We start from the raw sequence: 72089 nt of genomic DNA, 5'->3' as shown, positions 1-72089 counted from the left end.
ATTCCTTTCTTTTAACTGCGTCCGATTGCCTTTAAGAGATTTGACAAACTCAAAATTCTAAATATTTGATTTTATGATTTTGAGTAAACGTCACTCAAAATTCATACCTCCCTCCGTTACTCAAAATTGAGTTAAGGGGCCTTAACTCAATTTTGTCTTGAGCCAGTTTTTACGATTTTGAGTTAATCTGACCCAAAATTGAGTTCGTCCATAGCCCACACTCCAGAAGCACTGATGATGATAAGGACGCATTCTACGCGCAGCTGGAACGTGAGTACGACAGCTGCCCAAGCCACGACGTCAAAATCATCATAGGAGACTTGAACGCTCAGGTTGGCCAAGAGGAGGAGTTTAGACCGACTATTGGAAAGTTCAGCGCTGACCGGCTGACGAACGAAAACGGCCTACGACTAATTGATTTCGCCGCCTCCAAGAATATGGCCATTCGCAGCATCACTTCCAACACAGCCTCCCGTATCGGTACACCTGGAGATCACCACTGCAGACAGAATCACAAATCGACCACGTTCTGATTGATGGACGGCACTTCTCCGACATTAGCGCAGCATCTCGAGGCAGCGTTGCCGGAAGAGGGTGAGCTCGATGGGGCCCCTCTTGAGGACTGCTGGAATACAGTCAAAGCAGCCATTAACGACGCAGCGGAGAACAACGTCGGGTATATGGGTCGAAGTCGACGGAACGATTGGTTCGACGAAGAGTGCAGACAGATTCTGGAGGAGAAGGACGCAGCGCGGGCGGTCGCGCTGCAGCAAGGTACCCAGCAGAACGTGGAACGTTATAGACGGAAGCGGAGACAGCAGACCCGCCTTTTTCAGGAGAAGAAACGCCGCCTGGAAGAAGCGGAGTGCGAGGAGATGGAACAGCTGTCCCTTTCTCAAGAAACACGCAAGTTCTATCAGAAGCTCAACGCGTCCCGCAATAGCTTCGTGCTGCGAGCCAAAATGTGCAGGGATAAGGATGACGGACGAGCGTATGGTGATCGAAAGGTGAAGCAGCACTACGAGGAACATTTAAATGGCGCTGAGAGTACAGGCAGTGGAAGTCAAGGCAGCGGAAGAGATGGCAACGTCAGTTCAGCGGACGATGGAAATCAACCAGCCCCCACCTTGAGGGAAGTTAAGCATGCAATGCAACAGGTAAAGACCAATAAAGCAGCTGGTAAGGATGGTATCAAACTTGAGCTCATCAAGATGGGCCCGGAAAAGCTGGCCACTTGCCCATACCACAAACTGATAGTCAGAATCTGGGAAACCGAACAGCTACCGGAGGAGTGGAAGGAAGGGGTTATATGCCCCATCTACAAGAAAGGCGACAAACTGGAGTGTGAGAGCTTTCGAGCGATCACCATCCTTAATGCCGCCTACAAAGTGATATCCCAGATCATCTTCCGTCGTCTGTCACCATTAGTGAACGAGCTCGTGGGAAGTTATCAAGCCGGCTTCGTTGACGGCCGCTCGACAACGGACCAGATCTTTACTGTACGGCAAATCCTTCAAAAATGCCGTGAATACCAGGTCCCAACGCACCATCTGTTCGTTGATTTCAAGGCGGCATACGACAGTATAGACCGCGTAGAGCTATGGAAAATTATGGACCAGAACCAGTATCATACTGATCAAAGCAACGGTGGATGGTGTGCAAAACTGTGTGGAGATTTCGGGCGAACACCCAGTTCGTTTGAATCGCGCTGGGGACTAAGACAAGGTGATGGACTTTTCGTGCCTGTTGTTCAACATTGCGCTAGAAGGTGTCATGCGGAGAGCTGGGTGTAACAGCCGGGGTACGATTTTCAATAGATCCAGTCAATTTATTTGTTTCGCGGATGACATGGACATTGTCGGCCGAACATTTGCAAAGGTGGCAGAACTGTACACCTGCCTGAAACGTGAAGCAACAAAAGTTGGACTGGTGTTGAATGAGTGAAAGACAAAGTACATGCTTGTTGGCGGAACCGAGCGCGACAGGGCCCGCATGGGAAGCAGTGTTACAATAGACGGGGATACCTTCGAGGTGGTCGAGGAATTCGTCTACCTAGGATCCTTGCTAACGGCTGACAACAACGTTAGCCGTGAAATACGAAGGCGCAATCATCAGTGGAAGTCGGGCCTACTACGGGCTCCAGAAGAAACTGCGGTTGAAAAAGATTCGCCACCGCACCAAATGTGTCATGTACAAGACGCTTAAAAGACCGGTTGTCCTCTATGGACATGAAACATGGACAATGCTCGAGGAGGACTTGCAAGCACTCGGAGTATTAGAGAGACGGGTGCTTAGGACCATCTTTGGCGGTGTGCAAGAAGACGTATGTGGCGGCGAAGAATGAACCATGAGCTCGCCCAACTCTACGGCGAACCCAGTATCCAGAAGGTAGCTAAAGCCGGAAGGGTACGATGGGCATGATATGTTGCAAGAATGCCGGACAGCAACCCTGCAAAGATGGTGTTCGAATCCGATCCGGCAGGTACGAGACGGCGTGGAGCGCAGCGAGCGAGATGGGCAGACCAGGTGCACAGAACGACTTGGCGAGCGTGGGGCGTATCCGAGGATGGAGAGATGCGGCCTCGAACCGTGCATTGTGGCGTCAAATTGTTGATTCAGTGTTATCTGTTTAGATGTTAACTAAATAAATGAAATGAATTTTATTAGTAGTTCGCGTGGAGAATGGTTATTTGTGCGCTGATATACATCATAAGTTAAATCTATGGATTTTTGCCAATAAATATGTGTGAATTTTTAGTAGTGTCCGATTTCGGAGTATTAAGTTAATGCACAGATAACAGATATTGAGGCTGGCATCCGATACGTGTGTATCAAATGTATTTTAAATTGGCACCGCGTTTGGCAATCGATTGGAGATGGCCAAGTATCATATTGTTATTGAAAACGCAGCCCGAATGCGACTGTCAAATTCATTGGCTGCGTTCGACGGTTGTTAATCAGCTGCGTCCGTATGTACTGCCGCAATCAGTTGCATAGATGGCAGCTGGGTGGTGCGAATAGAATCGATTTGGTTGTCAAACTGAAGCCAAAATTTTCTATTGTGCCGGAGCCAAACATTGAAGATTGTGGTTATGTTCGTTTCTGATCTAATATTGAGAAGTATTGTTATTATTTTAGGAAAAAATAAAAATAAACTTTGTTTGAGTTTTGTATTCTTTGTAACAAATATTCTCACTTTATATTTCGAGTGGAAAATTAGTGGGAATGCTACTAAAAAGCACTCGTTACGAAATTTCACGAGATTTAGCAGCAGATTGGAGCATGAATGTATGTAAACAATCGTAAAGTCATGTAGAGTCTAGCGCATTTGTGCGCTCTCATGCAGCGTGGAAAGAGAAATTCGAAGAGCGGGAAATGTTTGACAGCCAAGTAACTGCAAAATAATTTTGTTTATGGGAGTGATTTCAAAATATTCCTCTGCTCGCTTGAGCGCAGAAAAGCGACTCTATCCGCAGTACCCAGGATGGCAGAAGTGGGCCACCGTATATCAATTCAAAAGTTTACACAGGATTTTCAATAAAATTGTTCTAGCCTAAATATCTGTTATCTGTGCCATAACCATAGACAGATAGGGGGAGGCTGCGGCTACCTGTTGTTGGTGTTGGTTTGCGTGGGAGTGCCATCAGATCGGACTTATCGACATTTGAATCTTTGTTTACGAAATCACATACGTCCTTTTGAATAAGTACCCGAGAATTATTGTAACGATCGGTTACACCACAGATAACAGATATAGACGAATCCAAGTAAAAATAAGAAGAAGACACACGACGGTGTTAACTTTGACAGATCCTACAGCACAGCATAGGAAGATCATTTTAAAATGCTTATATTGTCTATCCGGAATAAATTTTTACCGCTTTTTATACCGAAGTTGGATTTTTCTCCAGATACAGGCAACTTTCCCAACTTCGGAAGTAGTGCGCTGGTTTCGCCTAAAGATGCGCTAAACAACGCATCAATTAGTTTGACAAATAAAACTTCGGAAGAAAGTTCGGTTCGGAAGTCCCGACTTCCGAATTCTAACTTGGTGCTACGCCGACAATAATAAATTCTAGACAAAATGTAATTAAAATATGATTGAAGTATGATACGGAAAAAGTTCCGAACTGTATGATAGATATATTTTTGGAAAATATTCGAAAAATTGAGATAAGCTTCCGAATATGTAATTCAGAACTTTTTCCGTATCGTACATCAATCAGATTTTAATTACATTTTGTCTAGAATTTATTATAAGCATTCCGGACCCTCCGTAGACCTTTTTCAATATCTGTTCAACAATTATCTGTAAATATTATAATTTTTTACAGAATACACGAAAATTTCACATAAAATGCACTTCGATGCTTATTTGACCCCAACATCCTTTAAAAAAATAACAAAATACAGTGCCCTTCTGAGGTTCCACATTGAAGAGATAAACACAATTTTAGAACAATGTCTTAAAGATAACATGACAAAAAATATAAAAACTCGTGATATGTGGGACATTGGGGCAAACGAGCTCAATAACGTCATACAGAATTTTTCCACGTCCATGAAATAGCACTCACTGAACTCGTTGGAAAATTCTCTTCCGAATAAGCCCTTGATCTCTTATAGGTTGTTCGTAATGGAAGTTATCAATTTTTTCCACCTTTGACATCGGATTTAGAGGTGTGCGCCGGTCCAAAAATCGACGGCGGCGGCGTTTGTCAGAATTTTGGTCGGCGGAGGCGGCATTTTCGGCGTCACGCCGAAAGCCATTTTAACCGGCGGCGGCGTGAATTGGCGTGGTGATTTTTGCCTTTCTCGTGCAATAAGTTGTACTGAAGGCTATCATTTCACTCCGAAAACGAACTTTTTATAGAAGCCTCTGAGACCCATAGTATTATATACTCAATCCTGACTCAGCTTGACGAGCTGAGTACAGTATCCTATCTGTCCGTGTGTATGTATGTGTTAATGTGTGTGTATGTGTGTGCACAAAAGCTATAAAAAACATTAGACAACTTTTCGTATAGTAATCCTTAAACGATTTTCTCGCAACAAGTTTCATTCGACAGGGGACAAAGCCTTGTTGATCACTATTGAATTTTATAACGATCGGGCTTTTAAAAGTTATGAAGAAAATGGTACATCGGACCATATAAACCCCATATTAGGTTGGTGTCCTGACTAAATGCGAGAAAGGCACCACCAACGCTAGGTGGATTAATCTGGGTTTTTTATAACGTTCTCGAAGATTTTTTTTTTTCATTTTTTCGGGATATTTTCAAGACATCAACGGGAGCATCTTTTCTAGATTTTTTTTCCAAAAAAAATCATTATTGTAAATTATATTCGAATTTTCCACAGGAACTACTTTGCAGCTCTTTGTAATTCCCAAGAAAAATTGTTTGGAATTTCGGGGGAAAATAATTCAAAATCAACATGAGAAACTTTTCAGAATTTTCATGAGAAATTTGTTCTAAATTTTGTACTCCAGAATACTTAACAAAATATTTTGTCAAATTTTCAGTGAACATTTTTCGGAACATCTGCGGGAGACTCTAAGGAGTTTTTACGGGAATTGGCACGAGATTTTCTAAAATTTCCAATCAAAGTTCTTCAGAATTTTCACGAAGAATTTCCCAGATTTTCCACAAGGTGACTACTACCTGGAAAACCTGGAAAAATGCTGGAATTATCAGAGAATTAATGACACAATCAGGGAACTTTCAAACATGAAAAAATAAACAATTTTGAGAATTGTACACGTATGGATCGTTGTTCCGATCTATGGACAAAAACGTTTATCCAGCTTCGAAGGAATTCCTAAATAATTCCCGAAGCAATGCCTAAAGAGAGTTAAGCATTTATTCGAGAAATCAATTAGGTTTTGCTTGTAAAATCTTCTGAAATTCGGAAATTCTTCATGAATGTATTACAGGGTGTCCATTCAAAATCAATTATCAGATTCTCGGTTTTCTCCCGGTTGAAGAACTGATATTAAAATATCATATTAGCGGATCTAAACAAGAAATCAACTAACTTTTATGTTTGTTTTATTAGAGGAAGGACGAGGAAGCTCTTAGGCCCGTTCAGTATAAATCAATCCCATTTTTGTCACATGCGGAATCGAAGCAATTAGAATCCACAATAATTTCTTGTGGATTCTAATTCTAAAACAGAGAATTTTAAAAGATGAGCCAGTCGAGGGCTGCAAGTAAAGAAACTTAAAAAAGACTTAAAAACCCAGATTAATCCACCTAGCGGTGATGATGCCTTTCTCGTGCGGTAAAAAAAAATAGTATTTTGGGCATTACTTCTAAGCCCATCGTCCGTTTGGGCCAATTTTCAATAGGAAATAATGAGACAAGATTCTGCGTCTAATGCAACCTGTTGCGAGGAAATCGGTTCAGGGTAAGTGCATTAAAAGTGAGCTAGATTTTTCTACGCGATTTTTCTGAGAAAAAGTATTTTGGCCATAACTACCAAGCCCATTGTCCGATCCGTCCAATTTTCAATAGGAAACAATGGAGCAAGATACTGCGTCGAACGCAGCCTGCTGTGAGGGAATCCGTTTAGGGTAAGTGCATTAAAAAGTGAGCTAGACTTTTTACGCGCTTTTTTATGAGGAAAAGTATTTTGGCCATAACTTCTAAGCCCATAGTCCGAATCGGCCAATTTTCAATAGGAAACAATGGGGCAGTATACTGCGTCGAATGCAACCTGTTGCGAGTAAATTGGTTGAGGGTAAGTGCAAAAAAAGTGAGCTAAACTTTTTGCTCTTTTGGTGCGCACATACACACACACATACACACACACACACACGCACACACACACAGACATCACCTCAATTCGTCGAGCTGAGTCGATTGGTATATAACACTATGGGTCTCCGAGCCTTCTATAAAAAGTTTGTTTTTGGAGTGAACATATAGCCTTTACGTATACTTAGTATACGAGAAAGGCAAAAAGACAATTAATTCAATAAGTTTCTGATAGAACAGAAAAATCAGAAGCACAATTTCTTCTTGGAGGAACTCAGGCTTATATTTTCCTCTCAATTCCTCAAGACAGGATTCGGATTAATTTCAAGTAATCTTCTAAAAATAACTCTAGGAGCCATTGGAATGGCTTCAGAATTTTATTGATGATGTTCTTCAACCCTCGAAGACCAAAATTTTTGTTTTCACCGCTCAAAAACACTTTCGTTAATCGATCTTACCTAGTGCGTTAAAATTTCAAATTCTTAGAATTTTGATTATTCATGTCGATTTTCCAAAACATTTAAAGTTTGAAAAATTTCATCCAATATTGCAAGTTATGGAATTTATACTTTATTTTCTATGCTATAAAATTAGACAAATATGTATGATTAAAAAAATTTCAAATATATTAAAATTACCAAAAATTCTTCCAGAATTCCAGTTTTTTTTGAACAAAATTATTCAAAAATAGTTCGAAAGCTGTTCAAGTTCACCCACAGTCTTCTCATGAGTCCTTTTCATTCCTCTTAGAAATCGTTTAAAAAAATCGTTTGAAATTATTTATCATAGTTTGAATCTTTTGAAGATATTTAGGAAAAAGTTCCATTAGAAACTCTTGAGAATGCCTTGCTCTTAGAGTTCTTCGAGAAATTTTCTTTTCTGGTTCAGGCCCAGGATGAAGATCTTCCTAATTATGGTGTGATTCACTTGTGGTATAAGTAGTGGATTGGGCGTTCAAAAATTGGCAACAAACAACTAAAAAAAATAGATGTTAGAGCAATGTAATCCATCTAATCAAATCATAAAACATCGACATGATTTACAAATAATTCATTTCATTTATTTAGTTAACATCTAGACAGATAACACTGAATCAACAATTTGACGCCACAATGCACGGTTCGAGGCCGCATCTCTCCATCCTCGGATACGCCCCACGCTCGCCAAGTCGTTTTGCACCTGGTCTGCCCATCTCGCTCGCTGCGCTCCACGCCGTCTCGTACCTGCCGGATTGGAAGCGAACACCATCTTTGCAGGGTTACTGTCCGTCATTCTTGCAACATGTCCTACCCATCGTACACTTCCGGCTTTAGCTACCTTCTGGATACTGGGTTCGCCGTAGAGTTGGGCGAGCTCATGGTTCATTCTTCGCCGCCACACACCGTCTTCTTGCACTCCGCCAAAGATGGTCCTAAGCACCCGTCTCTCGAATACTCCGAGTGCTTGCAAGTCCTCATTGAGCATTGTCCATGTTTCATGTCCGTAGAGAACAACCGGTCTTATAAGCGTTTTGTACATGACACATTTGGTGGAGCCCGTAGTAGGCCCGACTTCCACAGATGATGCGCCTTCGTATTTCACGACTAACGTTGTTGTCAGCCGTTAGCAAGGATCCGAGGTAGACGAATTCCTCGACCACCTCGAAGGTATCCCCGTCTATCGTAACACTGCTTCCCAGGCGGGCCCTGTCGCGCTCGGTTCCGCCCACAAGCATGTACTTTGTCTTTGACGCATTCACCACCAGTCCAACTTTTGTTGCTTCACGTTTCAGGCGGGTGTACAGTTCTGCCACCTTTGCAAATGTTCGGCCGACAATATCCATGTCATCCGCGAAGCAAATAAATTGACTGGATCTGTTGAAAATCGTACCCCGGCTGTTACACCCGGATCTCCGCATGACACCTTCTAGCGCAATGTTGAACAACAGACACAAAAGTCCATCACCTTGTCTTAGTCCCCGGCGCGATTTGAACGAACTGGAGTGTTCTCCCGAAAACTTCACACAGTTCTGCACACCATCCACCGTTGCTTTGATCAGTCTGGTAAGCTTCCCAAGTTGTTCTCGTCCATAATTTTCCATAGCTTCACGCGGTCTATACTCTCGTATGCCGCCTTGAAATCAACGAACAGATGGAGCGTTGGGACCTGGTATTCACGGCATTTTTGAAGGATTTGCCGTACAGTAAAGATCTGGTCCGTTGTCGAGTGGCCGTCAACGAAGCCGGCTTGATAACTTCCCACGAACTCGTTCACTAATGGTGACAGACGACGGAAGATGATCTGGGATATCACTTTGTAGGCGGCATTAAGGATGGTGATCGCTCGAAAGTTCTCACACTCCAGTTTGTCGCCTTTCTTGTAGATGGGGCTCCTCCGGTAGCTGTTCGGTTTCCCAGATTCTGACCAGTTTCTGATCAGTTTGTGCAGGCAAGTGGCCAGCTTTTCCGGACCCATCTTGATGAGCTCAGCTCCGATACCATCCTTACCAGCTGCTTTATTGGTCCTTAGCTGTTGAATGGCATCCTTAACTTCCCTCAAGGTGGGGGCTGGTTGGCTCCCATCGTCCGCTGAACTGACGTAGTCATTTCCTCCGCTCCCTTGACTTTCACTGCCTGTACTCTCAGCGCCATTCAGATGTTCCTCGTAGTGCTGCTTCCACCTTTCGATCACCACACGTTCGTCCGTCAAGATGCTCCCATCCTTATCCCGGCACATTTCGGCTCGCGGCACGAAGCCTTTGCGGGATGCGCTGAGCTTCTGATAGAACTTGCGTGTATCTTGAGAACGGTACAGCTGTTCCATCTCCTCGCACTCCGCTTCTTCCAGGCGGCGTTTCTTCTCCTGAAAAAGGCGTGTCTGCTGTCTCCGCTTCCGTCTATAACGTTTCACGTTCTGCCGGGTATTTTGCTGCAGCGCGACCGCCCGCGCTGCGTCCTTCTCCTCCAGAATCTGTCTGCACTCTTCGTCGAACCAATCGTTCCGTCGACTTCGACCCATATACCCGACGTTGTTCTCCGCTGCGTCGTTAATGGCTACTTTGACTGTATTCCAGCAGTCCTCAAGAGGGGCCCCATCGAGCTCACCCTCTTCCGGCAACGCTGCCTCGAGATGCTGCGCGTATGCAGTGGCGACATCAGGTTGCTTCAGTCGCTCTAGGTCGTACCGCGCCGGTCGTCGGTACCGAACATTGTTGATGACGGATAGTTTTGGGCGCAGTTTAACCATCACCAGATAGTGGTCAGAGTCGATGTTAGCGCCACGATATGTCCTGACGTCGATAATGTCGGAGAAGTGCCGTCCATCAATCAGAAAGTGGTCGATTTGTGATTCTGTCTGCAGTGGTGATCTCCAGGTGTACCGATACGAGAGGCTGTGTTGGAAGTAGGTGCTGCGAATGGCCGTATTCTTGGAGGCGGCGAAATCAATTAGTCGTAGGCCGTTTTCGTTCGTCAGCCGGTGAGCGCTGAACTTTCCAATAGTCGGTCTAAACTCCTCCTCTTGGCCAACCTGAGCGTTCAAATCTCCTATGATGATTTTGACGTCGTGGCTTGGGCAGCTGTCGTACTCACGTTCCAGCTGCGCGTAGAATGCGTCCTTATCATCATCAGTGCTTCCGAGGTGTGGGCTATGGACGTTGATTATACTGAAGTTGAAGAACCGGCCTTTGATCCACAACCTGCACATTCTTTCATTGATCGGCCACCACCCGATCACGCGCCTTTGCATATCGCCCATCACTATGAAAGCTGTTCCCAGCTCATGTGTGTTGCCGCAGCTCTGGTAGATGGTATGATTACCCCTAAACGTTCGCACCATTGATCCCTTCCAACAAACCTCCTGCAGCGCTACGATACCGAATCCACGGTCCTTGAGCACATCGGCGAGTATGCGTGTGCTCCCGATGAAGTTGAGAGATTTGCAGTTCCACGAACCGAGTTTCCAATCGCTAGTCCCTTTTCGTCGCAGTGGTCTTCGCCGATGGTTCCGTTCCGTACTCTCTTGTTGATTATTCGTTGCTTATGTTTTTTTAAGGCTGGCTTGCAGGGCCTGACACCAAACCCCCTAAATTTTCGGAGGACCATTCCTCCTTATTTCCGGTGGACCATGGTGCACAGTTTCACTTAGAGTCCCTCGCTGGCACTCGGACGATGATCAGCCGCCCCTAACATGGAGAACAGACGCTGTTGCGAGCCGATCCTGACATGGAGAACAGACGCTCAATAAGATTTGCACCTCCGGAAGAGGAGCAAACCCCTTCCCTGTCAGCATACGACAATAGTTCCCACCGGGGTTGGTTACCCGATCTTCCCTAAGGTTGCTCGTATCCCGGCCAGCACCGCGGGGAGGTAGGGATAGGAGTTGCTGGGTAAGAGGCTAAGGACCGTGAGATGGGGTCTATTTTATTCCTTCAGGTACGCGAAGTACCAATGGTACGCTTTACCCAGCATTTGCCGTGCCGTACAAATAATACTTAGCTTAGAAAAAGACCAAGATTTAAATTTCGAATATTTGAAAAAAAAGTTCTTGTTTTTAATGAATCGCCGTCGGATCCAATTCCCCGCTTTTCCCGGTTTTCCCGACTGGATGGACACCCTGGTATTAAAAAAATATATAATAATAAAGGAATTCAAGGCAATTCCTGGAAGAACTTTCAGAGAAATTTCTGGATCAATTTTCGGATGGTTTTACAAAGGAATGACGTGTGCTAGGAATTATAAGCGTAGTTTTCTAAATTATTCCTGGGGGAATTTCCAAGATGAGTCCCGAATGAATTCCTGGAGGAATTTCTAAAGGTAATTTAGGAGGAATTTTCAAATGATTTTTTAAGAATTCCCGCGGTAGAACATGAAGAGATTTTCAAGTGAAAAAATCTATAGGAAATTGTGAAGGATTTCTGCTAAAGGAAATTTTGGATGGAATATCGAATGGATTTCCAAGGAATTCTCAGAAGAATTTTCAAAAGAATTTCTAAAGGTATTCTCGAACTAATTCTCAAAAAAAAAAATCAAAGAATTCCTCAGAAGGATTCCAAAATGAATTTATGAATAGATTCCCGAAGGAATTTCAAAATCAATTTCTATGGAAATTTTAAGAGAATTTCCGAATGCTCAAAGAAAAAAAACCCCAAGGATTAAAAAAAAAATCCGAAGCATTTCCCGAATGTATTCCCAGTAGAGCATAAGTACTAAAACCCAGATTAATCCACCTAGCGGTGATGGTGCCTTTCTCGTTCGTTCAAAAGGTTTGGAAAAAATTCAAATAACACCAATATGTGGATTGGTCTTATTTTTCATATTTGTTTATATGCATAAAAAAATTCTCGCCAAACGCAATTTGTTGCAAACAAATCGGATGAGTATAAGAGCAAAAATGGCATTTTATTTAGTAGTTTTAAAATTAGTATTTTCGCCATAACTTTTGACCCCATTGTACGATCCGGCCAAGTTTCTATAGGAAACAATGGGACAAGATTCTGCGTCGAATGCAATCTGTTGCAAAAGACCTGAGAAGCACACATATTGCACATCAATCACAGTAACTTATATATGACCGGATTCAGTCACAATATGGTTACTGCAACCAGATTTGTTGAAATTGTGTTGCTTGGGGAATAGATGAAGTCTAAATGCTAAGAAAGTGTGCTAGACTTTTTTGAACCCTTTTTCACAATAAATAGTTATTTGACCATAACATCTAAGCCCATAGTACGATCTGGCTAATTTTCAATAAGAAAATATGAGACATTCTGCGTCGAATGCAATTTAATGCGAGCAAATCGGTTGAGGAAAAGTGCCTGAAAAATGAGGGAAAATTTTTTGTATCGATTTTTTCATAAAAAACCCAGATTAATCCACCTAGCGGTGATGGTGCCTTTCTCGTTCGTTCAAAAGGTTTGGAAAAATCTCAAATAACACCAATATGTGGATTGGTCTTATTTTTCATATTTGTTTATATGCATAAAAAATTCTCATAAACGCAATTTGTTGCAAACAAATCGGATGAGCATAAGAGCAAAAAATGGCATTTTATTTTGTAGTTTTAAAATTAGTATTTTCGCCATAACTTTTGACCCAATAGGGCACTGCACGGGCTGCTTTGTCTCTTTCTCGCTGAAGAGAAATTTGAAAACAACAAGGCCAGTAAATGTCAAAATTTGTGAGGAACGAAAGAGTAAGAGATGTTTCCGTGCAGTGCCCTATTGTACGATCCGGCCAAGTTTCTATAGGAAACAATGGGACAAGATTCTGCGTCGAATGCAATCTGTTGCGAGCGACCTGAGAAGCACACATATTGCACATCAATCACAGTAACTTATATATGACCGGATTCAGTCACTATATGGTTACTGCAACCAGATTTGTTGAACTTGTGTTGCTTGGGGGGGAATAGATGAAGTCTAAGTGCTAAAAAAATGAGCTAGACTTTTTTGAACTCTTTTGCGTTGCGTTGCGTTGTGACGGAGTATTTCGTAGATTGCATACTAATAGCTGTCATGTATATTCTTTAAATTTCTTACTCCAACTGCTTATAGATTACTACTTGGGATTTAATAGCAACCCAATTGGAGGTCCAAAATGATAAAGCATGAAAGCTACCATTGCCGGCCACGCCCATCTTCTCCGTTACTAGGGAAAGGAAGGAAATGATGATATGACATCTACTTAACGAGAGGCCAGCGACTCACCGACGCCCTCATAGATGTCAAGGAGTTGGATGGTTGGTAGGGTATATAGTTAAGGAGTATCATCATAAGCAAATGATATAATAAGTTTGAATGGACGTTGGGAGTGATCATGCTAAGAAATTTATGTCACTCCATTGTTGATTTCCTTGGGATGGGGCAAAGCTATTAAACTTGCCCTGGCTAATTAGCCTAGGTTTAAGTGCCATTTTCGGCCTCTGAAACGAGAATAAAATATGTTAAATGTCCCTTCCCCAATTTGTTTCCAATTGAGATTTTTTTAATATAGAGAGAAGTTTTAATATATACCCTTAACAATAACGGGAATGAAACATGTAACCTGAAGGAATTATTTTTTTCTTAAAGTAGGAAAAAACAAACTATTGATTCGCATTTATTCAACGAGAAATATTGTTTAAAGATCTGTCAGGCGATTAAGTCTGTATGAGCAACACAACTAAAATTCAAGCTGATTCAACCTAGAGATGAATTGATTCACACATATTTTATTGAACAATTCTAGATTGCTTTGAGAATAGGTCGTATGTGCAAAAGAGAGATTCTCTTTGTTCACGCTCTCTTTCGCTAATAGATCGGAAAGTTTAGCATTTTCTGCTACATTTTCACTTTAGCACGCTAGACAAAGTTATTGTCTTTAGATATCTGCCAAAAAATCCAACATAAATTTGTGTATAGCTTTGTAATAATCGAAAGAGAATGTAACCGAAGAGAGGCTCTCTTTTGCACATACGACCTATTCTCAAAGCACTCTAGAATTATCCAATGTGAAAATATGCAATAAATTACTTGTCCGAGCTGGAATTTAGCTTATAAATGAAAGGTAATAAAACCGGGAGAGTAATCAAATAAAGAAATGTTTGTGTTACACTGAAATGATACAAAAATAATAATGTAAATATGACGGAGACGAGCCATCCTAGGGCTGAAAGTCTCCTTAATAAGATACAAAAAAATAAAAAGCTCATTAATTCTTTTTCAGGGAAGAGTTTGAGTCTTATGGTTTGTTTGTTGTATCTTTGGTTTTAGGCATACAATGGGCAAAATGCTAATACAAGGCAAAACACCCACCATTTCCAAATCTTAAATCGTAACTCGTAGATCTTAATGTGGTTGAAATCGAATATCAAAGACAAAAATAACGGAGAACTAAATGGCAAATGGATGATAAGGATAATCGGAAAGATCTCACCGAATTTTGAAGCCGTTTCATCGTGGAAAATCAGGAAGCATTTGTTTGAGATATCCGAGGTCCATCTTCTTGTTTGAACTGATAAATACATAAAAATGTCATTTTGAGGAGGAAATGGTTGAGTTCTTGAGCACATATTATATATTCTTGTGTAAAGCGCCCTATAATCTCAAGATCGGCAAGCCAGTAGCAACTTTTCACTATCATTGAAAATTAGTTCACTTTAAAAAAATCACTACTGATTTTTCGACATATTATAGAACTTGCAGAGAAATCTTTCATCTTTTTCTCGAATTTCCAAATATTCAAAAATAATGGCAGCGAAATGCTGCTGTCCAGAAACACCGCTAGACTTTTTTGAACTCTTTTTCACAATAAATAGTAATTTGACCATAACATCTAAGCCCATAGTCCGATCTGGCCAATTTTCAATAAGAAAATATGAGACATTCTGCTTCGAATGCAATTTAATGCGAGCAAATCGGTTGAGGATAAGTGCCCGAAAAATTAATGACATTTTTTTTAGCGATTTTTCCATAAAAAAATGGTAATATTTTCGATCCCATAGTCCGATATGGCCAATTTTCAATAGGAAACAACAGGACAGGATTCTACGTCGAATGCATCTTGTTGTGAGCAAATCGGTTGAGGATAAGTGCCCGAAAAATGAGTGACATTTTTTACACGATGTTTTTGTATGATTTTGTGTTTTGGCCATAACTTTTGATCCCATAGTCCGATCTGGCCAATTTCGAATAGGAAACAATGGGACAGGATTCTGCGTCGAATGCAACTTGTTGCGAGCAAATCGGTTGAGGATAAGTGCCCGAAAAATGAGTGACATTTTTTACGCGATTTTTTCGTACGATTTTGTATTTTGGCCATAATTTTCGATCCCATAGTTCGATCTGGCCAATTTAAAAAAGGAGACAGTGGGACAGGATTCAGCGTCGAATGCAACTTGAGGCGCGCAAATCGGTTGAGGATAAGTACCCGAAAAATGAGTGACATTTTTTACACGATGTTTTCGTATGATTTTGTTTTTTGGCCATAACTTTTGATCCCATAGTCCGATCTGGCCAATTTCAAATAGGAAACAATGGGACAGGATTCTGCGTCGAATGCAATTTGTTGCGAGCAAATCGGTCGAGGATAAGTGCCCGAAAAATGAGTGACATTTTTTACGCGATTTTTTCGTATGATTTTGTATTTTGGCCATAACTTTCGATCCCATAGTTCGATCTGGCCAATTTAAAATAGGAATCAATGAGACAGAATTCTGCGTCGAATGCAACTTGTTGCGAGCAAATCGGTTGAGGATAAGTGTCCGAAAAATGAGTGACATTTTTTACGCGATTTTTTCGTATGAATTTGTATTTTGGCCATAACTCTCGATACCATAGTCCGATCTGGCCAATTTCAAATAGGAAACAATGGGACAGGATTCTGCGTCGAATGCAACTTGTTGCGGGCAAATCGGTTGAGGATAAGTGCCCGAAAAATGAGTGACATTTTTTGAGTAGTGTTACACACACACACACACACACATACACAAACACATACACACACACACACAGACATCACCTCAATTCGTCGAACTGAGTCGATTGGTATAGAACACTAAGGGTCTCTGGGCCTTCTATAAAAAGTTTGTTTTTGAGCGATCATATAGCCTTTACCGTATACTTAGTATACGATGAGAAAGGCAAAAATGGTAATATTTTCGATCCCATAGTCCGATATGGCCAATTTTCAATAGGAAACAACAGGACAGGATTCTACGTCGAATGCATCTTGTTGTGAGCAAATCGGTTGAGGATAAGTGCTCGAAAAATGAGTGACATTTTTACGCGATTTTTCGTAGGATTTTTGTATTTGGCCATAACTTTCGATCCCATAGTCCGATCTGGCCAATTTCAAATAGGAAACAATGGGACAGAATTCTGCGTCGAATGCAACTTGTTGCGAGCAAATCGGTTGAGGATAAGTGCCCGAAAAATGAGTGACATTTTTTACACGATGTTTTTGTATGATTTTGTGTTTTGGCCATAACTTTTGATCCCATAGTCCGATCTGGCCAATTTCGAATAGGAAACAATGGGACAGGATTCTGCGTCGAATGCAACTTGTTGCGAGCAAATCGGTTGAGGATAAGTGCCCGAAAAATGAGTGACATTTTTTACGCGATTTTTTCGTAGGATTTTGTATTTTGGCCATAATTTTCGATCCCATAGTTCGATCTGGCCAATTTAAAAAAGGAGACAGTGGGACAGGATTCAGCGTCGAATGCAACTTGAGGCGCGCAAATCGGTTGAGGATAAGTACCCGAAAAATGAGTGACATTTTTTACACGATGTTTTCGTATGATTTTGTTTTTTGGCCATAACTTTTGATCCCATAGTCCGATCTGGCCAATTTCAAATAGGAAACAATGGGACAGGATTCTGCGTCGAATGCAATTTGTTGCGAGCAAATCGGTCGAGGATAAGTGCCCGAAAAATGAGTGACATTGTTTACGCTATTTTTTTTTATTATTTTTTATTTTGTCCATAACTTTCGACCCCTTATTTCGTTCTGGCCAATTTAAATAGGAATCAATGAGACAGAATTCTGCGTCGAATGCAACTTGTTGCGAGCAAATCAGTTGAGATAAGTGTCCGAAAATGAGTGACATTTTTACGCGATTTTTTCGTATGAATTTGTATTTTGGCCATAACCTCTGATCCCATAGTCCGATCTGACCAATTTCAAATAGGAAACAATGAGACAGGATTTTGCGTCGAATGCAACTTGTTGCAAGCAAATCGGTTAAGGATAAATGCCCGAAAAATGAGTGACATTTTTTACGCGATTTTTTTGTATGAATTTGTATTTTGGCCATAACTTCTGATCTCATAGTTCGATCTGACCAATTTCAAATAGGAAACAATGGGACACGATTCTGCGTCTAATGCGAATGTTACAAGCAAATCGGTTAAGGATAAGTGCTTGAAAATGAGTGACATTTTTGAGTAGTTTTGCACACACACACACACACACACACACACACACACACACACACACACACACACACACACACACACACACACACACACACACACACACACACACACACACACACACACACACACACACACACACACACACACACACACACACACACACACACACACACACACACACACACACACAGACATCACCTCGATTCGTCGAACTGAGTCGATTGGTATATAACACTATGGGTCTCCGGGCCTTTACCGTATACTTAGTATACGAGAAAGGCAAAACGCTAGTGGCGCTGTAACCATTAAAATTATTTTGGCAATTAAAATTATTTGGCTACAATAAGCTTAACTAGGCATATGCTGTCTATCATGTTGTAGTGTACAATTAGTTGCATCAACAACATCGGTTTGACACTCATATACTACCGGTTTTTGGCTGCTATGTTTGAGTACAATACTGCCCACACTCGCATAACAGTCCTATTTGACTTTTTGTTACTTTTACCCAATGAATAGGGTTCATTTCTTATGTACTTCCATAAATCATAATAAAAACTGCGATTTTGTATGCCTATGAGTGAAAAAAAAACAAGTCATAGTTCCATTTTGAAAGTACCCGCATAAGAGATCCACTAAGAATTTACATGAACTAATTGCTCAAAACTAAACAATGTTTCGATCAAACTAAATCGCTTTACGGTAATCCAGCGAATGATGAACAACTTAGCAAAATTAGCAAGGTTCGAAGATGTTTCAATTTATTAGATTTTTTAAAAAAATTATAGGGAAGATGCGATTTGGAACTTCAATAGTTATTATCTCAATATGCGAAAAAACGGTATGGGACTAACATGTGAGTGGGGGCAGAATAGATGTTGGTCACATGAACTGGAGCGACATTAGCAGTTTTATACTTTTTCATCATCTGTATTTCCGAACGAATTTCTAAAGGAATTCCTTAAAACATTTCCGAGGAATCTGAGATGAGCCAGCCGTGGGCTGAAAATCTCATTAATAAAGACATTAAAATTTCCGAGGAATGTGCTAAAGGAACTCGTAAAAGAATTTACAAAGGAATCGTCATACGTCGTACGAAGTTCTGAAGGAATTCCCGAAGAAAGTCCCAAACAAATTTATGGAACAATTCTTGAAGAAGTTTACTAAAGTTCCTCTAAAGAAATTACTAATTAAAATTGATCAAATTTTCGAAGAAATTTTAAAAGAATATCTGTAAAAATCTCCAAAGTATTTAACGAAGGATACCCTAAAGAATTTTTTTATGGAATTCTGGAGGAAGTTCCGAAGGAATTCGTGAGGGAAATTTTTTCGAAGTAATTCTTAGAATGTCTCTTTGAAGGAATTTCCAATTTCATTTCCTGGAGGAATTTTCGAATTAATACCTGACGGAATTTTTGATTGAATGATTGAAGCAATTTCTGGATGATTTAATGCACGAGTCAGGGCCATAAAGCAAAACCATGCAGAAGGTGGCTGGTGACCTCCCTGGGCATATAAATGTATCATCGTTTTGGCCTCACGATATATGAATGAAAAATGGTAACCCGGCTTTGATAAACCGCGCATTTAACAACAACAACAGTGGAAGTGCTTAATTAACACTAAATTGCGAGGCGGCAATGTGCTAGTGGGATATGCAACCTCTGCTAATAAGAAGGAAAAGATGACGAGAAAAAATGTTGTGAGGCCACCAATAATTTCTTTTGAAAAACGTGTTTCGTTTGACTTGTTTGAATTGATTATTTTGCTGCAAAAATTTGTATCCAAATGACATCGACATCGACGTCGACCAAATGACATTTTCAACCAAATAACTTTTGGGCTAGATGGACTTCGGTCGAATGACGTACGGTCAAACTACATATTCGGCCTAACAACTTTCGGTCTTGTGGCTTTCGACCAAATTACTTTCTGCTATACGACAAAAAATCTATTTCAGCGAGAAATTCTTCGGAATTTTCACTCACAGTTTTGTAAGTTTTTACAGAGAGGTTTTCGGAATTTCAACGGTAATTCTCAAGGAAATCATTGGTATTTTCACGAAAAATTACCAGGGGTTCCAACGTGATGATGTGTGGATCATTCGGGGAATTCTACGGAAATTCGACTGAATCTTCGAAATTTCCACGGAAAATTCTTCAAATTTGAATCGGCGTGGAAAAATATAGATCAGCGGCGTGACAAAATTTGAAACGGCGGCGCGCCGATGAAAAAATGCCGGCGGCGGCGGCGTGCCAAAAACTGTCGGCGGCGGCGGCGTGGCGCGGCGGCGCACACCTCTAATCGAATTTCCCCAGCGGTGGATTCATTTTTTTGTAGGTGGTCGTTCGGCCACCAATGTCGCTTGCAACGGGTTTGCTTGTGTTTACGTGTGTGCACTACCGCCACCTGGTTGCCGCATGTCCACCTTTACAGTGCATTTAGCATTGGGGGAGAATGTATGATTCTCTGCACCTATATGAATCAAGCATAATGGAGAAAATTTGTTTGTACTGCTCAGGTCATTCCGGTCTTAGTTTGAAAATACGTTTAAAAGCCTTCCAAGCGACATAAATTATTGTCAATCAAAAGGTGATTCAGGGATTTAGCTTTTTTCTAAATCAAGCATGCTTTCTCTAAATAACTGACAACGATCTACTATGTCACAATTATGTTTATTCGTTTATCTACAGTAATCATTACAATCTTCTTTCTCCATGACACATGTTTAAGTAATACTTGGTTCTTCTCCACTAGTTTCTTTTAATAAAAATTCAACCTACATACTCGTAAAACTCCGTACACGAACGAATTAATAAATAAGTTAAAAGGGCATGAAACTTGTTCCTGATAGTCTTGTAAAGGTTCACTGATAACTGTTACGAATATGATACGCGCTTTACGCAAATTGGCCAGTCTTAATTCTAAGCAATCGTTGATTAATACCTAGAATACTACTATCGCTAAATTTTAATGCTAGACACGGTCAGTTAAAATTTGCTCCGTACGAAGCCATTTTCAATTCAGTCCTAATCTATAAAATTGTTTCGTCCTATACTTATGGTAAGTTGCACTCGGACAAGTCTTTCCATGATAACTTGGAATTTGTTTATCTCGATTAGTTATTTCGTTTTTGTCAGCTCGCTGTTTTACGATTTAATATCACAAGAGATTCATCACGTAAAAGTTGCACACGTGTGGTTTCTAGCTTTAAGTGAGGCTTCCGGTTTTGAACCGATTGTTGGTACATGGATGTCGATGGTTGCCTATCGTCTACCAGTTGGAGATTTCGCGAGTCCGCTCCAGAGGTGGTTTCCTAAAATTAAGGAGAGATAAATGGCTGCGTTTTGTCCTAACTATCCACGGGGTGAACGTCTTTTACGGAAGCATTCTGGAAAGTGCTACTTTATGTAACGATTGAGACATGGCAGCTGCGGATGCGATGCTGGAGTTAGAGTCTTGCGAAATTGTACGCTGGATTCCTTGCGGTGGGTTTTGCTGGGCCCGGCGGAACGGATAGCGCCAGGGCGACTTTGGGACGTCGTGCTGGAAACCGCGGTTTTCGATGCCCGCCTTGTCATTTGTTTGGTCCCGAGTTTTCGATGATAGCCGGCTGAAACAGGGGCATTGCTTTAGGTTTGTTCGGTTGTAAAACTAACATCATATTATTACCGCAGGATACGCGATCCAAGACCAGGGGGTTCCTCCAAACCTTTGCTATTACGTTTGCGGTATCGAACATCGTGAGATTCTTCTAATATCACGTGTCTGTCATAGGGCGTGTCGTAATAAACCTAAAATACACAACTATGTGAAGCAAACACATGCGAACAAATTTGCAACTTATGTACCTCCAGGATGGTTGAGAATCGGTGTGGCCAAACCAAATCGATAATTGCTATTATCAGTCCAATCGATAAGCAGAGGATACCTACAAGGAAGAATTAAATTTGTTCTTTCTAGCCTAGGAAATGGTGCAAAGTTGTGGCTGATGTAGATTCAGTATTTCCATCCTATTCAAAGGTCATTTGGCCGAACGACCACAGGGAAATTTATCAGAGAATTTAATTTGTATAGCCCATGCTACTGACATTTGGAGTCTCCAAATAGCCTTTTGATAATAGAAGGTAATTTGCTGACAGATAAAACAAAGGTGGATTTCGAAACTTCGTTGAACGGTAAATGCGTATCAGTGAACTGAATAGTCATGAGGAGCTGCGTACATTGAATAAGGTTAGAGAAGCCATTGAAACCTGAAAACAGAGATATGGGGAATTACCAGCTGAAAGGTCACACCCAGCCTGTACGCCAATTGCGCAGGAATAACGCTTTTTAATTTGATGAAATGTTCTATTTAACAGACTGAGACCGCGTGAAGAGTCCTTCGTCGGTGATTTCTGGTCTGGAACTTTGTTGAAGAATTTAACATTGGTAGTTACTAACTGTACTACTACTAACGGTACTTATTAACTGTGGAAATGCTTAATGAACACCAAACAGTGAAACGGACATAATGCAATGCCAACAAAGAAAATAAATAGACACAACAACCTCCGGTGCGCTGATCACGTTGTTCGTAAGCTGGAAGATCACAGGCTTCGAGGTAAACCGACCTGAGAGAGGGACCTGAGGATCAACTCCAGTGGGGACGTCCCAAAATCAAGCTCACCAAGAAGAAAGCTAGAGCCCATCAAGTATCAAGAAAGTATCATCACAAGGTGAGGTGATCTTGACCCGAGCAGGAGCGACGACCTCAATAACAGAAACTGGTATGAAATAGCCTTGCATAAGAGGTAAAATACCAAAAAATAATACCAAAAACTTATATGCAGGATACTTGAGGCATAACATACTTTGGTATTCCAATACCAAACGAATAATAATTGGTTATGCATTTGGTATTGAAAATCAATTTAATAACTGAGTATGTTATGGCTCAAGTATTGTGCATATGAATTTTTGGTATAATTCCTTTGGTATTTTACCTCTTATGCAGGGCTAGTTCATAACAGAGTATGGTATCAATTACAGAATTAGGTATAATTGAGCCAATTTTTCCTGCTCGGGGAGTGCCACGTGATTTTGTCAAGGACACGAATGAAGACGGCATTTTAGTAAAGTTTGAAGTCTCAGTTAGGGTCTGTTCACAAATTACGTAACGCAAAAATCCGAGTTTTTGACCCCCTCCCTCCCCCTTGTAACAAAAAGTAACAGTTTTAAAGGCAGATTTTTTTTCTTCGCTGAAGCATAGTTTTGGTATTTTTTAAACACTGTTAGGGACGGCACATGATCAAACATCAACGATTTTAAGAATGCAGCTAGTAGAAATGAAAATAGAATTTGCGATCATAACCATTTACATAGTTTAGCGGAACAGTGGTGTCGAGAAATACAATATTCGCTTGGTATTTTTACGCATATCAATCCCGCTATGTCAGCATGCTTGATTTCGATAATGACTAATGTTCGATAACGATAAACAGCAATTACTTCAATCAGTGATTTAAATAAAAATAGACATTCAAATAAATTTGTATTCGTGTTATGCGTAACATTTGGTAATACCCTCCCCCTCCCCCACCTTTTAGTGTAACAAAGTATAACGCAAGTTGGACCTCCCCCCTCCCCCCAAAAGAGTTACGTAATTTGTGAACATACCCTTAATAGTGAAATCAGAGGTATTAAAATGCAATTTTTAACTAATAAAAGCAATAATAGAACACTTCGTTGGCTTCCAAAACTGTCGTTCTATCAAGTAGTTTGGCATTTTAATGTCAACATTGCATGGTCCACGATACAGATTTACGCAAAAAAAACGCATTTTACCGCAAAACTATATTAAAAAAAAAAAGTTCTACAAAGTTTTTTTTATCTTTATTAAAGATATTTCAGCCCTATGCTTGCTCCCTTCTATTAATCGAATTAATTAAAATATCAATAAAATACAATTTATTTAATATTTCTCAATTGCAACATCATTGGTTGTTTTCTTTTATCAGGAACTTGTTTTTTCTGAAGCCAATCAATCCATTTTTCAAGTCTCTCATCGTACTCCGGTTCTTCTTCTGATACCTCCATTCCAGCTTCATCGATTGAAAGGTCAGTAAGGAATAGTAAACCCATCATTATGGTGCTATTGAAGATAAGGATGGCCCAAGGATTTTTTACAAATTGACATTCTTAATATGGCGTCGGACTTTATACACTCAGATTAATAATGGAGACGGAGTACAGGTGTGTCATGGCTTCCTGGACGACGGATCAGAACTGACACTTATGGACCAGCAACTTGCCGTGGATCTGAGGTTATCAGAAAACTCCCTTCCACTCTGCTTAAAATGGACGGAAGGCACCCATCGTTACGAAGCGAATGCTGCTTCATGACGTACGAACCGTTGACGAATTGCAGTTACCCTTCCAATCACTAGATATGACTCAGATAAAGGCTGATCACGGGTACTTGCGCGGATTACCCAAGGAAAGATACTCAAAAGTTCGACCACGGATACTGATCGGGCTGAAGCATATGCCAATATTATTTTGGTGAGCCGTGAAGGTAATAAGGGAGAGTCGATTGCCGTGATGACTAATCTCGGCTAGTTTAGCTGGACAGCTGGATAGTTTATGGCGGCTGGGCAACTACGACCTCCAAAAGCACTAGTCATGCGTACCATATCTGTACCTGTAATCAGCAAAGCGAGATGCATCTTGACCAGATGGTCAAAGATTACTTTTCCATCGATAATTTAGTAGTCAAATCGAATCAAGTTGGGTGACTTTCAAAAGATGATGAACAGATTCTCGAATCTCGCACACGATTCAACGGTGAAACTGATATTCTGTGGCGTGTCGACAAAATTCGATTTACGGACAATAAAGCCACTGTCGTGCGCCGCTGGAAATGCTTAGAAAAGCGTATGGAGAATGATGGAGAGTCGACAAACACCATGCACGAGGAGAAAACTACATCGGAAAGAGTACCGACGGGTGTGGTATCTTCTAATATTTCCTGTGTACAATCCGAATAAGCCTGGAAAGTTGAGGATTATATGGTGTAGAGTCCATATTATAGCCATAGAACATCAATGTCTTACATCTCGCCGTGGTCAGTAACCTGAGATCGATTTGAAGGGAGTGAGAAATAATGAAAAGAGGGAGAAGTAAATAATATCCGGTATTCAGGTTGGTCTAAGGCGGAACGAATCCAATAAGTGTCGTGAGTTGTCGCAATAAAAGTAACCCATAAGTAAACCAGTGGTTTTTACTTCGGTTCCGAAAACATTTTAGAAATCTATACCTACGGCAGACGCTACATATGGGCTGCTGCGTATGAAACTTCGTGGAAGTCTGTTCTCCTTACCCGCCCGGAACAATTAGCCTCGCTGGTAGGCATTCTGTACCAGTTTCGTGAAAATCGGATCGGTCTTTGTGCTGACATTCAGGAAATACCAGATAGCAATAACTCCTCCGGAACCGTTGAACTTAAAACCTTTGTCATGCAGGTGATGACTTTCGTGGCGTGTTGTTCTACCGCTGCTGCTCAGTTCGTTAAAAACAAGAATGCCGACAGATTTGGAGAAGAGCATCCTGAAGCAGTAGCGGTTATCAAGAAACGCCACTACGTGGACGATGTGAAGGCAAGCGTAGAAACAGTGGTAGATGCAAATGCGCTAGCAGAACCTGTGAGGTTCATCAACGCACAAGGTGGATTTGAAATACGGAATTGGGTAGTCACTAGTAACCTTCAGAATGAATAGCGAGAAGTCCACGGAGAAAGATTTAAATATTTTGAGCTTGGAGGCCAGAAAATCCTCGGAATGTGGTGGCGTACACAAGAAGGTGAATTCAAATATAAGATTTGCTGGACAAGATTGGATTCAGCCTTACTAAAGGGTCATTGCTGCCCTACTAAAAGATAGATCCTTCGAATGTTAATGACAATTTACGATCCTCTGGGTCTTATCGACAATTTCTTGATATTTTTGAGGATCCTACTTCAAGAAGTGTGGCGTGCCTACTTCATCTGGGACGAATCGATTCCCGAGAACCTTTTCGATAGATGGCGTGATTGGTTAGGCTTTTTTTTTGTTGAGGCGAGAAACCACTGCGTCCACTAATTGAACTTTTTTGATTAGGCTTGCTTCCTGAGTTGTAAAAGTTACGAATTCCAAGATGTTATCGACGCATTCTATCGTCGACTGGAGCTAATGCCAATGTGTTCTTACGAATTGCGGCAACTGAACAGGTGGAATGCACTTTAGTAGGAGCTTCCATTCCACGGCTAGAATTACAGGCTGCGGCTCTTGGCTGCAGACTGGCAGCTAGCGTTACGCAAAACTTTACGATGAATATCCTGATCTTGAGACGAACGTTTTGGACCTATTCGAGAAACGTTCTTTGTTGGCTACGTGCCGACCTCAAAAGATACAGTGCCTTCGTTGGTTCTAGAATCAGCAAAATCCTGGAGTCGACGGATATTGACGTTGGGTTTCAACTCTCTCCAATGTGGCGGATGACGGAAATAGGTGGCGAAATATACCAGCAGGTGGTACAATAATGGACCTGAGTTCCTGATGGGGGCAAAAGACACGTAGCCATCACTTCCACATAAATCAATCTTCACCGAAGAAGATATGAGATCCAGTAGCTTACTCCATTTTTAGATAATGGAGCTAATAAACGATAACATACAACTAATTTTTTTTAAACTATTATTATCTATTATACGTTAAAATATACCTACAGTACATGTGTCAAAGCCCATCTAACGGATCTAAGTTTAAAGACTAAGGCCAAGTCTTTATATAATGTTCCTGAACATTTTTTAATTTCGAGAAGGCCCGAAATTTTTTTTTCTTCTAAAAATTTTGTCTCTAGGGGGGGTTTAGTAGTCAACTGCACTCACCGCTACGAGCATTCTCACCAATGTGGCATATAAGTAGGTGCGGATGAAGTGAATTCAAACCTTCTTATGTACCACATTGATCAAAATGCTCGAACGGTGGGTGTAGTTGACCTCCACAAACCTCAAATCAGAGACTAACCCGCAGGCAAGCTAGCGGCCATTACCGCTCGCGGAAAACTGGATATGTACTTATGTTCCATAAAACACCAAATAAGAATTTCATCTGACTAGAGACTTGACTCGACTAGTCCTTCGGTCCTTACTGGTAGATACTCTTTCGAGTCTACCATATGCTATAGCTAGGATACCGATTCAACTTTTGAGAAAGCTTCCACCATTCGTGGTCCACTTTAGTAAACCAATATATTACACTATGTGGTCTGAACTACGAAGAACATGCGAACATGGAAGAGCACCTGTTCAAAATCGAAGACCTTTTCAATAGGCAGCTGTGTGCCTGACAGAAAACCACCGGTGACGATTATTTGGCGGAGGATGCCGGAATCGTACGACCAGATAATTGAGCTCGTGAAGCAGCGGCTGTTGAACGAATACTATTGGAGGTCCGGAAAGCTAAATCACGCAAAATTATGGCCACGGAGGGTGTGAAGACTGTTACATTGTATTTGCGTATATCACTGGCCAGTGGCAACATTGTATGAAGAAGGTAACAAAACAGATAGGGGTAAAATAAACGAACAATTTAAGTCAAATGGTAGAAAACATGTTTTGTTGCTGAAAGAATTAGAAATATCTCGGATAAAAGGAGCCATAACAAAGGCCAAGCATTAAAAGCGCAAAATAGAGGCCGATGGAGAGTAAAGAGCCACCGAGGATGCCGAGCACCGAAACACATCTCGATAAATTACTCGTTGCTCCAACAGGAAAAATTACCTGAGACGAAGAAGATAGCAAAGAAAAATACTCGAAAATGTTTTGGCGTAAGAGGAGACTGTTGCCTTGACCCCCGTGGCTCCGTGATACCTCCCCAGAGCAGCATTGATGTATTCGTTTATTAACAAAAAAATATGGAACAATTTATAACTGCTACTGAAGATGAATTTTCCATTTTATATTCTTGTTTTGACTGTCTGCTAGTCTGATTCCACCTCAAATAGGGAACCCCTAAATTGCGCCTAAATATAGAAAAATCCATAACTGTCGTCGGATTTTTAAGTTCTTGATCCCTCATTAGTAAATGTAGTAAAATATATTTTTTTTCTTTGGTGTCTTAATTGTTGTAGATTTCACAAATCATAATAAATTAATTAAGGGGTGACTGGACAATATTTTTGGGTTTGAAGGCAGAGCGTGCACGCCAGCCTTGAAAAACTAACGAATTTTAAACGAAAAAATGCGGACCAGAACAATCGGAGAAGACCTCAACAACGAAAAGGAACTAGCGATTTAAGGATCGGTACGTGCAGCTGCAATTTACTTAACTTTATCGGGAAACATGGAAGTTCAAATGAAGAAATAAGCAATCTACGCCGTTAAGTGAAAACCATAGAAGCACCATATTTTACGCTGATCCGACGCACTTTCTTATTAAATCGATGTGAAAAGCAATTTCCATCACGAAATATAAATAAAATATATTTAATTGAAAACAGATTTTACGACCGTGATTGTGGTGAATGATTTGTTTATCGGCTTTATCGGTCATTTTTACTCAAAGTATGAGGTATGAGGGTCATTTCTACTCAAAGTATGAAATATAAATAGGTACTCAAAAATCAAGCCTACACGGAAAAAAAAGTACCCAAAATTGAGTATTTTTAATCTTACTTTTGAGTTATTTTTTCTCTTCTCTTTCATCCACTCTTTCTTTTGTTGTCAAAAACAAAAGAGCCAAACAATCCAACGACGCCAGTTCAATACGGGAAGCCAATTTTGAGTTTTATTACCTGAGGTCGAAATTGAGTGAATTAAACTTACATTTGGGTAAATAAATTTTCCGTTGGGTCCTTTTTTAACATGAGAGTAAAGGCAAACTACTTCGACCCTACTTACTCAATTTTGGCTTCCCGTACGGATGTTCGAGGTTGGGTGAATTAAACTCACTATTGGGCAGTTTATTTCTTCCGTGTACGGTCTTTGTTTATGTTTATACTGAGCTGCCATTGCAATAAAAGTCATTGCCAATAAAATACATCCATGAAAACAACAATGACAACCATCTGTCATACGCGTCAATTTTTCTGTGCTTTAACAAAAGTGCTATAAAGTAAAAGTGTAATTCAAAACTTAGATTTCCACGCAAATAAAGTTAATTTCGTTTCACTATTTCGAATAACAAATGGCGCGTAAGTATTATTAATGTGGTCCATTAGGAAATCTGCTGTTTCGTTTGATGTTCCAGAAGCCACGGTTCGTAGGAAGCTGAAGCAACAAAAGAGTCGTTCACCTGGTAAACCGACCGTTTTGACCGCTGATGAAGAGAAGTTAATCATAGAATGGATTTGTTTTCGGCCCAATCGAGCTTCCCAGTTGATGCACAGCGTCTGAAAACGTCTGTGGCTCACTTTATCCGAAGTTCCGGCAAACGAACCCTTCTACAAAAAGGATTCCCGGTCATAAGGATTCCCGGATGAAGCTATTTCTACAACGGCGTCCTGAAATCTATCGTTGCGTGCCAAGTTTTCTGTCCAAACATAGCACGTTTCGGAAAAACAAATTAGAAAATGGTTCAGTGAAATCGACTTTTTGATAAACGAAAGTTGTATCACATTCTTGATAAGCCAGAATGCATTTTTAATATGGACGAGTCTGCTGTTCGGATGGTACCGACAAAAGAACAAGTTTTCGCCAGAACTGGCGAGAAGTATGTTCATACAAATAATGGAAATTCGGAAACTCTCGCACCACCTATGATCTTATTCCCGTATAAACAAAGGCTACCCTCAAAAACTAGAAGAAGTGCACCACTGGGTTGGTCCATTGGACGCAATGAACCAGGATGGATGACACGTGAAACATTTTTGAATTATTTGAGTAAGGTGTTTGTTCCCTGAGTGGCCATGGCCACACATCGCATGTATCATACGAGACTATTAATTTTTGCCGTAATAACCAAATCACGTTGATTTCTTTGTTTCCAAGTGCAACGCACCCGCTGGATGTGTCCTTTTTTAGGCCTTTTAAAGTTCAATGGAACAAACGTTTAATCGAATATCGAACTTTTCACGCCGGAGAATAATTGCCGAAACATGCAATTGCACTACTAATGATAGTAGGTAGATGATATGGGAAATCTGAAAAACGTAACTGAAGAATGGATTCCGGAAATGTGGTATTGTGCCGTGGAATCCAGATGCAGTTAATTACGGAATGCTGTTGCAAACGTCAGTTGGTTCTGGAGACATTTCGGCTATCTGTGTAGGGACAGGGAAAGTGAAGCTAATGAGGCGCAATATGCTTGAGACATATTGAATCAAAACTCAAGGTTGGACAGCTGAAAATATTTGAGAAACATCAATTGGATTTAGTCTGGCCGGGTCTTCTTGGTGACACCAACTTGTGTTCTATATTTGGCAGGTGACTAAACGAGAGGCGAGGCTATTTTCAATTTCTCCAGAAGACGCTGCCGATGGATTTTAGAGTTTTGAGGATGATGGTATTCAGGGTAAGTTTTAAGTTGGAAGTAGAAAAATTGAAACTCACAAATTGAGTTTCAGAAGAACATCATCAAGCAATGGCGGCCTGGAAAATATTTGATTCAACAATTTCCTCAATAACACCGGATGACGTTTCGTTTACTGTTCGCGATGAATCTCTCTCAATAGATATACCGGAAGAACGAGAAGGGCGTGCTATGGAAAATCAGGAATGAATGATAGACAGAACGCAAAGCTTCTGTTTCCATTTGGTCCAGTATCGTCCAAAAGGAGGGACATTTTGAATTCATTCAACAAAACCGTACTACTTCCTACGCTCAAAGTCACGCAACGTTATCAGAAACGACCACGTCCTCTTGCTGTCGCTACTAGCAAAGAGTACAGAGCGTGGTTTGATAAATTACAAGCAAAAAAACGACAGGATGGATGGAATCGCGAAGATAAAAAAGCAGCCAAAATCGGAGCAAAACTCCTTAAAGATACGTCTAAAAATTACCCAAAAAAGACTAAAATTTTTAATTGGATTTAATAATTATTGAAGTGATTATACATAAACATTTGAAATAAAATAAATCACAGCGGATAGATTCTAGGCATTAGTAAAGTTTCAAAATTTAAGAAGTTTGAATGAATCCCCAGTAAAGTTACTAGATCCTGAAATCCGTTCGGAGTTTGGATACCGGAGATTTGTTTCCGTTCCGTTTCAGAAACGTTTTCTGCAACTGGTTTAGTAAAATATTTCTTATGTGTGAATGCAACGCAGAGCAACGGAAAGCTAAATATCAAGAAATATAAATTAGATGGAAAATTTAATATGAAATATGAAACAGTAGATGTTTTTTGAATGAACCGAATTACGAAAAATGAAATAGACGAAATGAGTTTCATGTTTTTGTCCAATTGGTACAGGTGTGGTACGTTACAGCTCCAAATGACTGAAAAATCAAACATTTGATAATCAATAGAACCAAACAACATTTCGTTGGTTATCCGATTGATCCACATCCGATCCATAACAGCTCGATACGGATCGATCGGATAGCAACGAAGTTATCACATTGCAAACACAAATATTAACAAATTAATGAATGTTCAACCTGCAACCAGCACAAGCCAAAAGCACCACCCTAGCCGAAAACTGATCCGGCCTCCTTCGATGAAGATCGTCAACGGTTGCTTTGGTAGCATCTGACTGTAGCCAACGCTGGCCCCTATCAGCAGACCTCCGGTGAGAGTCATCATGTAGGCCCCATACCGTGGCACAGCCACCAGCAGCAAGTTCATCATCAGCCACGAGGCGAAAGATGCCCTACGGGAAAAATACGTTAAATAACATACTTCACTTTAAGCTAACAGAAAACTTGCCACAACAGTATGCTAGCGTAGTAGCCAGCTGCGCGATACTGTCCACCCCAGCAGAATCCTTCCTGACCCAGACTGAAATATTCCGCCACGGTCAGAATTGGATACGGCAAGCCACGCTGCAAAGCGTTTTTGTACGAGTTGCCCATATCATTAGCCTGTTCCCAGCTAAATCGTTCGTTGAAGTCAATATCCGGGGTGGACCAGTTGCCAACTGGCAGAGCCGCCAGCGTAATGTTGATGTGCATCAGTCCGATGTGGGCGCCCAACCGAGCCGGGAGCTTTTCCCGCGAGAACGCCTTGTACGGGGCGACGATAGTCGATTGAGCAACATGCCAACCTGAGCCTAAACGGGTAACTGCAAGATAAATGACAATCCATTAGTTAATTAAAATTTCGAGTGTGTGTTTTTAAAGTGGAAATTAAAAAGTATTTAAAGCATAATTGTGTTATCAGATAGAGCAAGTGCTGTATTTTGAATGGATGAAGGATATTCGCTTTTCTTTTGTATCGAAAGGCTGCGAGGTTCCTTCATTGTATGTGCATTTGAATTTGTGTATAAAAAGGTTAGAAATATTTAATTAAGGGCCGTACACATATTACGTAAGCACTTATGGGGGAGGGGGGTCGGTCAATATATGACGCTCCATATAAATAAAAAAAATCATTTGTTTGAAAAAAATCTTACATGGGGGGAAAGGGGTCAAAAAATCCAGAAAAATTGCTTACGTAATAAGTGTACGACCCTTTACCGACATACTAGTTGTCCCATATCGTTTTGCTTCATAATGCATTTTCTATTGCACAGGCGGTGGCGTATTTGTTAAAGCAAATTGTTCTTTCATCATGACTTTTAGAGTGATTCAAATTTTGAGGTCCTTAAAGCTTAAAGGGCCCCTCAGACCTAATAGCACAGCTAATAGATTTCATCGCGCGACAGCGATAATTAGTCGCTGCGATTCTATTGTTGGGCAATGCTCCATTTACGCTTCCAACGGCAACAGAATCGCAGTCGCCAAGCGATAAAATTGTGTCGCGCGTGTTTTGGGGAACCTTAGACGGTATGGTCGTTATATTTTTTTAGCTAATGCTGTTGAAATTTTAGTGTACATATGAGATTTTGTATGAAAATAACTTCGTAGTACGAGACAGGCAAAAAGTGGTATTCTCAAATGTGCTAGGTTCAGCAAACTTGGTCATCGGGAGCCAGAGCCTAAAAACCGGCCCGATCTAGTCATGGGCGCCAGAGCTATGGCCATTTGTTTTCGCGTCCTACATTTCTTTGGTGACTGCCTGGTGCAAAGTTCGCTTATTCAGTTTCAGTGGCTGCGGTGGTAGAAAGACAGCGAGGACAGAGGAGACGCAAGGTAGTGCTTAAGTGGAAAACAAAGCACATAAAGCGAAGGAGGCACATGGTACACCTCGTCTCACTGAGCGATTAGGTGAGAAAAAGACTCGTGCGGTAGTGAAGTGAGAACGGTTTTTCCATAGTGCGATGGAGACGCAATGCAGACGGTACCTTGCAAACTAAATTGCACTAATAGCCACTAGGTGGAAAAAACTTGTGCGGTAGTTAAGTGCCGAACCACCCTCCGCCCGTTAGGTTAGGTGGTCGCGTGCAGTTGTGTCCACAAGTACCTAAACAAAAAAAACGAGTGGAAGTATCGGTTAATCCACCAGTGTCAATTGGCGGCGCGTTAGAACAGTTTGAAAAATCATCGCGGTATCGTTTCGTAAGTGCATAGAGAATAATTTCGCCATCCTTTCGGCGGTACTTGCAATTAAATGGCCAGGGTTCTGCCAAATAGCACCAAGCGCCAACCAAAAAATTCCCATTTTTCTGCCCAAGCTTCCGTCTATAGCGTAAATGTGATTGCTATGAAATGATTTCCGTTTTACTTTTACGAACAAATTATCATAAGTCAGTCAAAAAGCCTTGGTGCGGTTTGATAGAACCCCGACCAAATATGGAGTTGGCCGAGGGCCAGTTCTTTCGCTTGGGGATCAAGAGGCTCTCAATGATAGCGCAGTCAGTAAACGATGATACTGGTGAAGTATAAACATATGTGCAATCGTGGTTGCCCTCAAATAGAAGAGCTAGCTATGTGCTAATAGTCCGGAGCCAAACTGCCGTTACACGCATATTCATCCCATGTTTGCTGGGATTCCCATGTACATGGGACAGTTATGCATATAACGGCAGCAAAGTCAGTTCCTGTGCTCCTGAAGAGCATGAGCATGATTGACCGCTCGCGGTTGCTACTCCATTATTGCCGGATTAGCTGTAATTACACAAGGAATCAGCAGATGATACTCGGGTTCAGTCAACATCCTCAGTGTGTAAATACTGGTAATCCTTAATTCTGCGTAAGGAAATATTGGCGCCGGCCCCGTCCGAGTGCAGATCAATTGGGTACTGGGAAGGAATTTGATGTAATGAAATTCGATTGGATGAAATCCGAGGAATCCTCTGCAATCTCACAAGTAAACATTGGGAGTTTGGAATTTGGACAGGGTTGTTATTGGGACCGTTTTGGGCGAACGATTTGCATAGCTATAAGTATTATAGACACTATAGGTTCCATAGACGAGCTGAGGCGAAGGCGAGTGTAGCCAAACGAACTGTCAGTTAGTGTAGCCAAACGAGCATAACGTCACGATTGCAATCCAAGCAACGGAGTGTGTGACGTCAAATTCACGTGGTACACTGTGAAAAAGTGGAAAAACACACATAATCGAAATGATCCAACCGTTCCTGCGCTCGTCTATGGAACCTATAGTGTCTATAATAAGTATGGGTAGATTTTATTTCTTTAACGCGATGAAAGTAAGAAAAGTACAGGGCATTGTTATGATATACTTCTTTTTCTATGGCTCTACATTCCAACTGGAACTTGGTCTGCTTTTCAACTTAGTGTTCTATCCAAATTTCCAGTTATTAATTGGGCTTCCTATGCCCGCCAACGCATGATCATGTATCTAGTGTGGCAAGTACAATGGATTCACTATGCCCAGGTATTCAATAACGTTCCCTAAAACATCCTGGACCGGACCGAGAATCGAACTCGCCATCTCCAGATTGGCAATCTTACGTCCTTGCACGTAGGGCTAACTCGAGCTGATTTTTAAAAAATTTGATTAATCATCCCTGTTTGATGCATAGAAGAACCTCAGTCTTCATTTAAGAAAATATTGCGCTGTTCACACTAAATCGAACAACACAGTTTGAAAGTGTGACGGTTCCAAACTGTGCTCAAAAGTGTGACGGCGTCGATTTCAATGGGTTTTGACATCGATAAATGTCAGACGAAAGCAAACGGTGTGAGAACCACGTGCTTTTGTTTTGAACATTTTCTTCTGACATGTTCGCATTTTGCAGCTTCTCGCATTTTCTCTTTCTAGATGATAGCCAAGGTTGCCAGTTGTGCAGTTTAAATAATTATTTGCTCCAAAAATATTATTATTTGGTGGGATTCGAGAAAAATAATTCGGCAACTGTGCAGACGCAATAAAAAAGTGTGATTATCGAACTGCATCGATAATCCATGTTTCAAGGCAAACTGCAATACACAGATAGAAAAATCCACTGAAATGTACGCTAAGAATCATGCACATAAATGGAACACTATTATAAGCGTAATTCCACACGGGATATAGCCTAAATGTATATAATATTTGACGAGAATCGTCAATATTGCATACAAGTTGTAAGCAATCTTGTTAGAAAGAGGACCATTTCAGCATAGAAAGGCGTAAATTTCCACTTATTAAGTTTTAGGCGCTGTTTATTTTTCATTATTTTTTTCTGTGTAACTAATAGGCAAAAAACTGAATCTACGCGTACAACATCCGGAAGCTGCAGTTTGGTAAATTCTACGGAATGAACATATTGATAAATGGGATAATATTTTGGATTGGCCACTTGGAAACATTCCGGGGTCTACTGGGGTAGGTTTTTTGGCAGCCGTTGGAACACTTGCTTAGCACTCTTATAAGTCAACGTGCGACATGTCAAACATCATGATTTTGCAAAATCAGATCAATTGCGACCATTCTGATAGTTTTTGGCCAAGTTGGGCGTGTCCGGGAATGTTCCGGAAACCTGGTCCGGTTGCATTTCCATTTTCTATCGATTATAAACCCTAGCTTGCGACATCTCAACCTTCATGATTTTGCAAAACAATATCAATGGAGCTCATTTTGAAAGTTTCTGGACAAGTTGGACATGTTACTGAATCTTCCGGAATAGTGCCTCCCTGGTGAAAATGGACAGTTTTGATGATTTATGAAGCTTCGCCTGTGGCATCTCAAACTTCATGATTTCGGAAAAGAATACCAATGACAGGGTTTGAATCCAAAAGAGAATTACAAAGTCTCTCACTTATCGTCTCTGTAGGGGTGGTGGGGGTAAATTGGACACCCTAAGAAATTGCATTGTTCAATGCAGGTGTGTCGAAGCTTATCTTATTGATTAACATAGCCTGTTGTGAAAAAAAATTGAAAAAATATTTAAATATGTTATTTTTAACATTTAAAATTAGTCCAAAATAGTTCAATTTTGTTTTGGGCGGGGTAAAATGGTCAGGCGGTGGGGTAAAGTGAACAATATTGTAAATAAAGCAAATAAGTCGATCAAAATATTTTTAACTAAATAAGTATTTTCGATAATATTCCAAATATTACCTAACCCTTATAAACCCTTCGTTTTATAAACCCTTCGTTTTATCACAGACAAGCAGACGTACCGTGCTTGGTCAAAATGATAGGGCTGGATTTTTTTTAAATATTCAATTGACCATTGCTCAGTAAAATATTACCAGGTTCCTTTGGTTTTGGCATGGTTTGGTAGAAAATTCATCTAGTTTTGAAAAATGGGTTTAAAATCATGTTCTGGCAGGAGAAATTCGGGATTATTTGAGGACATGTAAAAAATGCTAGACTTTGTGAGCATGTACACTGCCAAAAATATCTATATAAGATATATGTGTCGCCGTTATAATTTTTTGCAATAGCTCCACCCTAATATAATCGATATACAGTCAAACCTCCATGAGTCGATATTGAAGGGACCATCGACTTATGGAAATATCGAGATGAGGAATAGCACATCTTTGGAAAGCCGTTTGAAGGGACCATCACAGTCCAGAAAATATTTTTTAATATGGCATAATTTGCTTCCTTGAGTCGATATCGAGTCATAGAACATCGACTCATGGAGGTTTGACTGTAGAACCACACATAAATTAAATAATTGCTAATTCGAGACCACACATAAAGTTTATTTGGATATATATTTTATTAGTAGTTCGCGTGAAGAATGGTTATGTGTGCACTGATATACATCATAAGTTAAATCTATGGATTTTTGCCAATAAATATGTGTGGATTTTTAGTAGTGTATTATTAAAATGGATGGAATGTTGGCCCTTGTTATACTCTTTTACAGAAATTAGAGCTTTCACTTAATATATGGATATCACAGATTAGATGACAAACATCTGCGATATGGATGTTTCCATAAACGAGGTACGTTGTATGGAAATATTCGCTCAGGAATGTAGAAATTGTACGAAAATGTGTTTGTGGAGCGTAAATGACCAGATCCCCCTTTTCTTCACCCCCTGATTGATTATTCCTCTATCAACCGAACCAATTATGGTTGAAATTTGAGCTAGTTTATCTCCATTTCTCTGTCAGAACATTGCTCACTTTACCCCCAGGCGACATGACTAATTTACCCCCATAGTTACATGTTTTTCAAATAACACCTAAACTAAGCCAAAGTTAAAAAAACCCTGATTAATCCACCTAGCGGTGATGATGCCTTTCTCGCTCGTTCAAAATGGTTGATAAACATATATGAAAAGTCTAAAATAACAATTGGTGAATAAGACTTTTTTTCACATTTGTTTATATCAGATGAACCGACCTAGGGTCGAAAATCTCGTGAATAAAGATAGCTAAATAAAGATAGATTGAATTGAAAATTCACATTTGTTAAGCGAATAGAAAGGTCAATTTTTGCTGATAAGCAGTTCCGTTTTTGTCATTATCATTCAAATACTTTTCAACAAGATTTATGAATTTGATCCGACTTAAAAAAATCTGAAGAGAATTCTACTGGGGTTGCTTTTCTTTATATGGAAAGCATTTCGCATTAATTGGTATTAATGCATGGTTAAAATTGATTATTTTAATTTCTGAACTGATCCAAATCTATTCATCAGATCACTCTACAGGTAAACTATCCAAGTACAAAATCTGATAAATTACGCGTGACAGAGCTATAGTGTTACCAAAATCAGCATTCTTGAGCTCATATTGTGCAATACTTTATATCGTAATGATAACATACCTGATATGCTATCAGCTTGCCTTCGTGTAATTTGTTATGGATTATAGCAAGAATGTTTTCGATCATTTGGTAATATAGGTTCGATAATTTAGTAGTTTGTCAATAACTCATTCCAGAGGTTAAATTTCAAACGTGATATGTGGCGGACTTCTAGAGCGAAGGTTTTTACAACTCTGCCTAATTGTTGTTTCTATTGCACTAATAACAGAGTAATAGCACTAGTTGTAGTAACTTATTATACAGACTGATCGAAATTTTGTTATCATTTAGTATTAATAACTAGTGCTTTAACTCTGTTATTAGTTGAATTAAAACAACAAACTATTAGGGAAAGCTGTAGAAAAATATTCGCACTAGAACTCCGTTGTAATGCGTTTTGACATTTAATCTCTGGAATGAATTATTGTAATTTGTCAATGATCGAACTAAGATTATTAAATGACCTAAAACATACTTGGATTATAGAAAAGTTTGGATATTTTTTCTTCTGACTTCCAAAAATAGAAAAAAATTTCCAAATCCTTCCAAAACTCAGTTTCTCCTACATAATCCGAGTGCTTTGCAAACGAAATGAATATCCTATGGAAAGAACCACGCGAATAAGGTTTATATAGCAATTTGAATGCGAGCGTTCGGAATATGAGTCCTTTTCGGGACTTGAGTCAAAACGGTTTATATTTTTCAACATCAGATTATATGCCACCGAACCAAAGCACAGCACCCGGTGCGTTACCGCACGTATGCACAAGCAGCCGATGTCTTGATGCAGTGAAATAGTTATTTATTGCATATCGCGTAAAGTCTTGTTCTTCGAACACTGTTCTCCCAAGAAACAAAGATAGCTCAGTGGTAACGTAATAGGCTCTCATTCAGAGGATTTATGTTCGATCCTCGTGCTAGCCATCTTTTTTTCAAAACTCATATTTTCTAGGTGTGTGGTATAATATTGCAAGAAAAATTTGAATACTAGAAAATTCAAATATTTTTTTTTGTATTTTATATTTTCCATGCTAATAATCAATGGAACCTAATGGTGTGTATTGTTTATATTTATATTCATGACATTTCTATAATTGAATCCCTCTGATTATTTGGGATATTTGAAAGAATTCAGGTCTGAACTTTAGATGATGGAGGTAGGCGTAAAAATAGAACAGAAGCACCAGAAGCACGGCTTGCCGCTGATGCTACGATGGTTAAGCCGACCGATCCACAGTGGCGGAAACCCAGACAAAACCTAAAACAAAATCGTTCTTTCGTGAAGCTGATATTAATTTTATTTTGCACATTCAGTCAATGATAATTCCTCAATTTGTTAATTGTAGTTGGTAAATTTAATTTTTGATGACTTGGTTCAAGTTGATGCTGTAAAGTATCTCCTAAACATTAATGTATAGGAAAATTAAATTTGACTAATTTTTTTATCGCAAAAGAAACTGAAGAAACTTTATCGGAAAGAACTGATATTATGCATTGAAATATATATTTTGTCTACTTAACGGTGTTTAGTTTGGCGAATTGCGCCTTGCTGCGCCAAAGCGGAAAATTTACTGTTTCAAGGTTAGAATTGATACGCTACTGTGGCTGCAGATCCTAAGTCATGGGCTTCCGGAAGTCTTTAGATAGCATAGTATATGTCGGATAACTATTTAAATTTCAAAATGAATTCAGCGTTATAAAATTACTGTTGCTAAATTTTAAGCGCAATCGTAAGTTTAGTCGAGTATTTGTATGGGGGCCACCACTGCGCGACGGCACATTGCCATTTCTTCTTTTAGGCGCATTCGTACGGGAGAACGCTGAACGTGTTGAATAAAGCACGGTGCTGTTATATAGGGTATTTGTGCTTTTCTTAGCGCTTGATAGCAAAAAGACATGAGAAAAGTCATGTCTAATGTTTAGCAGAGAAGAGGATTTTTAATTACTGAACGGATATCCTATCGTAAAAAGTTTACTGTTAGTAATTTCCATAGGGCACCCGTAACCAATAATTTCCCAAACAAATTGGCTTTCCTACCTATATACTGCCGCGCAGGCGTAACTGTTCCATATTTTCTTCCATGCAAAATCAATATTGGACGATTATGCTTGCGACGGCAGTATAGTGGAGCTCATTTTACCTCCAAGAAAATTAGATTGATTATCAAGACGAAATGAATCCAATTTCATTTCTAGCAAATTCAAAGTTTGTCTATTAGTTAATGCATTAAAAATATCAATTTCGAATTATCAAATATATATTTTCTTTCATTGATTCAATAATACTTCCAATATTGGTACCGTTACCCTAGCAGAGTGAACTCTGTGGCTTTGAAAAGAAATGAACGTATACCAATTTGATGAATACTGTACGACTTATATTTACCCATACCATGTGTGTTCCGATGGTTTTGTGGTATAGCAAGCGCTTTCCACCCCAGAGGTCAGCGGTTCGAATCTAGGTGAATTCAGCATAGAACGTTTTGCTATTTTTTTATACGCAAAAACAGTTTTTTGGCCATAACTCCAGATTGCGATGAGCTATTGATCTAATTTTCAATAGCAAACAATGGGACTGAATTCCGCGTCGACTGCAACTTGTTGCGAGCAAATCGGACAATGGGAAGTTCAAAAAAGTGTGTCTACAAAATTTGTACACATACACACATACACACACACACATACATACATACACACATACAGACATCACCTCAATTCGTCGAGCTGAGTCGATCGGTATATAAAAATCGGCCCTCCGGGCCTGCTATCAAAATTTCGTTTTTGGAGCAATATTATAGCCTTTACGTACACTTAGTGTACGAGAAAGGCAAAACTATCTTACATCAACCAGTTCCACTTCATAACAAGCAAAATGAACGATGTGAACGACATTTTGGTTTAGAACTACTAACTCCGAGTTTTCATGGCTTAAATGCAACAGTGTCGAAATTACATCAAACTAGCATTTTGCGAAAGCGCGCAGATTTTTCCTAAAATCTAGCTGTATAATAGATATTTCATGATTTGAAATAGCTCGGAGAGCATGAAATGCTTAATTTATGGGGTAGCATGGAAAATAATACGATAAATCCATAAATAGGGAATAAACAAGTCGTTACCCACTTTACCCCGCCTGTTCACTGTACCCCCGCTATAAACATATACGATATGTAGCATATCGCGAGAAATTTTTTTGAACTGATTCGGGAGCCCCAAACGCGCCCAAAAAATACCACCCCAAAAATACCATCATCATCTGGGGATTTCATATTTTTCAATTTCCTAGTAATATATTTCACTTTATCCAAATCAGTTCACAATGAAGGGCCGAAACACCGCTCAAAGGTAGAGTCAAAAAGACGACCGCACTAGACGACGGCCGAACCGAGATTCGATAGGACTAGTGAGACATAGACTAAAATTATGGGCTTTTACAAACTGCTGGGGAGGGCGTTCATAAATTACGTATTGCTTAAGGGGTAGGGAGGGGGTCAGACCAAGCGTTACGGTTTCTACAGAAAATCGAAATCATCCATACAAAAAGTGTAAAGACGAGGAGGGAGTGGGTCTAAAATTGGCCAACATTTGTGTTACGTAATTTGTGAACGGCCTCTGGGCAAGTTTTCGAGCTTTTCGCCAAAATATTTAAATAGTTAATTTCCAAAAATGTTACGAACTGGGATCCAACTTTAGGACTTCATTCTCAGAACAGCGTACCGGTTTTTAATTTAATTTTGCAAATCTCACAATATAAGTTTCAAAACGGGATCGCGAGTTCTTTGATGTTTCCTTCGCCTCATCATTTTAGGACGGACGATGTAGCTGACGATGAATAAATTTAATTTCACATTCAGGAATTGCAATGCCTCTGGCTTTTACAATTTAATGTTCATTTATTTAGTTTACATTCAAACAGATAACACTGAATCGACAATTTGACGCCACAATACACGGTTTAAGGCTGCATCTCTCCATCCTCGAATGCGCCCCACGCTCGCCAATTCGTTTTGCATCTGCCCAACTCGCTCGCTGCACTCCACGTCGTCTCGTACCTGCCGGATCGTAAGTGAACACCATATTTGCAGGGTTGCTGTCCGGCATTCTTGCAACATGCTCTGCCCATCGTACCCTTCCGGCTTTAGCTACCTTCTGGATACTGGATTCGCCGTAGAGCTGGGCAATCTCATGGTTCATTCTTCGCCGTCACACACCGTCTTCTTGCACACCGCCAAAGATGGTCCTAAGCACCCGTCTCTCGAATACTCCGAGTGCTTGCAAATTCTCCTCGAGCATTGTCCATGTTTCATGTCTGTAGAGGACAACCGGTCTCATTAGCGTCATGTACATGACACATTTGGTGCGGTGGTGAATCTTTTTTGACCGCAGTTTCTTCTGGAGCCCGTAGTAAGCCCGACTTCCACAGATGATGCGCCTTTGAATTTCACGACTAACATTGTTATCAGCCGTTAGCAAGGATCCGAGGTAGACGAATTCCTTGATCACCTCGAAGGTATCCCCGTCTAGTGTAACACTGCTTCCCAGGCGGGCCGTGTCGCGCTCGGTTCCGTCCACCAGCATGTACTTTGTCTTTGCGCATTCACCACCAGTCCAACTTTTGTTGCTTCACGTTTCAGGCGGGTGTACAGTTCTGCCACCTTTGCAAATGTTCGGCGAACAATGTCCATGCCAAGATGAATACACAGCTAGGTGTTGCAGTCTGCTCAATTTATGGACGAGAAGAAGGCGGGGGTGAAAAATTCATGTTCGGTGCAAAACATAAACAAACCGGCTGGCTCTCCCATACTAAAATCCAAGATGGCTGAATCGTGAATTTGGCAGATTGGAACACCTAGTGGTGTATTCATCTTGCTCCATGCCATCCGCGAAACAAATAAATTGACTGGATCTATTGAAAATCGTACCCCGGCTCTCCACATGACACCTTCTAGCGCAATGTTGAACAACAGCACCTTGTCTTAGTCCCCGGCGCGATTCTATATTGTCGCGGTCTATATTGTCGTATGCCGCCTTGAAATCAACGGACAGATGGTGCATTGGTTCCTGTTATTCACGGCATTTTTGAAGGATTTGTCGTACAGTTAAGATCTGGTCCGTTGTCGAGCGGCCGTCAACCAAGTCGGCTTGATAACTTCCCACGAACTCATTCACTAATGGTGACAGACGTCGGAAGATGATCTGGGATATCACTTTGTAGGCGGCATTAAGGATGGTGATCGCTCGAAAGTTCTCACACTCCAGCTTGTCACCTTTCTTGTAGATGGGACATATAACCCCTTCCTTCCACTCCTCTGGTAGCTGTTCAGTTTCCCAGATTCTGACTATCAGTTTGTGCAGGCAAGTGGCTAGCTTTTCCGGGCCCATCTTGATGAGCTCAGCTCCGATACCATCCTTACCAGCTGCTTTATTGGTCTTTAGCTGTTGGATTAACTTCCCTCAAAGTGGGGGCTGGCTGGTTTCCATCGTTCGCTGAACTGACGTTGTCATCTCCTCCGCTGCCTAGACGTTCACTGCCTGTACTCTCAGCCCCATTCAAATGTTCCTCGTAGTGCTGCTTCCACCTTTCGATCACCACACGTTCGTCCGTCAAGATGCTCCCATCCTTATCCCTGCACATTTCGGCTCGCGACACGAAGCCTTTGCGGGATGCGTTGAGCTTCTGATAGAACTTGCGTGTTTCTTGAGAACGGCACAGCTGTTCCATCTCCTCGCACTCCGCTTCTTCCAGGCGGCGTTTCTTCTCCTGAAAAAGGCGGGTCTCCGTTTCCGTCAATAGCGTTCCACGTTCTGTCGGACCCTTGCTGCAGCGCGACCGGCCGCGCTGCATCCTTCTTATCCAGCATCTGTCTGCACTCTTCGTCGAACCAATCGTTCCGTCGACTTCGTCCCATATACCCGACATTGTTCTCCGCTGCTTCGTTTTTGGCTGCTTTGACTGCATTCCAGCAGTCCTCAAGGAGGGCCCCATCGAGTTCACCCTCTTCCGGCAACGCTACTTCGAGATACGGCGCGTATGCAGTGGCGACATCAGGTTGCTTCAGTCGCTCTAGGTTGTACCGCGGCGGTCGTCGGTACCGAACATTGTTGATGACGGATAGTTTTGGGCGCAGTTTAACCATCACCAGATAGTGGTCAAAGTCGATGTTAGCGCCACGATATGTCCTGACGTCGATAATGTCGGAGAAGTGCCGTCCATCAATCAGAACGTGGTCGATTTGTGATTATGTTTCCAGTGGTGATCTCCAGGTGTACCGATACGGAAGGCTATGTTGGAAGTAAATGCAACAAATGGTCATATTCTTGAAGGCGGCGAAATCAATTGGTCGTAGGCCGTTTTCGTTCGTCAGCCGGTGAGCGCTGAACTTTCCAATAGTCGGTCTAAACTCCTCCTCTTGGCCAACCTGAGCGTTCAAATCTCCTATGATGATTTTGACGTCGTGGCTTTTTGGGCAGCTTTGTCGTACTCACGTTCCAGCTGCGCGTAGAATGCGTCCTTATCATCATCAGTGCTTCCGGAGTGTGGGCTATGGACGTTGATTATGCTGAAGTTGAAGAACCGGCCTTTGATCCTCAACCTGCACATTCTTTCATTGATCGGCCACCACCCGATCACGCGCCTTCGCATATCGCCCATCACTATGAAAGCTGTTCCCAGCTCGTGTGTGTTGCCGCAGCTCTGGTAGATGATATTATTACCTCTAAACGTTCGCACCATTGATCCTTTCCAACAAACCTCCTCCAGCGCTACGATGCCGAATCCACGGTCTATGAGCATATCGGCGAGTATGCGTGTGCTTCCGATGAAGTTGAGAGATTTGCAGTTCCACGAACCGAGTTTTCAATCGCTAGTCCCTTTTCGTCGCGGTGGTCTTCGCCGATGGTTCCGGTCCGTACCCCCTGGTTGATTGTTCGTTGCGTATGTTTTTATAAAGGCTCGCTTGCAGGGTTTGACACCAAAACCCCTAAATTTCTAAAGGACCATTCCTCCTTATTCCCGGTGGACCCAGTCGATGATCAGCCGCCCCTAATATGGAGAACAGACGCTGTTGTGAGCCGATCCTGGCATGGTATGGAGAACATACGCTCAGTAAGATTTGCATCTCCGGAGAGGAGCAAACCCCCCTTCCCTGTCAGCATACGACCATAGTTATTCCCACCGGGGTTCATTAGCCGATCTTCCCTAAGGTTGCTCGTATCCCGGCCAGCACCACGGGGAGGTAGGGATAGGAGTTACTGGGTAAGAGGCTCTAAGGACCGCGAGAAGGGGCCTAATTTTATTCCTTTAGGTACGTGAAGTACCAATGGTACGCCTTACCCAGCATTTGCCGGGGCTTCTACAATTTTATTTGTCAAATTACGAGAACATTTTTGGTTAAAATTCCTATCGATATATATTTTATATAAATCCCTTTGAAAAATAAAAGGTGAATTGATTGAATTACGAATGGTTTCTTTTGAGATTTCAAACGTCACAGGAAGATGATCAGAGTCAAAGTCAGCATGAGTCACTAAATAGCCACACAGGTGACTTGAATCAGTTAAAAAACAAAATCAATTGTCGAATCAAATTTCGAGTGGATGAAAAACATGTTGGGCCGAATTAAAAACATTTTAAAAGGCAAGAAAGGCATCATCACAGCTCGGTGGTTTAATTCGTGTTTTTAATTATATGGAGCCAAAGAGAATAACATACCCTCCTTCCCCAGTATACCTTTGCGTAATAAGTATACATCCCCTGAGTCATATGCTAGACCGTTGCTGTTGTACTTAGTGATATTAATCAATGTTTGGGAGGAGGAAGATCTATTGGAGGATTGGAGGATATGTGTTGCATGTGTCTATCGAATATCTAGTATTTGCTCGTTGGGTGTGTGCATTCTAGCAGGGTTTTAAATACCAATAGTGATGTCTGATAATAAAAAGCTCATGCTACCGAACAGATAATTACAGAAGGTGCGATTCAAATATGACGAACTCTTCTAGTGCATGTACTGTCATAAAATCTTGGACCCCCTCCCCCCTAAAACCCCGAATGAAATAAACTATATGAGTGTGGGTAAATATGGATACCTTACGGAGAAACTTTTTTGTTATGGTCAGCTTTCTTACTTACTTACCCAATATAACTAGTCCTACGAATAAGCTAAGCGTTACTGTCGTGAAGGTAGTGAATTTCTGAAATGAAAAAGATAAAATTCTCATTAATTTATAGTTATCAAAAACTTATTCTCAACGATGTAAGGGAACCACAGTCACGCCAAACAATGTTCATCTGGAACCGCTCCAATTTCTCGACATAGCTAACATAGCTGATAGACTGCTCTTCAGTTAGTAAAATAGATAAAACAGCAAATTGTCAACAATTTTCAGATTCAGATTTCATAAACACGAAACATTCAATACTCACATCGATTAATAATTGAAGCCATATATTTATTTATTTATCATCAGACTAAGGCCGGAGTGGCCTGTGCTGCACATAAAAGACTTCTCCATTCAGCTCGATTCATGGCTGCACTTCGCCAACCACGCAGTCTGCGGAGGGTCCGCAAGTCGTTCTCCACCTGATCGATCCACCTTGCCCGCTGTGCACCTCGCCTTCTTGTTCCCGTCGGATCGTTGTCGAGAACCATTTTCACCGGATTACTGTCCGACATTCTGGCTACGTGCCCGGCCCACCGCAGTCGTCCGATTTTCGCGGTGTGAACGATGGATGGTTCTCCCAACAGCTGATGCAACTCGTGGTTCATTCGCCTCCGCCATCTGCACCCCACCATAGATGGTACGCAGCACTTTCCTTTCGAAAACTCCAAGTGCGCGTTGGTCCTCCACGAGCATCGTCCAGGTCTCGTATCCGTAGAGGACTACCGGTCTGACAAGCGTTTGTAGATAGTCAGTTTGGTACGGCGGCAAACTCTATTCGATCGGAGCGTCTTGCGGAGTCCAAAGTACGTACGATTTCCAGCCACTATGCGTCTCCGAATTTCTCTGCTGGTATCGTTATCGGCGGTCACCAGTGAGCCCAAGTACACGAATTCTTCAACCACCTCGATTTCGTCACCACCGATAGAAACTCGTGGTGGGTGGCTCTGATTGACCTCTCTTGAGCCTCTTCCTATCATGTACTTCGTCTTCGACGTGTTGATGACTAGTCCAATCCGTTTAGCTTCGCTTTTCAGTCTGATGTAGGCTTCCTCCATCCTCTCAAAGTTACGTGCCATGATATCAATGCCGTCGGCGAAACCAAATAACTGGACGGACTTCGTGAAAATCGTACCACTCGTGTCAATCCCTGCCCTTCGTATTACTCCCTCCAAAGCGATGTTGAATAGCAGACACGAAAGACCATCACCTTGCCGACACCCTCTACGGGTTTCGAAGGGACTCGAGAATGCCCCTGAAACTCGAACTACACACATCACCCGATCCATCGTCGCCTTGATCAACCGTATCAGTTTATCCGGAAATCCGTTTTCGTGCATTAGCTGCCATAGCTGGTCCCGATCGATTGTATCATATGCGGCTTTGAAGTCGATAAATAGATGATGTGTGGGCACGTTGTATTCGCGGCATTTCGGCAATACCTGACGTATGGCGAACACCTGGTCTGTGGTAGAGCGTTCACCCATAAATCCCGCCTGGTACTGCCCCACGAACTCTCTTGCAGTTGGTGTTAGTCGACGGCATAAAATTTGGGAGAGTACCTTGTAGGCGGCGTTCAGCAATGTGAATGCGCGGTAGTTGCTACAATCCAGCTTATCGCCCTTTTTGTAGATGGGACACACGACAAACAGCTCTCCTGGTAGTTGGTCAACTCCAGGGGCTTTGTTGTTTTTCAGCCGGCCGATCTCCTCCTGGATTTCCTGGAGATTCGGAGCCGGAAGTCGCATGTCCTGCGCGCGTGCTCCTAGGTTCATTACCATACCGCCACCGTTGTCTGCCATATCGCCATTCAGGTGCTCTTCGTAGTGCTGCCGCCACCTTTGGATCACCTCACGCTCGTTCGTAAGAAGGTTCCCGTTTATGTCCTTACACATATCGGGCTGTGGCACGTGGCCCTTACGTGAACGGTTCAACTTCTCATAGAACTTTCGTGCGTTATTAGCGCGGTACAGTTCCTCCGTCTCTTCACGGTCTCGATCTTCCTTCTGGCGCTCTTTCCTCCGGAAAATCGAGTTTTGTCTGTTCCGCGCCCGTTTGTATCGTGCCTCGTTCGCCCTCGTGCGGTGTTGCAGCAATCTCGTCCATGCTGCATTCTTCTCCTCAACTAACTGCTCCATTCGCCATCATACCAGTCGTTTCTCTGATCCGGAGCCACCGTGCCTAGTGCAGCGGTTCCGGTGCTTCCAATGGCGGATCGAATATCTCTCCAGCCATCTTCAAGAGATGCTGCGCCTAGCTGCTCATCCGTTGGGAGTGCTACTTCCAGCTGCTGCGCGTAGTCTTGGGCTAGTATACCGTCTTGTAGCCGCCCAATGTTTAGCCGCGGCGGACGACTCCGACGCGTGTTGATCACCGTCGAGAGTTTTGAGCGCAGACATACTGCGACGAGGTAGTGGTCGGATTCAATATTCGCACTGCGGTAAGTGCGTACGTTCGTGATGTCGGAGAAGAATTTACCGTCGATTAGAACGTGGTCGATTTGGTTTTTCGTTACTTGATTAGGTGTTTTCCATGTGGCCTTGAGGATATTCTTGCGGGGGAAGAAAGTGCTTCGGACTACCATTCCGCGGGAGGCTGCAAAGTTTATGCATCGTTGGCCGTTGTCGTTCGATACGGTGTGCAGACTATCCGGTCCGATGACCGGTCTATACATTTCCTCCCTTCCTACCTGAGCGTTCATGTCACCGATGACGATTTTGACGTCCCGCAGTGGGCATCCATCGTATGTCTGCTCCAGCTGCGCATAGAACGCTTCTTTCTCGTCGTCGGATCTCCCTTCGTGTGGGCAGTGCACGTTGATGATGCTATAGTTGAAGAAACGGCCTTTAATCCTCAGCTTGCACATCCTTGCGTTGATTGGCTGCCACCCAATCACGCGTTGGCGCATCTTTCCCAGCACTATGAAGCCGGTTCCCAGCTCGTTGGTGGTGCCACAGCTTTGGTAGAAGGTAGCCGCTCGATGCCCGCTTTTCCACACTTTCTGTCCTGTCCAGCAGATTTCCTGCAGCGCTACGACATCGAAGTTGCGGGGATGTAATTCATCGTAGATTATCCTGTCGCAACCTGCGAAGCCTAGCGACTTGCAGTTCTATGTTCCAAGCTTCCAATCGTGATCCTTTATTCGTCGCCTAGGTCGTTGCCGATTGTATCGAGTCGTATTATCTTTTATGTCGTTCGTAATAGTTGTTTTTAAAGGCGGCTTATTGGGCCTGCGCAAACCTCCTGTCTCGTCGGAGGGCCGTCGTGCCAGGGCTGTTTAGCGTCCCACCTAACACCAGGCGCTTTGAGCGGCACACGGTCGCTTTGGCGGAGCCTACTTGCGGATACATGCAGCTTTTTATAGAGGTTTACCTAACAGGGCCCGCTGTCAAACCCCACCAATGAGAACAGTTCGCCTATTTCAAATAAATATATTGAGTGATGGGAGAAAAGTCAATGATTAGAGCTAGGGTTTTGCATACACTGGATTTGAAACCACAACATTTATGTGTATAATCGCGTGGATCGAAATGTGTTGTGAGGTGGACTTTTAACTTGATGTTACCTCTGAATTTTTTCTTGTCTAATAATATATACTCCCACACTAACTGCTTACACTCGCAGTCATACCAGTCATTCCTCTGATCCGGAGCCAATACTTTTTTCACGAAAAAATCACAGATGGGATCAAGAGCTTTTTCAAAGTGATTTTTTCAAGGAATTCAGTAAGTGCTATGGACGTGTCCCACTTCTGTATGTGGTTATGGAGCTCGTTTTGCCCCGACGTACCATGTAACACGACTCTTATATTATTCGTCATTTAATCTGTAAGATATTGTGCTTAAATTATGTTCATTAGGGATCTACAGAAAGACACTGTATATATTTTATTGGTAAAAGTTGTAATAATTGGGATTTTGGGGTAAATTTAGGCGACAAAATGCATTTTATGTACATTGTCACATTTGCTGTAAAAATCAATACTATTCAATACTATCAAATAATTGTTTACATTGATTTTGATAAAAGTTTACAAAACAGTAACTAATGAAGTGATTCGTTTCCAAAATGTTTTGCTTAGTGATTAATTGTATGAATAAGTTTTTTAATCCCTTTTGAACAATTCCAAACCAATTCCCATAGCACAACTATAAAAAAAACCTGATTAATTCACCAAGCGGTGTTGGTGCCTTTGTCGTGCAAAAAAAAATATCAAAAAATACTCTACTCTACTCTACCACAACATTCATGTTTGTCAAAAATGCTACAAACCAAAATACATCAGATCTCTCATGGAACAATATACTCAAATATAACAGCTCACTAGCGCCGCATTTTAGAAGAAGTGCTCATTATATTGAGCTTTGTGGTCCTGGACATCCTGAACAATGTTGCTGAATACAACTTGGGTGTAGGTATGAGGGATCTCAAGCTAAAGCAATATTTCAAACATGCTAGAATATTGCAAGTACACTAGCGCCGCCTATTTGTAAATTTCCTAATTATTTATTCCGTCCCATGACAGTCCATTCCTACCAGACGAACTTTGTTAAAGACGTCATCTTCAAAAATTTCAAATTTTTTGCGATAAGAATATTTACAATGAGAAATATTCCACATATCGGAATTACTTGAGTAGTCTAAAATAATGAATTCAAATATACCACCACCTAGGGATCAAGCTTTAAACTAATCAATGCCTCATGTCAAAGCACACGCCTTCATGCATAACCTTTTTGAAAAGGCGCAGTTTAAAATGGGTAGGATATTCAGATATAAGTAAAATAAGCATGAAAAATCACTCTTTGTGTACCCTTTTTTACGAAAACCCCTCCCCGCGATGTACCCGCCCATCTATAGTCAATCTTTGGTAACGACCTGAAAGATGATTAAATTGTCTTTCGAAACAGCCCCGAAAATTCAAAATTGACCAAACATTAAGAAAGTTATAGCCATTTCAATTTGGGGTCAATTTAACCCCAGAGCACAGACAACGTAAGTTTTCTGAAAAAAGTACACTGAAGCGCATATTTCAAGCGAATTTGCACCTAGGAGACAGATCTCGGCGAGTTTTATCAAACTACCAAAAATTAGGATAATCGGTTGAAAACTAAAAAAATGGCAGCCACTTAAAGTGGCCTGGAGTCATATTGACCCCAGAGCACAGACAAAAGTTTAATGAACGTTTTCGCTTCATTGACCCCAAAATCTCTTAAAATCGTTTTTAATGCAATATACCTACGAATATTTGTTACTTTCATAGTATCACTAGCAATAAACAGTTTTATTAAACCAAATTCGGTGTGCTGCGAAGTTCGTATCCGTCTAGTAGTGAGCTGAGATATCCATAATAGCTATCTGGTTAAGACAGAAAAAATATCGAAGGCCCACAACGTAGGAAAATAAATAAACTCAATCGTCGAACCGTCCCCCAACAAAAGCTTTGCAGAATTTTATATGCCAAGATTTTATACAATAATTTTCAGATTTGTTTTTTTTTTGGGTGTAGAACATGTGCAACAATCTAATTTGAATTGAATATACATAATACGCAAGGTGGATGCGTGAACAAGCTCGGTTAATTTATGTTATGAAGTTCTATTGAATCTGTAAATTTTACTCATATTAAATTTGATAAATCCAAATTTTCTACTTTATAAATGACAGCATCCGTACTTCAGTCGATCTTGCAAAAAAGCATCCCTAGAAATATAAAACACTAATAAACTTCAAAAATAGGTTTTTTTTTACTCATATTTTATTTGCTAATTATCTAATACATGCATTCATCTCTCAGACTAGGTGTTCCGCATTTTCTTAACACTATCATCCTTATTTGCTAAGTTACATTTTTGGTTATTATTAATTCATTTCAATAGCCTCTGGCAGTTAGGATTTTTCTTCTGGTTGAATTACAATGTTTTCAACTTACAGTACACTTAACCTAATTTATACTAAGGGTACAATGTGCTAATCGTTGCAATAGAAGATTGCAGCGATTTTTGACTAAAATTGGAAATTATTTTGTTGGACATTTGTTACAATGTCTCAATATTAGAAATTCTATGAAATTCATTGGTACTATACCACAGAGGCAACTTCACAATCATTTTAAAAATTTTATTTTGAATGCTCTGTAGCGCCTTCTTTCTGGTATTGTAGCAACTAGTCCATATTGGCACAGCATACAACATGGCTGGTCTAAAAAATTGTTTGTAAATCAAAAGTTTGTTCTTAAGACAAAGTTTTGATTTTCTGTTTATAAGTGGATATAGACACTTAATATATTTGTTACATTTGGCTTGAATGCCTTCAATGTAACTTTTAAAAGTTAATTTTTGATCCAGCAGAAGTCCAAAATATTTTGCTTCGCTAAATAGACCAATTAATTGGAACCCCATTCATAGCGACAATATGTCTGCTAGAAGGTTTCAAATAAGAATCTCTCGGCTTATTTGGGAAAATTATAAGCTGAGTTTTGGAAGCATTCGGGGAAATTTTCCATTTTTTTTCTTTGTAGAAAATTCCAATACCACGAAACCGGATTGATCCACGGATTCAATAAATTAAAAAGAGAAGGAGAATAAATTCGTGTTCCGTGTATAAACAAATCATTTATCGCCGCATTGACAGTGAACTGTCGGATGAATTTTGACAGGTAAATGAACCTGACTGACTTGTCATTTCAACCTTACTAATAATCCAAGTACTAATATTATTAGTTGGCGGATCGCTTTTATGCAACACAAATTAGAAGTACTTGTAATTTTTTGACTTGTAGCTAATATTATTAGTCTGATTATGCAACAGGTTTCTGGTGGTAGATCAGGTAAGTCAGAAGTAAAAATGTTAAACAATATGGGCCCCAGTATGCTGCCTTGGGGGACACCAGCCCTTACAGGTAATCTATCAGATTTAGAATTCTGATAGTTTACCTGCAGTGAGCGATCTGATAAATAATTTTGGATCAGTTTAATAATATACAGAGGAAAATTAAAATTCATCAATTTTACAATCAAACCTTCATGACAAACACTATCAAACGCTTTTTCTATATCAAGAAGAGCAACTCCAGTCGAATATCTTTCAGATTTGTTGAGCCGAATTAAATTCGTAACTCTTAATAAATTGCTCATCAGCAAAAATAGAATTGTCATTAATATGAACCATCATTAAAGGACCCTCCTTAGCCGTGCGGTAAAACGCGCGGCTACAAAGCAAGACCATGCTGAGGGTGACTGAGTTCGATTCCTGGTGCCAGTCTAAGCAATTTTCGGATTGGAAATTGTCTCGACTTCCCTGGGCATAAAATTATCATCGTGTTAGCCTCATGATATACGAATGCAAAAATGGAAACTTGGCTTAGAAACCTCGCAGTTAATAACTGTGGAAGTGCTTAAAGAACACTAAGCTGTGAGGCGGCTCTGTCCCAGTGTGGGGATGTAATACCAATAAGAAGAAGATGATGAACCATCATTCTATTTAAAATATTTTTTTCAAACAGTTTGCTTATTGAAGAAAGCAAACTGATTGGGCGATAACTAGAAGCCTCAGCTGGATTTTTGTTCGGCTTCAAAATTTGTACAACTTTGGCGTTTTTCCATTTATCTGGGAAGTATGCCAATTGAAAATGAATTAACCAAAAAGGATAAAGAGCTCTCAGGAAGTTTTTTGATAAGTATGTAGAAAATACCATCATCACCCGGGGCTTTCATATTTTTAAATTTTCTAGTGATAGATCTCACTTCATCCAAGTTAGTTCCCAACGAAGGATCAAAATTGAGAATGTTTCGAAGCTCCATGTGACCTGATCCTCAATTGAACTAGTGAGACCTAGACTAAAATTATGGACACTTTCGAAATGCTGAGCAAGTTTTAAGCCTTTTCGCCATTTGTCAATAAAATGTTCAGTACATTCAAAGTTAATTGCCTATATGCCGGGTATTAAGCCACCCGGAGTGGAAATTAATTACTATGTCTGAAACTTGATTATGCATATGTACAACATGTGATAGATTTAGTTCGGAAAAGGTATTGGAGGGTAACCGCCCCCTTCGGTGGGGTTTGATCCCACGACCCCAGTTCGCATGACAGGTGCTTTCCCTACTAAGCTACGAAGGACCTCCGTCGTCCACCGCAGCTTAGCGGGTACTGATGAAACCAAATTCCCAGCACCAGGTACCAGCAGCGATGCCAGATTATTTCAACATCAGTTCCGTAGATTTGCTCAAACATTTTGGACGGCCCGATTCCGGTAATCAGTCTCAAACCTTCCAGTTCCAGTACAAAAATGAAGTAAGGTCTGGCGTTAGTTGTTTTCAGATGTCACAATTGCCATGTGCGCCATTATGTGCATTACTCATAACAGTCTCGGAAACCGAATATGGGAAAAAATCGATCACAATTTGTGTGCAATTGAACGAATGTTATGAACCAAGAACAAAAGTGTGCTGACAACCGACCACCATCTTCTACTTTGATTACTTTGACTTTCGTTGATGATTAGGTTCTTTCTATATTTTTTCCCACATAAACCGTGGAACAATCATTTGTAACTATTACAAATAAAGAAGTCAACAGAGTACCCTAAGTCTCTAAAGTATCAAATGTTGGACTTGAAGTAGTTCTAGGTGGCTATATGTTTTATCTTGGTAGATTTTTGGCTTCGCAGTCTTGAAAGGAATTGAAAACTATGTTTTTAATCTTTTCCCGACGTTTCGGTCCATTCAAAAGCAGAAAAGCCAGTCCAGCCACCGAATTTCGGATATTAGAATTTTATTCAAATTGTCCGATACTAATTCGTACGGACCAAATTGGAACCATATAGTTATTTCCACAATTTTAAAAACTGGTTATCGTCAAAGAAATCCCTAACTCTGCGAAGCCAAAAATCTACCAAAATAAGTTCAATAATACAGTCGAGTAAAAAACAAAAAAAATTTTTTTACTAAAGATGTATCAAGAAACGCACGTACAAAGTCAGAGCCGCAGAATATATTGTAGCTTGAATCACAACATCAACGAATGTACATCGATGAATACATAAAATTATATTCACTGGATATACAGTACAGTGGATTTTACTGAAAAATAAATTGTGCTGGAGTACAAATAAAATGTCTGTCAAAGTTCAGCCGAAATGAATTGCTGAATAAATTGCTCAATTTTGGGCATCTCTATTTAGGTCCCTATCCCTATTTCTGAGTCTTATATAAAGATCCACTTTTACACCGGTGGTATCTAAACGGGAATGGAAAAACATAAAATAAAATTATCCGCGAGTTCCTAAATTTAGCGCTCTGCAAAATTTCGGCACTCTTAATACACTGAAATATTTACTGCGAATTCGTCAACAAATTCCCCTATGAATTGTTACATAAGTTCTTCCATGAGTCCTCAAGGAGCTATTCTACGAGTTCATCTAAAAATTATTTTATGAGAGATGTGTCCGGAGTTCTTCTAGCAAGAGTTATAGAAACCTTCCAAGAATTTCTCCGGCAGTGTCCGTGGACTTTTAGGATTCTTTTTCAGAAATATTTCCGGGAGTTTCCATATAACCTTCTCTATGATTTGAGTTCTTCCATTAGAATTCTTCAAAGATTTGTTTCGGTTGTTCTTAGAGCAAATTCTCCGGGAATTCCTCCAGTACAAATTTATGGGAGAATTTCTGGAGGAAGTCCATGCATCGAATTTCTGGAGAAATCCCAGGATGGAACTCTTTACAGTTAAAAAAAATCCTTTAAAAAATCCTGAAACATATTTCAGAATACATGCTTGAAGAAAATTCAAGACAAACTCCAGTGATTTTGAAATGTTGAAATGATCCACAAAACAACAAGTGTTTGATTCGCTTTAAAAAGTCAGTGCTTTTATACACCGCAATACATAGGGTAGAGAACCATTTGGGCAGCACTACCTATTCCCGTCCGCAACGTTCATTACTCGAGCGCATTACAGCATGAGCATGAGCATGAGCATGAGCATGAGATGATCGTACAATTCGTAGTTGCTACTCCGTGATTGACCAGAACTAGCGGAATTGCACAGGGAACCAACGGATGGGACTTGGGATTAGCTCTCCATCCTCAATGTGCACGTTCCGAAAGCTCAACTTTTAATGGGTCAATAACGGCGCCGGCCACGTCCTTACGATCATCGAGGGAAGGGAAGGAATGTTATTGTAACAATCGTTGTTTTAGAGACCGACGAATCGTCTGCATCTCTACGGTTGTTACGGGAAGGAGTATTGTAAGTAGGGAGAGGAAGTGTCATTACTTAGATCAGGATTCACCTTGGTAAGTGATGTAATCCAAGTAACTATCATGTTAATGTTGACGCGAGAACAAAGTAAATATCAGTTACGACGTATTGTGTTGTGTCATTGTTCACCCAACGTAAAGGCAGACAATCAATCGCTCCGGTAGAGCAATTACTAATTTATCTCTTATCTGTCCGTGATTGTTTCATATTCATCTAACGCGAGAGAAAATAATCATTACAAAACATAGATTATTTCACGTACAGAAAAAAAAAAACAGTTATATCTCTTTGTACGTTGGTAGCTAAGAACTATGTAACTACTGTAATGGAATGCAAATTGGTTTGTGATAATTCTAACATAATCTGCCCCTGAAAAATGTATGCTGGGTGTTTCTGTAATTGTAATATTACGTGGTCCCACTCAGGAAATTACGTACCGCACATGAGAAAACATCACAATGTTATTGATTCATAATAGCGGCGACACGTGAAGTTTTGAGCAAATCAACCACTTTCTTAATTTGTATAAATTATTCAGAATATTTACGATAAAGATCAAACATTTTTCATTAAACTAATCTTCAATGAAAGCAACATGCGAAACAGTAGCAAATAGAATATCCATTACGTGGACGAGCTTTTTTTTTTGTCTTTATTAGCGAGACTCGAGTTAATGATAGACAATACATATTAAAAATGCCAAAAGAATTTGTGAAGGAATGCAGCAGGAATTCTAGGAGAAAATGCTGGAATAATTCCTAAAGGGCTGAACAGATAAATTCCTGAAAAACATTCTAAAGGAAAAAAAATATTTTAAGCTCTTTGTAGTAGAATATATTCAACCGTCTAAGACGAGTTAAGTACTCTCCATTTAATTCCACCAATTATTTCGATATCTTTGCAGATACGTATTTTGACCACAACTGTGTGGTCGTCTTCAGTGTCTCGTACTTGACTCGACGGTTGGATTCAAAAGAAATTTGAGGATGAAGAGCCGAAGAATACTTAGAAGAGGGTTTGGAGGAATTGCCGAATTTTTTTCTGGTGGAATTGTCAAAGGAATTACTTGACAAGTTTTCGATGGAGCTCCTGGCAAAATTCCCGAAAGATTCTCTAGACTAGTTGCCGAAGGCATTCCTGACCGACTTGCCGAATTATTTTCTGAATGAACTATTGGAGAAACTGTCAAAATTATTTCAAAAGGTCTTGTCGTAGCAGTGGCGATGTTTGAAAAAAAAAAAAATCTAAAAAAATGTCTCTGAGGGGGGTTTTATGTTCTATGGTCATGCCGAAGGAGTTTCTTAAAGACTGCTGGAAAAATTGCCGAAAGAATGTACCGACGATTTTTGAGAAATTTCATGGAAAAGCTGCCGAAGGAATTTCTGGAGGAGTAACCGAAGGAATTTTTGGAGGAATTGCCGATAGAATGCCTGACGGATTTGCGGCCAGAATTCATGAATGAATTCCTGGAGGAACTGCTGCAATTGATGCTGAAAGAATTACCTAAGTAATTTTTATGGTCATCGACGAAGTGCCAAAAAAAATTGCAAAATGAATTATTTGCAGAATTGCCGAAAAAAATCATGGATAAATTTATGAAGAAATTGCCAAAGGAACACCTGGAGGAATTGCTAAAGGAGAATGTTTGAAAAATTGCCCGAAGAAAAAAAACCGAAGAAAATGCCGTAGGATCTTTTGAGGATTTGCCGGATGCATTCATGAAGGGCTTTTCGAAGATATTTCTGAAGGATTTGCCGAAGGGATTTGTGAATGTATTGCTGAATGTATTTCCGGAGGGATTACAGAAGATATTCTTAGAAGAATTTCCGAATACTTTGCTGGAGGAATTAGCGAAGGAACTTTTTGAAGAATTTCGGAAGGAATTGCGGGTGGAAGTAATTCGTAAAGACTGTGTTGAACTTAATCCTAGAATTAAATAAACACATTAATAAAGCAAAAAAAAAATTCGTGAAGAAATTGCCGAATTTATTCTTGGTGAAAACGCCTAAGGAAGTCCAGAAATAATTGCCTAAGAGATTCCTTAAAGAATTGCCGAAGGAATTGTTTGAAGGATTTTCTAAAGGAATTGCTGAACTTGTTCCTGGAGAAATTGTCAATATACTGAACGAATTGTCAAAGAAAATCCAGGAGTAATTGCCAAAGTGAATATTGGAGGAACTCCTGTAAGAATTCCTGGAGGAAATTCAGAATGAATTTCCGGAACAATTCTCGGAGGAACTGCTGAATGAGTTCTCGAAGGAAATACCGTAGATATTTCTGTACATATTTCCGAATGAATTTCTAGAGAAATCGCTAAAATAATTCCTTGAGGTATTTCCAAAGGCACTCCTGGAGAAATTGTGGAAATTATTCCTTGAAGAATTGCCGAAGGAAATCCTGGGAACTTGCCAAAGAGTCCTGGGGGTAATGCCGAAGTCATTTCAGAGGAATTGCTGAAGAAATTGTCGAAAGATTTCGATGGTGAAGTCGATTTTATTTTCAGTCAAATCCACGTGACCTTGTGAACCAGGTATGGAGATGAGGGATCCCTCGATCACCATGCCATTGTTATCAGAAACTCTGCAGCATGGACCTCAGTTTCTTACATCTATGTGAAATTGAAACGTTAGATCCCAATCAGCACGCGCAACATAATTCAAATAGCTTTTTGTTTCTAAAAAATGCATTGAAGACACTGGCAATACATCGAGTCACATTAAAGCCACTTTCCAGTTTCAGAAACACACAATGTTTCATATCCGTTTAAACGGCGTTGCAATATGCCACGAATCTGACTTTTTGGGTGATTTGGAATTCGATGTGTTCCATATCAGAAACAAAACAGATAAGTTGCAGTATTAATAACTCTTCGGTTAATTGCTGCTACGACAATATTTTTGATATGTTGCAAAACACTTTGAGCTCAGCAGAGCAGTATTTTATTTTTGACAGTCCCCTGCATGTTCCGTATAAGGTACAATCATGTTACAAATGACTTTGTTGTTTATGTAGTGTACTTTTAGCAGAACCTCCAAATGGAATTGATGGTGTGATGGTTATAGTGAAAGGTTTCAAATCTCAAGGTCCAATGTTCCAAATACGATGCGTTGTGCATAACTCAGACGTTTAGTAAGTTACACCATAGTTGTTATTCACTGAGAAACAAGTGGTGTCACTTGGGATCCAATCTCGCCCATCTTAATTGTCACCTGTCGTAATGCTTTTACGATGCAATTCAGTCGACTGTAGAAATTCTCTTCGCCTTGCAGATCGGCAACATCGGTGGATGCACAAAATGCCGTGCTTCTCGTTGTAGCTGGAGTTTTAGCAGAAAAGCATGCAAGAAAAGCTCATTTTACTGGAGCTAATAAATGTTCGATTTTATATCAATATTTTCTCAAAATGCGGCCCTTTGATTATATAATGTATATAAAAAACATTCTTCACGTTAGATTGGGCAAAGGATATTTTGATCTTTAGTTGTTAACTCAATATGGGGACACGAGAGCCTTCATTAATCACTTCTACGAAAGTTTTTTTTACTACGTAGGGACACCTTTGAAATACCGAATAAATGTATCAAATATATGAGTTTACGATTCATTTCAACACACTCACATAGTGTCAAAGTGGTGTGGTACGATACAATAAAAACATAACCTCCTGGCCAAAGACTCCTCAGACATATTTACTTGTTTTACCCTTCCGGGACTCGCTTGGTTCTGGACCGCTCACGCAGTCCCGCTTCTGTTGTGAACGAGAAGCGTGCTTTTTTCGAAGGTGTTGTACTTTTTACAAAGGCGCGAGTCCCCGAAGGTTACGAGCATTACATTGTGGTAAATATTCAAATCCAATTTAATTGCATAAAAACATAAAATAGATTGATCTCACCCGATTCGAAGTATTTCCAAATACCATCTGTGCGTAATCCTTTTTGAATTGTCGTCGCCACATATTCTGCCTGGGCCCGCTTCAGTTCTGCCGCTACCACTGATCGCATTTGAATGTTTTGCAGACCATCAATCGTCCAAAGAATGCTATTCAAATGCTGAACATCTTCACAACACAGAGTTCAATTTCTTCAAAACAAAATTCACATTTTCATCACAATTCACAATCCACAAATAGGTAATTAGATAAATTTTGAAAAAAAAAAAATGACACGGGCAGAGGAGACAAACAATCCACCCTGTCACAAACGTGGCTTACTTCGATCTTCATTACTCGAGCGCATTACAACCGAATTACTTGTTTCTTAGTGCATGGTTAGTTTCTGTCACTGTCGATATCTAGTGATGTACAGAAAATCAAGCCATTTGGTTGGAACGCGCTCAAGTTATTAATGTTGCGGGAGGGAATAGGGGGTGCTGCCCAAATGGTCCCGCTCCCTATGCTTATACGTCGGACAAAAATGAAAATTAACTCTAGCAATGCACGTTGTGAACCCAATATGTTTATGAAATTGCTAAACTTACGAGTAGGCTCAAGTTCTTCAACAAAAGTCATGAATAACGTGTTGTTGAATTTCTTGTAGGGATGTGTGAACAAGTCACCAGAAAACCATAACAGACTAATATGAGATTATGCCCTTATGAATCAACGATTAAAATTAAAACTGAGAAAACAATCCGTAGATTTCCGTAGAAATTTTCGAATTTCCGTAGATTTTATATACGGATCCGTAGATCCGTAGAAAGCATTCAATTCCGTAGATCTACGGAAATTTCCGTAGATCTGGCATCGCTGGGTACCAGCCGATCTCTCGCAATACATTTTCAGAACTAACTCTCTCAAATGTATTTTTGTACACAATGTCAACCAAGTAGGATGAGTATTTAATATTGTCCGGCTCCTACACACTTGCTTCATCAGCAACGGCGCTCAATTAAGTAGGGTTGTGTGAGGTTGTGCCAGTTTGGTCGTCAGATCCCAACACGACCACACAAGCGAAGAGAGATCGTCACTCGAGATCAGTACATTCAGTACATACATATGCATAATCAAGTTTCAGACATAGTAATTAATTTCCACTCCGCGTGGCTTAATACCCGGCATATAGGCAATTAACTTTGAATGCACTGATCTCGAGTGGCGATCTCTCTTCGCTTGTGTGGTCGGGATCTGACGACCAAACTGGCACAACCTCACACAACCCTACTTCATTGAGCGCCGTTGTTGATGAAGCAAGTGTAGGAGCCGGACAATATTAAATACTCATCCTACTTGGTTGACATTGTGTACAAAAATACATTTGAGAGAGTTAGTTCTGAAAATGTATTGCGAGAGATCGGCTGGTACCTGGTGCTGGGAATTTGGTTTCATCAATACCCGCTAAGCTGCGGTGGACGACGGAGGTCCTTCGTAGCTTAGTAGGGAAAGCACCTGTCATGCGAACTGGGGTCGTGGGATCAAACCCCACCGAAGGGGCGGTTACCCTCCAATACCTTTTCCGAACTAAATCTATCACATGTTGTACATATGCATAATCAAGTTTCAGACATAGTAATAAAATGTTATTTCCCTCTTTAAGCGCTGGAATTGGCTTTTGAGGTTTTTTTAAAGGGTTTCGGACTGGGATCCAACTTCGAGACATTATTCTCTAAATTGGTATTTCTCGGAAAAGCGAAAAGTTCTTTAATTTCATTTTGCAAATCTCGCCAAATAACTTTCAACGCGGGATCGCGAGTTCTTTGGTATTGCCTTCGCCTCACATTTTTAAGACGGATCAGTAGCTGAAGATCGTTGTCAATAATAATGGAGTTGAATTTAATTTCACATTCAGGAATTGCAATGCCCTTGGCTTCGACAATTAAATTAGTCAAAGATACGAGAGCATTATCAATATCACTTTTGGTATCGAGAGGAATATCCACATCAAAATTCCTATCGATATACGTGTTATAGCCCAATCAGCTCTATAATAATTAAAAGTAGAGCTGATTGGATTGTTAATGGCTTCTTGTGAGATTTCAAACGTCACAGGAAGGTGATCAGAGTCGAAGTCAGCATGAGTTACCAATTGGCCACATAGCTGACTTGAATCCGTTAAAACTAAATCAATTGTAGAAGGATTTCGACTGGATGAAAAACAAGTTGGCCCATTGGGATATTGAATAGTATAATATCTCGCAGAACAATCTTCAAATAAAATTTTACCATTGGAATTGCTTTGAGCATTATTCCATGAACGGTGTTTCAGTGTTTCATAACGGTGTTATGAAAAAAATGTATTTGTTGCGAGTTAGAATTTGAAGATCATCTCTCAACAAATTCCTTTGCTGCATATTGCACTAGGCAAGGCAAGTAGGCAGCAATAAAAGAGAATTGTCAAAAATTTGTTTCAATAGAAACTCCCAAGGTTTCGAAAACTTTGGTTGCAAACGAAGAATATAATTTATGTTTGATACGTCTATTAATGACAATGGCGACCCCACCACACAGGCGCTGTCAAGACGATCATTTCGGTAAATAAAATAATTTGTATCTCTTTTGATGAAAAGACCAGATTTTAAATATGTTTCAGTTATAATGGCAATGTGCACATTATGAACTGATAGGAAGTTGAATAACTCATCTTCCTTACTCTTTAGGGGGGCATTCCAATTAAAAAATTTCAAAGAGTTATTTGGATCCATTAAAACGAAGTCCAATAACAATTTTTTGAGTAAATTTGATACCAACCTGAACAGCTTCAGTGTTGGTATTTGCTTTGAACATTGCATCAATCATGTGATGCAATTGTTCATTTAGAAAATCAAAGTCGGAAGCAGACATGCTACCTGAATCGTCAGAACGAACGTTATTTTCCGTTGAAGAATGGGTATGAAAATCATTCATCGCCGGTGAATTTTCAGAAATGAAATTTTGCCTGCCTGCAGCGATGCTTGCATAGGTGTTTAAAAAATTAGAATTCGACGAACTCAGACCGCATCGTGCTTTCGTGCTGTGTGGTTCTTTCTCTCTTTGCGGAAGGAAGTTTTTAATACTACCCGAAGCTATTTTAATTTCAACAGTGCTTCTCAGCGCTATTTGTACCCACTGATCCCGTTACGATCTTTGAAAGGACCCGTGCCTTCGTTTTACGTTGGGCCCGTTTGCGGAAGTAAAATTCCGACAAGCGGTGCTAATCCGGTGGACACCGTTCTGGGAAAAAACCTCTTAGGAGGTCACGCCTCCACGCTCAGCAGTGAGTATTAATAAAAACAAGAGGAAGGAGTCTTTGAATTCTCCACTTCCTTCTAAGAAACAAGGTTTCAAGACCGTCCTGCCAAAGCGCGGAAAAAATAGAAGGAAGCTGGAGAATTCAGATATTCCTTCAAACTCTAATGTCGGAAATAATTTTTCTCCTATCGAACTGAGCAATCAGTTCGATTTGATTAATGATGATATTGAGCAAATCGAATCTAGCCCAGGTGATTCGATTCATGCGAAAAAGCAAAGGATTCCGCCGATTGTGGTATCTGTTGCCGAGTTTTCTGGCTTTAGGAATGAGATTTTGAGTAACCTTCAGGGGATCAAGGTTTCATTTCAGATTGCTAGGAAGGGTGACTGCCGCGTTTTGCCGGGATCCTTTGACGATCGCAAACGTCTTCTTCAGTATTTAACTGAGAAGCGCCATAAATTCTTCACATACGACGACAAAACTGAGCGATTGTTCAAAGTCGTCTTGAAGGTCTCCCAGTGATGACAAATCACTGGATGAGATTAAATTGAAATTTCTCAATTACTTGGATTTTCACCAGTCCAAGTAATTAAGATGAAAAAGAAATCCCACTCTGGTACTTCCCGGAGGGGCCCAGAATTTAGTTTAGTTCATTTTAACAAAAGTGAACTAAATAATATGAAAAGTTTGGAAAAGGCCTGTATTATGGCTCATGTCCGTGTTACATGGGAACATTTCCGCAGGCCTGGGGGAGATTTCCAAAACCCCACCCAGTGTCGTAAGTGCCAAAAGTGGGGTCATGGAACCAAACATTGTCACATGGATGCTAAATGCATGATTTGTAGTGCAACCTCTCACGCCAAGGACGCATGTTCAATAAATTTAAATGTGCAAATTGTGGGGGCAATCATAAATCCAATTTCTGGGAATGCCCTTCACGCAAAAAAGTTTTGAATTCCCGTGCAAAATTGATGACGGGAAATTCCAATCGGATCCCAGATTCGACGGGTAGAAATTTCAAACGCTCAAATTTCGAAACCGGTTACCGGTCGAGCAATTCATACCCACCACAATTCACCAACAAATTTTGCCGCTCGTCAACGGGTAGCAAGCACTTCAGTAAATTCCAATTTTTCCAATGTACCTACGTATGCAAACATCGCTGCTGGTAGACAAAATTTCTCTTCTCAAAATGAGGTTTATACCCATGTCCCAACGGAAAATAACGGTCATATTGCCGATACAGGTAGCATGACTGCTTCCGATTTTGATGTTTTAACTGAACAATTGCATCACATGATTGATGCAATGTTCAAAGCAAATACCATTCCTGAAGCTGTTCAGGTTGGTATAAAGTACACACAAAAAATTGTTATCGGACTCCGTTTCAATGGATCCAAATAATTGTGTGAAAGTTCTAAATTGGAATGCCCGCTCTCTAAAGGGTAAGGAAGATGAATTATTCAACTTCCTTTCAGTTCATAATGTGCATATTGCCATTATAACTGAAACGTATTTTAAACCAGGACTCTCCATTAAAAGAGATCCAAACTATTTTATCTACAGAAATGATCGTCTTGACAGCGCCTGTGGTGGGGTCGCCATTGTCATTAATAGACGTATCAAACATAAATTATTTTCTTCGTTTGAAACCAAAGTTTTTGAAACCTTGGGAGTTTCTGTTGAAACAAATTTTGGGCAATTTTCCTTCATTGCAGCCTACTTGCCTTTTCAATGCAATGGGCAGCAAAAGAATTTGTTGAAAGCTGATCTTCAAATTCTGACTCGCAACAAATCAAAATTCTTCGTAATTGGTGACTTCAATGCCAAACACCGTTCATGGAATAATGCTCAAAGCAATTCCAATGGTAAAATTTTATTTGAAGATTGTTCTGCGAGATATTATACTATTCAATATCCCAATGGACCAACTTGTTTTTCTTCCAGTCGAAATCCTTCTACAATTGATTTAGTTTTAACGGATTCAAGTCAGCTGTGTGGCCAATTGGTAACTCATGCTGACTTTGACTCTGATCATCTTCCTGTGACATTTGAAATCTCACAAGAAGCCATTTATAATCCAATCAGCTCTACTTTTAATTATCATATAGCTGATTGGGATTTATATAAAACGTATATCGATAGGAATTTTGATGTTGATTTTCCTCTCGATACCAAAAGTGATATGTATTGATAATGCTCTCGTATCTTTGACAAATTTAATTGTCGAAGCCAGAGGCATTGCAATTCCTAAATGTGAAATTAAATTCAACTCCATTATTATTGACGACGATCTTCAGTTACTGATCCGTCTTAAAAATGTGAGGCGAAGGCAATACCAAAGAACTCGCGATCCCGCGTTGAAAGTTATTTGGCGAGATTTGCAAAATGAAATTAAAAACGTTTCGCTATTCTGAGAAATACCAACTTTGAGAATAATGTCTCGAAGTTGGATCCCAGTTCGAAACCCTTTTGGTTATTAACATAAATTCTTAAAAAACCTCATACGCCAATTCCATCGCTTAAAGACGGAAATAAAATTTTATTAACAAATGGCGAAAAGGCTCAAACACTTGACCACCAGTTCCAGAGTGCCCATAATTTTAGTCTAGGTCTCACTAGTCCAATTGAGGAGCAGGTTACACGGAGCTTCGAAGACATTCTCAGTAAAGAGAATGTTTTTGACCCTTCGTTGGGAACTAATTTGGATGAAGTGAGATCTATTACTAGAAAATTTAAAAATATGAAAACACCGGGTGATGATGGTATTTTCTACATACTTATCAAACAACTTCCTGAGAGCTCTTTATCCTTTTTGGTAAATTAATTTAACAAATGTTGTCAATTGGCATACTTACCAGATAAATGGAAAAACGCCAAACTTGTTCCAATTTTGAAGCCGAACAAAAATACAGCTGATTCTTCTAGTTATCGCCCAATCAGTTTGCTTTCTTCAAAAAGCAAATTGTTTGAAAAGCTTATTTTAAATAGAATGAAGGTTCATATTAATGCCAATTCTATTTTTGCTGATGAGCAATTTGGTTTTCGCCATGGGCATTCAACCACTCATCAGTTATTAAGAGTAACGAATTCAATTCGGCTGAACAAATCTGAATGATATTCGACTGGAGTTGCTCTTCTTGATATAGAAACAGCATTTGACAGTGTTTGGCATGAAGGTTTGATTGTAAAATTGATGAATTTTAATTTTCTTCCGTACATCATTAAACTGATCCAAAATTGTTTTTCAGATCGCTCACTGCAGGTAAACTATCAGAATACTAAATCTGATAGATTACCTGTAAGGGCTGGTGTCCCCAAGGCAGCATACTGGGGCCCATATTGTATAACATTTTACTTCTGACTTACCTGATTTACCACCAGGGTGTCAAAAATCTTTGTTTGCAGATGACACGGGCCTTTCAGCCAAAGGGCGAAGCCTTCGTGTCATTTGTAGTAGATTACAAAAAAGTTTGGATATTTTCTCCACTTACTTGCAAAAATGGAAAATTTCTCCAAATGCTTCCAAAACTCAGCTTATAATTTTCCCACATAAGCCGAGAGCTTCTTATTTGAAACCTTCTAGCAGACATATTGTCACTATATGAATGGGGTTCCAATTAATTGGTCTAGCAAAGCTAAATATTTAGGACTTCTGCTAGATCAAAAAATAACTTTTAAAAATCACATTGAAGGCCTTCAAGCCAAATGTAACAAATATATTAAGTGTCAATTTCCACTTATAAACAGAAAATCAAAACTTTGTCTTAAGAACAAACTTTTGATTTGCAAACAAATTTTTAGACCTGCCATGTTGTATGCTATGCCAATATGGACTAGTTGCTGCAATACCAGAAAGAAGGCACTCCAGAGGATTCAAAATAAAATTTTGAAAATGATTCTGAAGTTGCCTCCGTGGTATAGTACCAATGAACTTCATAGAATTTCTAATATTGAGACATTGCAACAAATGTCCTACAAAATAATTTCCAATTTTAGATAAAAATCGTTGCAATCTTCTATTGCAACGATTAACTCCTTGTACCCTTAGTATAAAATAGGTTAAGATTAGTTTAAGTTGAAAACATTGTAATTCCTACATGGTTCAAGTCAACCAGAGGAAAAATTCTAACTGCCAGAGGCAATTGAAATGTATTAATAATAACTAAAAAGTAACATAGCAAATAAGGATGATAGTGTTAAGAAAACACGGAACACCTAGTCTAAGAGATGAATGCATGTATTAGATAATTAGCAAATAAAATTATTAAAAAAAAAAAAAAAAACTTCGACGAACTGTTCGTTACCCGGTGAGAGGTAGGAGTAAAATTTGTTCGTTGATTGTGGTGGGTATGAATTCGACCGGCAAATGATTGCGGATTTTGAGCGTTTAAAATATGTTTACCCGGCGAATCTGGGATCCTATTGGAATTTACCTTCATCAATTTTGCACGAGGATTCATCAATTTTGTACGAGGATTTGCCATGGCAAATAGCGCATGAAGTGATGGCATTGAGATGTCTCAAAGCGATTCACCACACAGGTACACAAACTTCGTGAGACTTGCGTGCGCTAAATTTTATGTCAATCTAATCCTTTTTGTACGCGTACATGATGTCTGGTCAGAAGATGATTCATTGCACAAATGTACCAATGGTACATTATACCATGCGTCTCCATATGCTTTTATGCTTATATTATGCTGACCAGTTTTCAGAATCCTTACGTTTCCTCCGAGAGGCCCATTATTGTCTGAAAAACACTAATTGAGAAATTTAGATATCGTAATAACTTTTTTTTATATATCTTTATTTTAGAGGTTTGCAGCCCTAGGCTGGCTCACCTCTTAAACTCGTAATAACTTGGATTATCGTAATAACTTAGTATTTTAACTTATATGAACATCACGTCACGTTAAAGCGAAGAATCCCCTCCTACTTCGTGAACAAATATTTTCGGAATTTTATAGTCAATCAGCTAACCTCAGTAGGTAGTTGATTTTAGAGGTCGAGAACACATGATTCGCTATTACAAACATCGAAAGCGCTTATTCAACTAAAAACTAAATGTTCATGATAGTATTAGAGGCACAAGTATCGATTAGATAGTTCCGTTAGGATACGGCAGTCATATATCTTATAGCTGGCAAGGACAGTGACTCAATATTGATGAAGTGTCCTCCCCTTTTATTTCACGGGAACTTCTGAATCTCCAGGAAATCCAGGAAGAGATCTGCCGGCTGACCTGGAGACTACCTGGAGAGCTGTTTAAACACGGTGGTGATGCACCGGCTAGAGAGTTACACTGGGTAATTACCAAGGTTTGAGAGGATGAGGTTCTTCCGCAGGAGTGGATCGAAGGTATCGTGTGTCCTATCTACAAAAAGGGCGATAAGCTGGATTGTAGGCACTACCGCGCAATCATATTGCTGAACGCCGCCTACAAGTTATTCTCCCAAATTTTATGCCGCCGACTAGCACCAATTGCAAGAGAGTTCGTGGGGCAGTACCAGGCGGGATTTAAGGGTGAACGCTCTACCACAGACCAGGTGTTCGCCATACGTCAGGTATTGCAGAAATGCCGCGAATACAACGTGCCCACACATCATCTATTTATCGGCTTCAAAGCCGCATATGATACAATCGATCGGGACCAGCTATGGCAGCTAATGCACGAAAACGGATTTCCGGATAAACTGATACAATTGATCAAGGCGACGATGGATCGGGTGATGTGCGTAGTTCGAGTTTCAGGGGCATTCTCGAGTCCCTTCGAAACGCGTAGAGGGTTACGGCAAGGTGATGGTCTTTGGTGTCTGCTATTCGACATCGCTTTGGAGGGAGTAATACGAAGGGCAGGGATTGACACGAGTGGTACGATTTTCACGAAGTCCGTCCAGTTATTTGGTTTCGCCGACGACATTGATATCATGGCACGTAACTTTGAGAGGATGGAGGAAGCCTACATCAGACTGAAAAGCGAAGCTAAACGGATTGGACTAGTCCAGTGTTGTAAAATGTCATTTGCATTCGTTTGTATAATTTTCCCACAACATTTTCCAGAAGGTAGCTATCAATTCATGATGTATGACGAACTTAAAGCTCTTAAATGTGCTTTCAACTTTGTCTAACAAGACATTGCTGTAAATATGTAATCTGGGGCGTGGGAGGCAAAATGTCATTCAAATGACATTATGTCAAATGACACGTGACATTTTGAAGTGTTTTCACTCTCCAGCCTAAGATGTTATATTTAGAGCAATGTACCCTTGGACAAAAATATAGCCCTTCTCAAGCGTTATGAGTACATCTAAATTTATGCAATAAGTTTGGTTTCTAAAGAAAGTTATGAACAAATTAGTCAAATGACATGCAGATGACATTTTACAAGCCTGGACTAGTCATCAACACGACGAAGATGAAGTACATGATAGTAAGAGGCTCAGGAGAGGTCAACGTAAGCCACCCACCACGAGTTTCTATCGGTTGAGACGATATCGAGTGGTTGGAAATCGTATATACTTTGGACTCCGCAAGACGCTCCGATCGAATAGAGTTCGCCGCCGTACTAAACTGACAATCTACAAAACGCTCATTAGACCGGTAGTCCTCTACGGACACGAGACCTGGACGATGCTCGTGGAGGACCAACGCGCACTTGGAGTTTTCGAAAGGAAAGTGCTGCGTACCATCTATGGTGGGGTGCAGATGGCGGACGGTACGTGGAGGAGGCGAATGAACCACGAGTTGCATCTGCTGTTGGGAGAACCGTCCATCGTGCACACCGCGAAAATCGGAAGACTGCGGTGGGCCGGGCAGGTAACCAGAATGTCGAACAGTAATCCGGTGAAAATGGTTCTCGATAACGATCCGACGGGAACAAGAAGGCGAAGTGCACAGCGGGCAAGGTGGATCGATCAGGTGGAGCACGATTTGCGGACCATCCGCAGACTGCGTGGCTGGCGAAGTGCAGCCATGCACCGAGCTGAATGGAGAAGACTTTTATGTGCAGTACAAGCCACTCTGGCCTTAGTCTGGTAATAAATAAAATGCTGCAAGGTCGCCGCGCTTTTGTCCAGTTGACCGTTTTTACCAGTGAAACATATTTTTGAAAAACGTAACATTTTTGAAGATGGAAGTAATTTTATATCATATGTATTAACCACTGAGAAAAGTTATTTTGTTGCCCAACTGAGTGTTCCAGTGCAAGTAACGGGTACCGTTCACGCATTTTACCTTTCTAAGGTACAATAAACTGATTCAAATTTGTGAAAATTAAAAAATTGAAAATAAAAAAAATCCGAGTTTGTCACATTCCCTATTTTATCACCCCAAAATTCACCAAGAGGGTGATAAAATCGGGATATTACTGTAGTAAGAAGTGAAGAGTGAGAAGTGAGATGCGAGAAGTGAGAAGAGAGAAGTTTAAAGGGAGAAGAAGGAAGAAGCTGGAAGGAAAAGAGAAAAAGAAAAAGGAAGAAGAAAGAAGTGAGAAAGAGCAATCTAAAAGCAATGCAACAAATAAGAAAGTATGGATCTATTGCATCCACAGCTTCTTATTTACCACATTGTTCAGAATGCTCAGAGCAGTGGGGGAGGTTGACCTCCAGGAACGTCAAATTTGAAACTGTTAAGAGGCTAGTTGGTGGCCGTTATCGCTCGCGGAAAACTGGATAAATATCAACATTTTTGAAACGGTAGACCAGCACAAGTGATTGAAAGTAGTCGGGCAGGTAGATTTTACCTCTCTCACTCGATATCTTCAACATCGAATAAGGACGAACCCGCATTGAGCTAAAGAACACTTGTGGTGGCCTAGAATCTAGAAAATTTAGGTTTCACGAAAATCTGTTTCGTTCTTGTGGAAAAAAAAACCAAAATAATCCAAAATTATTTGCGTGCGCCTTAGGGGAACTGTTACAAGGCTTAAAAAATCTGAAAACAAATTAGTGGAAGTATAAGGAAGACAACAGATTTTTTAAACCTTCAAAATAATCCAGCTAGCGGTGACGGTGCCTTTCTCGTGTATTATATAACAAGAAAAACACATAAGAGAGGTCAAAATTGAACTTTAGGGAGAGAGATTCAGTTATATTCATCAATTCACATTTATTTGCATTCATTTGAATGCATTGCAGCAGTTTTAAAAAAATCGTTTTGTAAAAAAAAAAACAAGTGGGGACTTTTGGGAAAAATGAAAAAAAAACAATGTTTTTTCAATAACTCCGGAATAAAATGAACGAGTGAGCAAAAAAATACTTCAATTTTTTTTTTGAATTTCCGCACATCCCATCATGAATGCAACCCTCCTACAATTTTTACTTAAGAATATAATGAAAAGGAGTCATGATTAAACTACATGGTCTAGTTTTGAGATTGTTAATCTACTTTTCCTTGTAGTGAGCACTGGCACTTGAAAAATAAAACATAGAACATGTAAACATTTCGGTAACTCCACCTTTCACTTCCCCATTCTTTCTTTCTCCTATCGAGGAGCTTATGAGAGTTACGGTGGTTAATTAATGTGAATTTATGGAGAAGCCACAACCGAACTAATCAATTCGCATGTGTGTTGTGGCGATTCTCAACAATTTCCTGAAGTCCTTGAGGCTGATAATGCTTTTATGATCCACTAAC

At 40.4% G+C, this 72089-nt stretch overlaps 1 protein-coding gene across 1 annotated transcript; it reads right to left on the bottom strand.

The window, feature by feature from the left end:
• Positions 1–20308: 20308 nt before the first annotated feature.
• On the bottom strand, positions 20309–60259 carry LOC134204339 (dual oxidase maturation factor 1-like). Its single transcript, XM_062679167.1, has 8 exons — positions 60182–60259; positions 46006–46063; positions 31540–31894; positions 31272–31483; positions 21504–21583; positions 21325–21446; positions 21035–21265; positions 20309–20968 (listed from the first exon to the last, which is right to left on the bottom strand). The coding sequence occupies exons 1-8, from the start codon at positions 60242–60244 to the stop codon at positions 20926–20928; spliced, it is 1164 nt and encodes a 387-aa protein (XP_062535151.1). The 5' UTR covers positions 60245–60259; the 3' UTR covers positions 20309–20925.
• Positions 60260–72089: the final 11830 nt, after the last annotated feature.

Source organism: Armigeres subalbatus, unplaced genomic scaffold (genome assembly GCF_024139115.2).
Source record: "Armigeres subalbatus isolate Guangzhou_Male unplaced genomic scaffold, GZ_Asu_2 Contig519, whole genome shotgun sequence".
In the NCBI taxonomy this organism is placed as follows: Eukaryota; Metazoa; Arthropoda; class Insecta; order Diptera; family Culicidae; genus Armigeres; species Armigeres subalbatus.
This window is presented reverse-complemented; position numbering and strand designations above follow the sequence as displayed.

Bases quoted from the DNA above. Each gene is read 5' to 3' on its own strand.
- LOC134204339 (XM_062679167.1), bottom strand. From the start codon at position 60,244: ATGTGGCGACGACAATTCAAAAAGGATTACGCACAGATGGTATTTGGA. The intron at 31,895-46,005 runs GTAAGTAAGTAA...TTTATCTTGCAG, and splicing joins CGTAGGACTAGTTATATTGG to TTACCCGTTTAGGCTCAGGT. The intron at 21,266-21,324 runs GTAATAATATGA...CCCCTGTTTCAG, and splicing joins CTTGGATCGCGTATCCTGCG to CCGGCTATCATCGAAAACTC.